This window comes from Hakea prostrata, chromosome 6, assembly GCF_041222555.1.
Source record: "Hakea prostrata isolate BN-2017 chromosome 6, UWA_Hpros_2, whole genome shotgun sequence".
Lineage (NCBI taxonomy): Eukaryota > Viridiplantae > Streptophyta > Magnoliopsida > Proteales > Proteaceae > Hakea > Hakea prostrata.
This window is the reverse complement of record NC_142605.1, coordinates 31,040,688-31,095,294: the sequence shown is the minus strand read 5'-3', so window position 1 is coordinate 31,095,294 and position 54,607 is coordinate 31,040,688. Positions and strand designations below refer to the sequence as shown.

The 54,607-nt window shown below is 38.4% G+C and overlaps 4 protein-coding genes across 7 annotated transcripts in view; 2 read left to right on the top strand and 2 right to left on the bottom strand.

The window, feature by feature from the left end:
- The first annotated feature begins 515 nt into the window (after positions 1–515).
- Positions 516–12,085, top strand: LOC149013339 (E3 ubiquitin-protein ligase At3g02290-like). 4 transcript variants are annotated; one of them, XM_089159053.1, is made up of 6 exons: positions 737–921; positions 1,476–1,598; positions 1,688–1,833; positions 3,211–3,640; positions 3,840–3,949; positions 11,208–12,085. In XM_089159053.1, exons 3-6 carry the CDS (start codon positions 1,714–1,716, stop codon positions 11,232–11,234), a joined length of 687 nt encoding a protein of 228 aa, XP_089015179.1. In that variant the 5' UTR covers positions 737–921; positions 1,476–1,598; positions 1,688–1,713; the 3' UTR covers positions 11,235–12,085. The 4 variants fall into 4 exon arrangements, with proteins under 4 accessions (XP_089015177.1, XP_089015179.1, XP_089015176.1 ...); XM_089159051.1 differs by lacking the exon at positions 737–921 and adding an exon at positions 516–723 and having other exon boundaries at positions 1,476–1,833; XM_089159050.1 differs by having other exon boundaries at positions 738–921; positions 1,476–1,833.
- An 868-nt stretch (positions 12,086–12,953) lies between these two features.
- Positions 12,954–24,111, top strand: LOC149013338 (hexosyltransferase GAUT11-like). The gene is made up of 2 exons (XM_089158520.1): positions 12,954–13,554; positions 22,050–24,111. The coding sequence occupies exons 1-2, from the start codon at positions 13,402–13,404 to the stop codon at positions 23,502–23,504; spliced, it is 1,608 nt and encodes a 535-aa protein (XP_089014646.1). The 5' UTR covers positions 12,954–13,401; the 3' UTR covers positions 23,505–24,111.
- Positions 24,112–24,358: 247 nt separating this feature from the next.
- On the bottom strand, positions 24,359–48,515 carry LOC149013337 (proline-, glutamic acid/leucine-rich protein). The gene is made up of 14 exons (XM_089157869.1): positions 48,368–48,515; positions 46,247–46,575; positions 45,970–46,086; positions 44,879–44,943; positions 36,673–36,778; positions 35,461–35,532; positions 31,420–31,479; positions 31,138–31,267; positions 30,858–31,051; positions 30,513–30,697; positions 29,635–29,762; positions 28,368–28,654; positions 27,062–27,302; positions 24,359–26,209 (listed from the first exon to the last, which is right to left on the bottom strand). The coding sequence occupies exons 2-14, from the start codon at positions 46,553–46,555 to the stop codon at positions 25,509–25,511; spliced, it is 2,595 nt and encodes an 864-aa protein (XP_089013995.1). The 5' UTR covers positions 46,556–46,575; positions 48,368–48,515; the 3' UTR covers positions 24,359–25,508.
- A 6,034-nt stretch (positions 48,516–54,549) lies between these two features.
- LOC149013336 (ACT domain-containing protein ACR4-like) overlaps positions 54,550–54,607 on the bottom strand; it is a 4,382-nt gene continuing 4,324 nt past the window's right edge. Inside the window, exon 8 of the mRNA XM_089159186.1 lies at positions 54,550–54,607. This exon is cut by the window's right edge and continues 1,330 nt beyond it. The gene's annotated coding sequence lies outside the window, so the exon portion shown is untranslated.

The window sequence follows — 54,607 nt, the reverse complement described above, 5'->3', positions numbered from 1 at the left end:
GGGGGGGGGGAGGAGGGGGAGGGGGGGGGGGGGGGGGGGGGGGGGGGGGGGGGGGGGGGGGGGGCGGGGGGGGGGGGGGTGGGGGGGGGTTGGGGGGGTGTGGGTTATATTTTTTTTTTTTTTTTTTTAAACCCCCCACCCACAAATTTTGTGGTTGGTCAAAAAAAAAAAAGGGGATATATTTTTTATCCCCCCAATGGTTTGGTTGTGTATTGGGGGGGGGGGTGGAAAAGAATCCCATGGGGGGGGGGGGATGAGTTTTTTTTGTTTTTTCCTTTTTGATAGAACAGCAAAATAATATCTCATACATAAAAAGATAACTTGATCAATTTTATTTGAGGGGAAAGAGAAACATAGTTATTACTGATTGAGACTTAAAATTTCCATTTCACTCAAGATAAAAGGAGAATTGCTAATTTTGATAGAATCCTAATATCAGAAAATAATGGAAATGCCAAAATGGTAATATATGATGATCATATGGGGATGGGTGAACCCTACGCCACAGGTAGAAAGAACGCTTTGCTGAAAAGCATATTCTTTCATTAAAGGTTTTCAGTCTTGATTAAGTTATAGTGTGTTTGCATTGACGTATTTGGTAGGATCTGGACAAGATAGCAAATTATTAATATATATATTTTTTTGGTAAGGATAGCAAATTATTAATTCGAAGCTGGTTAATGAGTATTATTATCTTCGAAGGGTTCGAACTTCGAATTGCTCGTAAGAACACTAGCTCTCTATTATTTATTATTTATTATTTTTTTCTGCTCAACTTGGTCAATTTTTAATTCGGCGCTCTCTTGGGTTTTTCTCTGCAAAAAAGTCCTACGTCGAACCTAGAACGAGGGTACTATTTGCATCACTAGGTGGTTTCTGGTGGGGGTGATAGGTCGTCTTTGACTCTCCTGGTAGTTGAAGGTTCGGAGAATCATTAAACCTGGAAATCTTTAAAAGATCTTCATTATCTTGTTGGATAAGGGGTTTTGGGTGTTGGGTAATGAATCTTGTTTTGATCGAGTTGTTCTTCCTGGTTTTTGTTTTGCCTGCATGTTTTATTTAATAAAGGGACTAAATTTCTGTTTGGTAGATCATTCCTACTGAATTGTTTCTTTTAGCTCCTGACTTTGGATTTCTGAGAAACCGAGGTAAAATTTTGCAGGATTATTTTGTTTGGTTAATTTGTGTTTGATATTTACATGGCTAAGTTGCAACTGGCATTGCAGAAAGTTCTTTTCTCAAAATTTATATACTGTAAATGTTTGTAGCAGGACTTTGCAAATTATAGTCGTTGATAGCTATTCCTTTTTGGCATAGATTTTTTTTCCCCAAGTTAACTGGAATTAGAAATTCTTAAATTGGTTATGTGGTTAGATTAGCTTGTTTCTTGCTAAATAATCGTTCCATTTGGTTTAGGGAGGATAAAATTTTCAGTTTCTGATTTTCAATCGTACTGGGTCTGTCTTACTTGCCAGGTAAAGAAAATATTGAATTCTTCTTCGTGTTCGGTGCAAAGAGTTACTGATCTCCTAGTGATCCTAGGCTGCTGTGAAGAGAGAGGGTTAGAAATTGAAGCTGCCATATATCTGAACCTAGAGGTCTCTCTTATTTTACTTTAACCTTAATCTTTTTTTGGCCAATGTCTTGAATTGTCGATGAGATTGGAAAACCACATTAAGAGCTTCAGGGTTGAGAAGAAATTGAAGCTGCATTATGGGTTCTGTTTGTTGCTGTTTGCAAGTTGAGGATTTTGAAGAATTTGTGAATCCTAGCAGATCAGTTTATAGAAACTGTATATGTTTCAGATGCTTTGTTCAGAATTTCGTAAATGCGGTATGTCTGGGACTTTTAGTTATCTATTTATTTATTGTTCTTTTTTTCCTCCTTTAAATTTCTGAACTCATTTTGGCCAATTATCCAACTTTAGCAAATGTGCTATTCTTCCACTATGCATGTGTATGTATTATGCTAATACTTTATGCATTTATGTGTTTCTGTGGCTGTGTAACGTTCTCAGCATTCTGGTCCTCATACAATGAACCCAGAGTAGTCAGTTTAATTGTCTGAGTATATTGTTGATTCTCTACATTTCCTTTCATGTTCATCCTTTCTAGGTCTTTAGGAATGGCTAATGATGCCTGAGAAATTTGGAGCTTCTTCATGGGGATGGGAGGCTCTAAATAGTGTTAAAAATGTTGAAGATGGGATACCCTATTGTCTTTTTTCTGGTTATACTGATGCATGATAGAAAGCCCATGTGATCAGTTGGAACCTGTTGTGAGATGGAGGGGGATGGAATGCTGGAAGAAGTGGTACTAGGTTTGATCATTGGATAAGAATTTTTGAAAAGGGAAAGAAGAGTATTGAGCAATTGGGTGGTAGTGTTAAAATTTTTCTTCATGCCCTCTCTTCCAACCCTGTTCCAAAAAAGTTCTGGTTTTGCAGAATGCGGAAACTTGGGTACTTGATGAGGGGTGACTCTCAAGCTGATGCGGAGCTAGTAAACTTCATATTTCTACAGTTGTAATAAAACTAACTGTGGAACAGGCAGATATGATGTACCTCCTCCCTTCTCCCCACCACCACCCCAAAAAAAAAATCGTCTTTTACTTGTTTTGGTGTATGGTCTTTCTTTTATTATTTTTGTTGTTGTTTGTGGGATTGAGGTGCAAGTGCATGGGGCTGGGGGAGGCAAGTCATCTTATTTAATGAATAAGTGAAAACTGGACATCCTATATCTGAAGCTTCAATTGAAATTATGATGGAAGCTGGGCCATGTGTGCAAGGGTGCCTGGTGTTATGTTTTCATTCTGCTACCAACGATTGTTGCATGTAAAACACAAATGATATCTCTGTGTTTTTCATGTGGGGTTTAAAGGCAATTCAGTGAGTTGGGGGGGAGGGGTGGTAGGAATGCTACAGAAAAGCAATTTATGTTCTTGCTTGAAGAAACTGGTATCTTGGTATGGAGTCTGGTGAACCTCCCAGAATTTACCACCTTCATTTTGTGCAATTTAGGTTTATCTGGCAGCTCTGATTAAAGCATTGCAGCATTTGTTGTGGGTGGTTGACCATCAAGTAATTTTAGTTTGTAATTGAAAATTATGACAAAGTTTGCTATTTGTTCCAAGTTAATTTGTTACTGGGTAGCTATGGTAGTCGAATTTCAGAGAGTTAAGTTTGACTTCTTGTTTTCCAACTTATTCACAGTATGCAGCGTTATTCAGCAGAGGGGAAGTGCATGCCATTCAATCATCGGTTCAGGGGGCAACTTCTTTGTCTTCAACACCTTCGATTGACAATTCTCTTCTTGATACGTACCGTTCTCCTCCAAGGCCTCTGCCTTGTGATGCCGATCCCAGACGCTTCCGATCACAGCGTGATGGGCTGGTCTCAAGACGTGAAAAGGGCTCAGGTCATTCACATGAGGAATCTGAGCCACTTAGAGCAAGTGACTCAGATGCAGATCAAGAAACTTTAACTGTGGGAGGAAAATGGAACGGAGCAGGCTGTGACGGAGGACCAAAAGAACGTCGTTCTGAGTCCTCACTGAAGCACTCATTGGCTAAAGTGATGGGTGGAGTTGGGTATGTTTATTCCTCAGCAGAAGAGGAAGATTTCTGCCCTACATGTCTAGAGGGTATGGTTTTTGAATTTAACTCTTATTATTATTATCATTATATTGTGGTGTACACTTTAAAGTTTGGTGCTCTTTTGGGTAAACAATTTAGAAAGATTAGAATGTCTTTGCATCTTTTGTACTCTTGATTTCGTATGGATGATAATGTAATATTATTACAGTCTGTTGATTCTTTGTTTCAATATATTTTTCTTCTCAGAATATACTCCAGAAAACCCCAAGATAATGACAAAATGCTCTCACCATTTCCACCTTGGTTGTATATATGAATGGATGGAGAGGAGTGACAGCTGTCCAGTCTGTGGAAAGGTAATGTGTTTCTTCATTATGTCTGCTGATAGGTTTTTATTCTGCAAAGCAATCCTTTAGTGATTGGTAGGCTAGCTTATCTTTTAGTGTGAGGCACATTCTTCTACCAAATCGTGATAAATTCATTTGTCCAAATAAGCCTAGGCTTTGCCATTATTGAAACATTAGTTATTTCATTGTGTGTGTGTTTCATCTGAGTATGGTGGAGAACAAGCTATAATGTATATTGTTCTAAAATACCTCTAATAGCAAATTGACAATGATATTCTTGATGCAACCGAGTTGAACATGGAGTTCCCCCCACCCCCACCCCTCCTTTTCAAGTAATGTTGGCACCCAAGATGTGATAGAATTACATTACTTCAAATTGGAGATGTATTGTTGGCTGCCAAGAGCTGTAGGTGCACAGTTCTGTTTCTTCCCCTTTCATCTCTCTCATTTCAGGTACAATCAATCCATAAAATGCCTCATACCCTCTGTTTCTTCTTGTTTTGTTTCTCTTTCCAGCACTTCTGTTCTTTCATTGTTGAAATCTCTTGCTTACTTTTCTGGTTTATTCTGTGGGCAATACTTCTTTGCTTTTAAAAAAAGGCTTACCAGGCTATCAAACTAAATGTGTATGCCCGGAGACTTCAGGCATTTTTTCACCACCTTAGGGTGATTCAAACCTGAGTTGCGTGTTCCTTGAGTCCTTTGTTGTGAGAAACATACCAACCAAGGGCTCGACTTTACTGCCAGGAAAAATGTCCGAATTTTTTTATTTCATTCTTCTTATTGATCCCATCTTCAGTGGTTACTACTTGCATTTAGAAGAGCTATGGAGTATGGACTGCAGTTGCTTGCCTAAAATTTGGGGTTGCAGCTATAACTTTTGACTGAGATCTGGTTGCTGGTTGCCAGAAGGTTGAAAGCAGCCTTGGCTTAACTACTAACCTGTATTCTCACTAATTAACATGGAACTCTTCTGTATATAAGCTGTAGTTCTGTTTATTCTCATACTTCCTGTAACTGTGTAACTTCCAGAACAGTCCATCATAGAATATTAACTTTTGAATGTATCCCATTTACGGTTTCCTAGAAAAAAAGGGTCATGCATTGTTTCTGAATGTGAGAAACTGCACCTCCTTTTTCAATAGGGACTGCGACATTTAAGGTAGAAGTTCTACAGTTTGATAGCAAAAAGGGTCTCAAGGATTTTCTCGACTGTTGACTAAAGACGACAAGTCCTTTACAGATGAAAAGGTGCTAGCTTATCTTCAGCAAGTTCATTGTTATGATTGTTTGTGGTGGGCCTGGGGGGATGATGTGCTACGCTCAAGGCTTATGAGATGACTTGGACATATCACAAATTGGGCCAGTAAAGCAAATATTGAATAAATTATCTGTTTGTTGTCATTTTGAGAAAATTCTTGTCCATAAGATGGTCAGCTTACTCCGATAAGGTAATAAAAGTGAAAATACCTACACTGGGGAATCCCATATATCGTCTCCATATGTAGCTTCAGAAGACAGATCAACAATTGGCACTAAGAAACATTAGTGGGCTGGACATTACTTGCCATCAAGGATTTCAGTCTAGTGGATGTGGCAGTTGCATATCTCAGATTGTTGAAGAGAAGTAAAGTTATTTGAAGGACATAGACAAGGATTTTCAACCTAATGTGTCCCCACCTGCTGTTGAGGAAGGATATTGAGCCCCATATAACTGACAAAAAGAACCAGTTCCAAGTTCCAAGGGTAACAAGTAGCTTACGAATATTGTTTGCCATGATTATGGTGAGGAAGATCACCTTGGAAACATGTCCTCTGAACATGGTTGAGAATTTGCTGAAGTGTATGGATAATAAGGGTGACATGGAGCTTTAGATAAATTACCTTTATGGTGGCCATGATAACGAGGTTGAAGCCAATTCAGCTTGCCTAACTTCTTTCTCCATGAACTAATTGAGAATCCTTTCCTTTTTTTATGGAAGGTATGTTACTGCATTATCAGCCATTAGCAACTGTTCAAATAGTTATTGACACAAGATTGGAAGTCAGACCCCTCCTTACTGCTGGATATTTAATTTGAACATGACCCCCTGTAAAATCTTATCAACCCCCTCCCCCTGATGTAACCAGCCCTAGCCAGCGCCCAACAGTGAGCAAGGGCCCAACCAAGAGGGCCGAATCCATCCCAAGGGTAGATTGGTCAATTTGTACCCTTGGATCGAGCATTGAAGGTGACCCAGTCTAGTTTAATTTAGTAATTATATTACCTATTTTGGGAGTCTTAGGAGTCAAGTAGTTTAATTTCTCTTTTGATTTCCAGTTTGATCTGAGTCCTAGAGTTGTTCTAAAATAGAAAAGAGTTATTTGCTTTCTGGAGTATTAGTATGAATTGTTTAGGTGAGTCCTAATTTGGCAAGTATTGTTTACTTAGGGGCCAAGTTACCCATTTGAGTTTAGTAGGGTTTGCAAGGCTATAAATAGCCCAAGTCTTTATGTAGTAGTCAGTTTTTTTATTGAATGAAAAAGAGTTTGAAAAAATTGACTTGTGGAAGTCGTGGGGTCCTTGAGGATACCTTACGGCTGGCTTGGTGCATTGTTTCTTCAATGTTCAAGACCCTCACTCACATGGTGGGAGATCTCGTGTTTTTTACATAGGTGAGATGAGATGGCGGTCGAGAGCAGAGAGTTGGGATATCTCGCTCAAGATCTCGCCATATCTCGCTATATCTCGCCATATCTCACCCTGAATCTTGCTGAAACTCTCAATTTTTGCCTTTTTTGTGGATTTTGGCTGGATTTTCACTTGCAACTACTCTTAGCATATCTACAACATCGAAGGAAGATCAGTCATTCACTTCTTTTCTTATGAACTAATGATTTAATGACTTATATAGAACATCTAATGGTTGTAAAATTTTATTATTCTATTCTTGAAAATTGAGATTGTGATACTCATATGGATGGAATTTAGATAATATTTAGGCTATTTGATGCATTTGATACACTTGCTCTTCATTTATATGCCTTAAAGGTTCTATATTACATGTTGTATAACCTTGCATTCCCTAATCCTACAACATTTCGGTTTCACACTATGGGTAGACTTAGAAATCACACATAGGGTTGTTTTCTGTCAAATCCAAGGCCACCAATGTGTTCAAAAGGCCTTAAATAGGCTAGATACCAAGTTTCAACCCAGTTGAGACCCTAAAACCCACTGAGATGGGTCACCGAGTTAACGCAAAAAAATTGTATATCTTGACCGAGATCTTCTACCATGCTCACTCACTGTTTCAGCATTCTACAAGAGGGTTCCTGCAATTCTTCAACTATTGTAAGTACTAAGCCCCTCCCCATAGATTCAGGTCTGAGAATTAACCCACCCCAACTGCAACCCACCCCTGCACCTTCCCCTTACTCTCCCCTACTTCCTTGGCCTCTCCATTAGAGCCCGCAAGCCTCCCCTCTCCTCCCAGCTTCTGCGCAAACAGCAGGGATAACCCAACTACAAACACCAGTCCCCCTTCCCCCCCAGACTTCAAAATAACACCAAGCCTTTAGCCCTTTCCAACCCCTTGACCCTTGACCCTAATCTGAAAATTTCCTGCAACTCTTCTTCTTCATAGAGAAGTTGCAGAAAATTGAAATTTCCAGAAATTTCCCAAACCTCCCAACTTCTGTCCATTCATTCCTAGATCAGACCTAGACGGTAGGAAACCCATAACAGCAACTTGAAACCACCAAACCAGCAACCCTAGATTTACTTCCAGCCCTACCCGAAACCCTAAAACCTTCTCCAAAGCCCTAAGCAGCTGCTGCAACCATTGTCAGGGATCCTGAAAGTGAACCCTAGACCTGGGTTTACATTACCCCCAAAGTAACACACACAAAGAAGTATTAACAATTAAAATTTGTGTTAGGTTTTGGGCATAGTATTGGATAAGAGCTGTTGCACTTGTATGTCTTAATCTACCTACTCATTGTGAGATGTCTTGCCTAGTCACCTCCTATTGAATTCTGATGTTCTATTAGGGCAACCTTGGCAATAAAATGTTGGTATACCTTATGATGGTGGATGGGACACCATCAAGCTGAAAGGAATTTTGAGTGCTTCTGATGTTATCTCATGCATTGTCGGTAATGGTTCAATGACAACAGTTTGTTCATCGAGGATGGATCACTATCTCCTCAGCATTCATAAAGTTGATGTTTGACCACATTCCCCGAAGTATATCTTTCCATCACCATAAGAACATCTTTGGTTTGTAACATTAATTGATTCAAGTCTTATTCTTGTAATGGCAGTGGCACTGATGTGTTACTGCTGGATTAACTGGGGTTATTTATGTAAATTCTTTAATTTATTCCTGCAATTCCATTATAGGTGACAGCATGGAGTCTGATTCAACTCTACTTTAGTGTTAGAGTTGACTTTAGAGTCAAATATACTATCAGTCTACGAGTTAGCTTCGTTTTTTTTTTCTTCTCTATTCTCACTTATTATTTTTCAATTTTATCTTACTATATTAGATAGTAACCCAAGATAAGATAGAATTAGGTCGATTAAAATTGGAGACTGTCATTTGCTGCCAAGACCTGTGGATGCACAGTTCTGTTTCGTTCCCATCTAGTTTCTCTCTCATTTCAAGTACAGATTATCCATACCTCATCTTCACTTATTCCCTCCTTTCCTGTCTTCTTGTTCTGTTTATCTTTCTAGCTTTATCGTCTTTTATTGCTGAAATCTCTTGCTCTTTTTTCTCTCCTGGTTAGTCTCTGCTGGAAAGTTGGGTGATATTCTTTGGCAGTGAAGAAGGTCTTACCGAACTATCAAACCAAGCTGGTTTACCTGGAAGCTCATTTATTATTTACTATTGTAGGGTGACTCAATACCCAGGTGCTAGTTCCTGAAGTCCTTTGTTAGATAACCCTAGCTTCAAGCCTTCAACCAAGGTTGGTCTTGGGTTTACCAAATAATTTCGTTGTCTTTTTATTTTTATTTTTATATTCTGCTGATTGATGTCATATTGGCTAATTATTAGTTGCATCCAAAAGTCCTATGGACCAATATTAGTTGTCTGAAATTTAAGATTAAACCTTAGTCTTTTGGATAAGATGTCTTGAATAATACAATCTTGATGTACTGTTAGTTGCTGCTTGTCAAAAGGTTGAGGTCAACCTTCCCATAACTACTAACCCATATTCTCATTAATTACACAGAACCCCTCTCTTTATAAAACTTATGCATGAGGCTCCTGCCACTGCATGGTAGAGGGAGTTATCTTGAGATATGCAGACATGCCCTTGTTTCTTGGAGAGGCTGTTTGCCAACTTGAATGCACAACCTCTACGGTGGGGCAACCTTACTCTTGTGCTGAGGTCCGCCCTCCATCTGTATATAAACTTCAGTTGAATTTAGTTGCATCTTTGAACGTCAAGAATAGTCCATAATCTTAGTATTTTGATTTTGGATATTTCGCTGTTATTTGTTCCTTATGAAATGAAAAGCGTACAGCATTCTTTCAGAATCTATGCTACTGTTATCCTACCTTATAATTGGATATCCTTCACTCTTATGGGCCCATAGCAACCTCTAATTATGGTCTGTGTTTGCATTAGTATGTATATTCATCTATGATCTTTGTATCTATGTATATTTCAGTTAGTGATCTTTAGTTAAAGCCATACATGTAGTGCTATGCTTTGACGACTTAAGTGTCATGTTTGGTCAATTAATTTTGGGTTAACCTTGTCCCAATCTGTATGAACATGATTTGGGTTTGGATTAAGCTTGTGGTAGTGCCTTTTTTGGACGAAAAATGAAAATGTACTAAACCCCGAAGGAGAAAAAAGGGGGAAAAAAGGGGACAGGCAGTTGGGCTGAATGAAGATCAGACTAGGACAAAGTGAAGAGTCCTAGGTTAGAACAATGAGCCTATTCTTTGGGATGTCCACTAAGGGTTTCGGAGACAACAGAGAAACCTTAGAGCGGACATCCTTGCAGATAGCCTTTGAAATCTAGTCAGAAGTTCTGGATTTGGTAGTCTATCTATGGAGATTGTGGTCCAACTTAATATGGGATATGCAGGCACCAAAGACCAATCTACTATGTCTGCTGTCGAGGAACCACAAAAAGCAGAGGAGAGCCATCTACACTCAGGGCCTAAATGTTGTAATGGGAGGAATGCAAGCATTTCTTTGTTTCTTTCTCCATGTAAATCTGAAAGTTCGTATTTACTTTTCCAAAGGCAATAATCCAGTTGGTGGAATTCATGTGAGAGATGCTTGCTGTGTGTGTGTGGTTTGAAGTCTGTTGTGTAAAGTTTTCAACTTGTAAGCATCTGCCGCACTACAGAAGCACCCATATCTAGTATTCTTCCTCACCTTTGGCCCTGTAATGGTAGGCTTGGCTAAGATCATTTTTTACAATTATATCTATAATGATCTGGTTATTCTTTTGTGGAAGACATGGAAAGTATTGAAGTATTAGTCGTGGTCTAGTTGTATATCCACAATATAGATCTGTACTCTTAAGAGGATGTGCATCAGCCGTTCCACATGGGCAACTGCAAATGAGTAATGATATTAGCATCATCGTTTGGATATCTTTTCTTTCCTCAGAATTGATTGAATTTGCAGTGGTTGGACACCTGGATATAAGCAGTAGTGGTGAATAAGTAGAGCTCCATAGAGTTTCATCCTGATCATTGTAGTTTTTTTTCTTGTCTGCTTGCCATCTCATTTTGAATTTAAAGCTTAACTGAGAAGAGATTCTAAGGGCCGTTTGGACATGAGTCAAATTTTGAAACTAGAGATTTCAATCTATGTTTCAATCTAGATTCAACGGATCTAAAAAATTAAGTTTGGTGTGGGGTGGACCTAAACTTTTGTCACAGATTTGTGGGCATGTAGCTTTTGAACCGTTCCCCCCATCTGATTCCGTTTGGTGGGAACCGTTTCTGTCGTCACCGCGTCGGTGTCTGGTTCTGTCGCATGTATGATGTGAATGAATGGAATGGCTAGTAACCTTGCATATGAGGAAATGATCTTGAAGTTTGATGTGGTTCTATCTATGTCCAAAGTTAGCAAGAATTGCTTATCTCAGAAAAGGTTTAGGGGGAAAATGAACAACGCATCATCTGGATCTCATCAGACAGCCTTCCTACCTTGACTGAATAAAGGAAAGGAGAAGAACACATACTTTGATTTGTCTAATTACTTTATTTGCTTTTATTCTGAATTATGTTTCAATTGTTTGCTTGTTTAGGTGATGGTCTTTGATGAAACTACTTGATCTTCCTTGGAAGCTTCTGATTTTAGAGGTGAAGCCCTGCAACACAGAACCGAGATCGGAAAAAGCAAAAAAGAAAAAAGAAAAAAGAAAAAGGAAAAAAAGAAAACATTTTGTAAAGTCATTGTGAATATCCCAGGTGAAAGAAGTCTTCATCAACGATGCGGATATTGAAGGTCCAAATCCATGTTGAGAGAGGGGTCCTCTATATCCACCGATTGTACATTCTTAAGTTGCATTTCTTATCCTTCCTGCTTTCTCTTTCTCAATTAGATTGATAACCTCTCTGGGTTTGGTTACTTTAAATTAGTTTTATTTACAGATGAATTTCATTTTATGTTCTGAGGAGAGAACTTATATAACACGATTGGGTATGTGGTTATTTCCTACATTGGCTTGTAATCTGGGTTATCAGAAAATCCTTTACAATATATAGAAAGAGTTTTTAGGATATTCGTGTTTTGTGATGAATCTTTGTTGATCTCTACGCGAGAACTCCTCTGATTTTTCTGTTGAGTACAACACTCTTTTCTTGTGGGGTTGGTGAGTCAGGAAGATGAATTTTCTTAATTGATGATGTCTCTTGAATCTTTGTATCTCCTAGACCGGAAAGCAAAGGCATCATCATCAACTTGAGATGAGGTACTTTTATAAAGGTGATGCTGTTCTTTTGGGATTCATCGTATCCCCAAAGATCACCTAATCAGGTCGTCAAAAAAATAAAGTTGAATCGACTACTGATTTCTCACTCAATTCCAAAGCTATATCATTACAGCAAAGGTTGGACATACAACCTACTCTGATTCTCCTAGCATAAATAGCACCATTTTTACATGCCTCCATCAGATTTTTAAAAGGTATTCATATTTTAACATTGATAAAGTGAATATTTCTTCCGTGTGTGTATATATATATATATATATATGGTGAAAAGGCGTGAGGATGGTACTATTGTCTACCCTTGAAGGGAGAAAGTTTCGACAAATACCTAGTAGGTTTGTGGAAGGCATTAACCAATGATGTAAGATGGGAGTAATGAAACAATCCATATCTACTTCCCACTTAGAGATCATAGGAAAAAACCTAAACCCTACATTAGCTAGTAATGTAAGACCCCTTAGTGGGGTTTAGATCCGTCCCCACAACAATCAAGTTCCTACTTAGGATAATCATTCACATGGGTGTAGTGAATAAGCTAACACAAGCATGTCCCCACCACACCTCTCTCCCCAAATTTGGATCTACTACCCTACCCTTGTGAGAGTAGAGTCACATATTTTGTAACTCTCACTTCGGAATTGTGAGACCCATGCCTAAGGTATGACGCCAGAAACGTTCTTTTAGAGTGTTATTAAACGCACCCTTTACTCCTTACTCTCAAGGGTGGCGCAACCAGACTCTCTAGTCTAAATTATAAAATATATTTTATTATTTATTTATTTTTTGTAAAGATGCTTGTATATATACTACCATCAAGAAAAGTCGAACCTATAACTTTCTTTAGATAGATGTGTAAATCATTTCCAACTAATACTCTTGGATGGTTAGAGGATCATTTTGTGGAGCAATAGCCAATAGGACTCAACCAGCGACATCCCACTGCCTGTCACATTTACACTGCCATTCTTGCTTTCTATTTTTCTTGGTTTTTTGTTCTTTGGCTTTTTTTTTTGTGGTAAGGATTGCCATTCTTATAGCACCGACGGTCAACTTAGAGAAAGGAATCTCCATTGCTTTCTTCTTGGGCTCCAAGAATGAATATGAAAGAATCTTCAATCCAAGTGGTAACCCGTCAGTATTAACTCCACGTGTAATACAAGTGGAAGTGGTTGACAAAACTGCCGGATACTCAATCTGTGATGCTTCCCTTTTTTTTATTGCCTAAACAAAATGGAGAGCACAACGTTTCATACAAACTGCGTTCACTAACCCGTAAAATAATATTCGGATCTGCTCACACTCTATTGCCTTCACAAGAACGTCGTTTATTCTCTTCTGGCAAAGAATTAATGATCTCAATTTTTGGTTATTGAACCTTTCTTTCCATTCCCTTTTCATGATTCTTTAGCTTTCTTACTGGGTTCATATAGAAATTTAGCAGAGAGGCTTGGATGGTGAGGAAAGCCAGTTCAGTGGTTTAGGCTTGAATCGTGGAAGGAACTTGCAAAGGATGAGGCGACGGGCCGCCGAGCATCGGCGCCCTGTCCGAAGGAATTCTGCTAATTGGATCTGGGGATTCGTTGTGTTGTTCTCCGTTGCAGCTTTGATTCTTTTTGTTCTGCATCATAATCAAGATGAGTTACCCGTCAAAAAGCCGATACAGGTAAGCCCCGAATAGTTTCTTTTTGTGATTTTGCATTGCTAGATTCATTTTCATTTGTATCTTGAAATTGGAGAACTTTTAATTTCACTAATTGAGTACTTCATGATGATGGGTTTTCCTCGTTGTAAAGGGTTGGTTGAAGTGTCTTCAAGATAATCTGATTCGAGCTTGTTAGAGATTTAGAGTTGTTTTATTATACTGTAATCATATTGTAACAGATGCAGTGTGTAATTCCTAATCCTATAGATATATGTTAATCTCATAAGTGAGATAACAGTTCATTCATCTCATTCTCTCTTTACTAATATGGAATCATGGGCGAGGTCGGTCCTGCTTCCTGCTGTGGTGGCCTCTGAATCTTCCATATCTTACATTCAATCTGCTGATGCAGTTACCTCTCTTTCCTTTTCAAATGTTCATCATTATATTTCGATGAAGCTCTCTGCTTCTAATTACTTAGTCTCGCAGTCACAGTTCATTCCTCTATTGCGAGTTACAGGCCTAATGGGATATGTTAATGGTTCTAATCTCTGCCCCTCTCCGTTCTTAGATTCTTCTTCCTCTCCTCCGGCCGAGCCTGGCCTATTTTGCGTGGCAGGATCAGGACCAAATTTTACTTAGTTGGATTTTGTCCTTTCCTCCCTAACAGAAGCTGTACACTCTAAGGTAGTTGGCCTTCAGACTTCTTTTGAAGTCTGGAATGCTATTTCGTCAACCCATGCTTCGAATTCTCAAGCTAGGGTGATGCAGTTGCGGATGCAGCTTCATGAACTCATAAAGGCCCCGACTCCATGGCTGATTATCTGCTTCATATCAATAAGATCGCAGATGTCTTTGCCTTAGCATCTCAACCAGTTTCTAATTCCAATCTTGTTCTTTTATTCTTGGAGGTCTCGGATCTGATTATCAATCATTTGTTACATCAGTCACTACTTGAGTAACTCTTATTTGGTTACCAGATCCTCATGGTCTGCTGTTGTGCGAAGAAATAAGAACAGTTTCTGCACTTCAAGATTTAACCAACATCACTGCTCAGGTGGCTTAGACCTCTTTCTTGTCTGAATCCTCTAAACCGATCATTATAAAACCATAGTTTACAGATGTGATTTTTGATGGAGGGGTCCTTTGTTTTTCAAAGATGTTATCTTCTTCTTCTCTGGCATCCTTCTCTTTGTCTTGGTGGCCGGCATCTCTTGTGCAGCTTGTTGTTTCAAATGGTGTACATGGTCCTTCAACTACTAATGGGTCCTCTAATCACATGCCTAATAATGGGTCAATTACTAATGGATTGGCTTCTGTTGATGTTACTTAATACTAAAGGACCCACTCCTGTTAATGGACTTAATGATGTTATTGAACTTACTGATGTTAATGGGCTTAATGAAGTTAATGTTCTTCAACTAACTCGAGATTCTAATCTTATTGGGCCATTAAATGATGTTTTACAAACTACTGGGCCTTCAGATGGTTCTAGTCCAGCTTCTGCATTACATCATGATGATGCTAGCTGTGCACCAACGGTTGGACCTATTTGTGCATCTACGGTTGACCGTGACTTAAGTAAACCAGTGCTTAATGGGCCTTCTATGCATGGGCTTGACGTTTCAACCAGTGTTTTACCCTCTGACTCACGTCCTACTGTATCCACTTTGGCCCCTTTACGGACTTATTCTATGGTGACACATCCCCAAGATAGAACTTGTATCCCACATACACCTAAGAGTTATTTTACTACTGAATACCCTTTACCTGTTGCTCTTGTTGCTTCTGGGCCAAGTAATTTGGAGCCATCTGTTATACCAAACCTTTTAAGCATGGGGGGTTTGGCCACAAGCCATGGACAATGAATTCAATTACTTGCTACTAATACTTGGGTTCTAAGTCCTCCACCATTGGATCACCATGTCATGCGTGCAAATGGATATTGCGTATCAAGAGACGTTCTAATGGTACCATAGAACGTCATAAAGCTAGGTTGTAGCAAGGGAACACTCAAGAGTATGGTTTGGATTATCATAAGATGTTTTGTCCTGAAACCAACCACTATTTGCATTCTCCTTGCTATGATTGTCTGTCTCTTCTCATTGGCTGATTTGACAACTTGATGCCAACAATGCTTTTATTCATGGCAATTCAACTGAGGGTGTATATGCAACAACCTCCGGGGTACAGTGATACCGACTTTCCTTCACATGTTTGCAAACTTTAGAGGTCCTTATATTGACTTAAACAGGCCTCTAGGTTGTGGTTTCATTGCTTAAGCTCTTTCTAGCTTTGGCTTTATGGACTCCAAGACAGATTCTTCACTTTTTTGTCATCATAGTTCTAGTGGTCCTTCTATATATTTTGGTTTACGTGGATGATATCTTGATCATGTGGTTATATGTTTGTGGTTTGTTGGATTTTGCTGGTTTAGCAGATACCAAGCCCATCTCAACTCCCATGGACCTCTCTTTACACTTGTCTAGTGCATCAAGGACAGCTCTATTAGATCCATTTCTTTATGAGAGTTTGGTTGGGGCTTTACAATATCTTACCTTAATTTGCCCTGATTTCTCTTTTTCAGTGAACAAGCTTTGTTAGTTTCCTACTGAAGAGCACTGGGTAGCCTTGAAAAAGTTGTTATGGTATCTCAAGGGCACTATTCTTTATGGCCCACATCTCATTTCCTTACTTGCTCTCTTTTGGCCTATATAGATGCTAATTGTGCTGGATGTTTAGATGATAGGAAATCTCGTGCACAATCAACTGTTGCTAGATTGAGTGCTGAGAGTGAGTATAGATCACTTGCTTTATCATAACAGAGCTTGCATGGATAGTCTCTTCTCTCTGAATTAGGTATTACTCAGGCTTCCTCTCCTACTTACTCTGGTGTGATAATGTTGGAGCCATGTACTTATCTGCCAATCTGGTGTTACATGCTTGAACTAAGCAAATCGAGGTAGATTTAGAGAGATCTTTTGATTCGTTATATATCTACTACGGATCAACTGGCCAACATACTTACCAAGACTTTGTCCATGTCTTGGTTTCATCTTCTTCAATCCAAAATCAAGTTCCTTGAAGGGCCCTTGACTTTGGGGGAGGGTGTTAGGGATTAGAGTTATTTCATTATATTGTAACCATATTGGAACGGCTCTAATATGTAACTCCTAATCCTATAAATATATGTTAATCTCTTAAGTGAGTTAACAATTCATTCATCTCATTCTCTCTTTTCTAATGAAGCTAATGTTGGTTCCTCAAAAAGCTTTGATTTTTTTTTTATGTCATAAGTATGCCTATTATCCTTGCTTTAGTGTTTGATTGATGCTGTACTGTGTCTTGCTATCAATATTTTTAAGATCAATGTTGCAACACAAATTCTGCTAATTTTATTCGATGAGCTCATTTGGACTGATGTCGTAGATTTCAATTCTTCCAACTGGTTTCCTTTTAGGATACAGGATTTTTGCTTTAGTTGTGGGCTGCTCAAAGATGACACTTAAATTTTGGTAATTTCTTTTTGGTACAAATTTTTTGGTAATTTCTGATGTCAATCTACACCTAGATAATGTGCAATTTGCCTGTTGGCAAAATGAATTCAGAAAAGATGAAATTGAGAGAAAAGAGCTAAATGGAATCTTGCCCTCCAATAAGCTTAATCTGAGGTCGTACTTTGGTACAATACTTAGACTTTGCATGTCTGTTCTCACCATTTCTCCTATGGTCATTTTAAGCCCGCACCTTGTTCTTTTAGTTCTAGGAATCAGAATCATATCACTTCTCCTTACTTGGGCATCCTTAGGCATCCAGTGAATATGCACTTTCACTTAAAATGACTCTGAGCTTGTCAATGATTGGGAAAACCCCCAACTTAGCTCTAGTACAATAATTCCATACATTATCTTTCCTAGCATTTCCACACATCCATCTTAGAGTCCTGTTCTACTAATAGCTTTTCAATATGACATTTCTTTATTTCCCAGCATTTTGCCCATAAATCATGGCTAGTCATATGGCAGTTCTATAGAGATTTCTTTTAAGCTTTAAAGGAATATATCAGTTGCAGAGCACTCCAGATGCATCTCTCCACTTGATCCTTCTCATTTTAAATTTTCTGGAACCATCATCCTTGATTTGCCACTTCTTTTTTACCCCAGATATCCAAAATAATCACTTTGCAGTTTCTCTCTTTCATTCATTCACACCATGTTGGGATCTAATAGCCTTCTTCAAAAAATGAAACTGTCATTACAGTTAAACCCAAACCTTTCTCTCTCTATTTGTGTCATTTAGGCTAGTCTCAATGCCCCTGCACCCATTGAAAATGGCTTCACTGGTGGTATGTGATCTGGAGTTCTATTTGGAGAATGGAGCCTCACTCTAAACGTTAGATGGTTTTGTTGGATGGACTACATTAAAAATAGTTAGGTTGCGTTTGTTTGCAAAAGTGGGGTGGAAAAAAAAAACATGTGGGCCCTATGTGTAGTGGTTGAGGGAGAAGGAAAGTTAAAGAAGGGATTTTGTGGAAAAGTGTTGATTGTGGGTCCCATATTTTACTTTTCCACAAAGTCCCACACATTTTGTGGGGTATTGAAAAGGCTTGGGGTGGGAAAGTTGGGTTGCCACCTCACCATAACTTTCCCACCCCAAGCAACCAAACAATGTACACTTTCAGGATTTAAAGGAAAAGTAGGGAAAAATAAAACTTGTCTCTAACTTTCCCACCCCAAGCAACCAAACAATGTACACTTTTAGGATTTAAAGGAAAAGTAGGAAAAATTTGCTTCTTTCAAGAATTTTTCCACCCTTTTTCCCCACCCCACCTTTATTCCAGCAAACAAACACAGCCTTAGTGATGTTAACTAAAAGAATGTGAAGGTGTTTTGCTTTTGATTTCCAACAACAACAAAAATAAGCCTTGTTCCAACTAAATGGGGTCGGCTACATGGATTTTTGCCTTCCAATAAGTTTTGTTTGAGGTCATGCAAGATACAAGGCCTAAGCTATGCATATCATTTTTCACCACTTCTTTTAAGGTTATCTTAGGTCTACCCCTAGCTCTTCTAGTCCCTTCAATTTGGATTATATCATTTCTCCGTACAGGGGTATTTATAGGCCTCCGTTGAACGTGGCCGTGCCACCTCAAACAACTTTCTCGAAGCTTATCACTTATGGGAGCAATTCCCAAACCAATTCTAACATGATCATTCCTTATCTTATCCTTCCTAGTTTTGCCACTTATCCATCTTAGTATCCTCATTTCTGCTACATTGAGTTTATCTATATGATTCTTTTTAATAGCCCAACATTTTGCAACTTACATCATAGTTGATTGAACAACAGTCCAATAAAATTTTTCTTTAAGCATTAATGAAGTATGCTGATTACACAAGACCTCGGATGCACCTCTCCACTTCATCCACCCTATTTTAATTATTTGGGAAACATCATCCTTTATATCACCTCTTTTATTTATGATTGAACCTAGGTACCTAAAACAATCACTCTGAGGAATCTCCTTATCGTTAAGTATCGCCACCTCATCGTCTGCCCGATCATGACTAAAGTTACTAACTAGATTTTTTGTCTTCGTTCTACTTAGTTTAAAGCCTCTTGATTCCAAAGCTGCTCTCCATGATTCTAATTTGGTATTAATCCCCACTTGAGTCTCATCAATCAACACAATATCATCAGCAAAAAGCATACACCAAGAGACCTCATCTTGAATGTCTTTGGTTAATGATTTCCAAATTAAAGAAATATTCTCAGTTGGATAATGAATTCTCTATATTTTTCCCACTCACAAAGACCTTTTATTTTGTAGGCTGTAGTGCGTGGATGTGATTTTAGAATATCAATAGCTTCTCTACCTTCTACACCTGTAGGATGGTATGAATAGATAATGAGGGACACCCTAAATTGTTTTGAACACTGAAAATGATTATTAGCTTAGCAAATGGTAGAACAAGTAAAACCTTTTTTCCAAATCTGCTTTAACTCGGTGTGATTGAGGTGACTCAAGATTTGACCATCTACCTTTTATGCCCTTGTAGAAAGTTACATGGGTGATGTGTTTTGGCACAGAGACTATATGGGTGACAGGTATTTGCAAAAGGTAAGGCTGGCAACTGGGCATAATAACCGGTCTTCTTTGGATGGAAGGATTTGAACCTTCAGGTGGTGGGAGCGGGACCTGATACCAACCGCTTGGCCATGCCCGACTTCAATTCTGTGTCAAATAGAATAAATAAATAAATAAAATAAAATAAAGGTTCATTAATTAAGCTAGAAAACCAAGAAACCCCACTTCTGTTATTATTGTTCCCACAAGTCACGAAGGGGGACGAGGCAGGAACAATAGGGATCTGCTGAAGAAGAACCTTACTTTCCTTTGTTTCAAAGAAAAGGAGAATCTGGACATGCACCAAAGCTAAGAATAATAAGTAGAAAATATAACCTAGAAAAAGAAAACCACACCACAATTATCGTACAAGCTCCCTTTTTGGCTAGATAGTGTTTTTTATTATGTTTTTGGTGGGTTTGGGGAAGGTATTTTCTGAATAGCTGTATGGTATGAAGAAGAATGTTGGGTAACTGAAGCTGAAATGGAAGTCAGTGGACAAATTCATGGTGATTTAAGAGCAGCTCCAATAGTTGATAAGTTGAAGGAGACATGTTGTGGTAGTAGCATGGGAATTTGGCATGTGCAAGGATTTCATTGAGTGCTGTGCTTAGTAGGATTGATATCATGCTGATTAGTGGAATTAGAAGACCGAGGCTTTGAGAAATGACCTGAGACAAATGCTTTAAACAGAGTTTAATGGCAAAATAGAAGCCTGTAGCTGACTCTATTTAGTTAGGGAAAAGCTTAGTTGAGTTGATAAGTGATGAGTGGGTCTTAGAGGAGGTTTTCCTCAGTCTATTTATATTCATAGATATCTGAAAATTGTCGGGAGAGGTGGCTATTTTATTTTCCAGTTGTCAATAGAAATCAACTTAGAGAATCAAAAATTAAAAAAAGTATGGGAAAGATGATGGTAAGTGCCTTCATGATTATGCTAATACTGCTTTTGGCATGCCATACTCTTAGACCAACTTGTTTTATTATGCCATTTTTTTTCTTCTTTTTCTCTTTTAGTATTTCTGGGAGCTGTGCTATTGTTATTAGCTTGTTGCTGTAACAAAATCTGTTTCAGAGAACCAGTATTTCGTGATTTAAGAGAAAGAAAAGAAAGAGGAGAAGAGAGTGGTTCGATGGGAGAAGTTAATCTAAGTGGCCGATTACTTAGGCATAAGTATAACTCATGCCAGCTTGAAATGTTATGGAGAAGTATATTCCTAAACATATTTTTAGTAACATATCAGTAATTTGACTAGTGGACTAACAGGAGTAGAAATCAGCTCCCGTATCATAGCATCTCAAACAAAATGATAATCAACTTCTATATGCTTGGTTCTCTCATGAGAAATAGGATTACTAGAAACATGAACAGCAGCTTGTTGTCATGTATCATGTTAGTAGGTTGTTGGTTAAAATTAAGCTCCTTGACAAGGACTTCAGCTGTGTCAACTGTCAACTCAGCTGCAGTATGAACCATGTCTTTTTCTTTTGCGCTAGACCTAGCCATTGTAGGTTATTTCTTGTTCCTCCAAGGGACTAAAGTAAAATAATCATATAGCCCATTCAGCTCCAGCCTGGTCAGTATTAGAATCATTCACAGTATCCTTGCAACTGTGAGGCATAAAAATGTGACCTTTTCTAGTAGCACCCTTAAAAATAACTCTCCCGGTTAGCCTGTTTAGACTTTATATGAATTGAATAATTATAGCAAATATAAAGAATATGTTGGATCAAGTAATAGTGGACAAATAAGATTACCAACTAGGCTCTTGGGGATTGCTTAAGTCTATAACTGGCTTTTGTGGAGCTTACATACTGTCGCCGCACTGTTCTGGAAGTTTTATGGCTTAAGTATTTTACTTGAAAAGGGCAAACCTGGTGCGAAGGCTACTGCACATGCAGTGCCCAAGGGGCCGATTTCTTATGCAGCTTTATCCCCGCAATTTATGTTGCGAGACTGTCTCGATGCCTTGACCTCATGCTAGAATTGTGATCCTCCAACCATTGCGCCGAGGCTCGTGCTTCATAATTACATTACTTGTAACCTTTCTTTAAGAAGTTACTTATACCATACTCTTTATTGTGACATATCAAGCCTACAATCAAAACTGAATTTTGTCTCTTGCACCAAGAAGAATGTGTGGAAAAAGCTGTGGACCACATGTTTTAGATCCTGAACATTTTCGGGGTATTTTGATTTGTAATTTATTATTTTTTCATATGGAATAAATGGGTTGAGTATGATTCCTTTTTAGTAAAGAATACAAATCCATTTGAGTACCGCAGTGGCAGAAGCCTCATGCACTGGTGACATCCATTTTCTTTATTAATTTCTAGAAAACAATCTATTTTGTACTATCACTAACACTTGGCCTTGCCACTTCCTTAGGAGAAGAATGAAGAGTTAGAGCTTGATCGACATGAGAACTTAAATTTTACTGAAGAAATGTTAAGTGTTAAGTCATTTGCGAGGCAATTAGGTGAACAAATGATACTTGCCAAGGCTTATGTGGTTCTTGCAAAAGAACACAATAACTTGCATCTTGCCTGGCAGCTCAGCTCAGAAATAAGGCGTTCTCAGCTCCTGCTCTCACATGCTGCCATGAGAGGGAAACCCATCACAATGGAAGAAGCTGAACCAGTAGTTAAAGCCTTGTCTTCACTAATCCACAAGGCACAAGATGCACATTATGATGTTGCTACCACAATAATGACAATGAAGTCCCACATCCAAGCCCTTGAAGGTCGTGACAATGCTGCTACAGTGCAGAGCACAGTTTTTGGGCAAATTGCTGCAGAGTCTCTACCTAAGAGCATCCACTGTCTGCATGTCAAACTTATGACTGATTGGCTTGAAAATTCTGCTCTACGGAAACTTGCAGATGAGAAGAGTAACTCTCCTCGGCTCATGGATAACAACCTCTACCACTTTTGCATATTCTCTGATAATGTGCTGGCTACCTCCGTGGTGGTTAACTCCACTGTCTCTAATGCTGACCATCCTAAGCAGCTTGTATTCCACATTGTCACAGATACGATAACCTATGGAGCAATGCAGGCATGGTTCCTTGGTAACAACTTCAAAGGCTGTACCATTGAAGTACAGAACATTGAAGAGCTCTCTTGGCTCAATGCTTCTTACTCTCCAGTTCTGAGGCAACTCCAGGATACAGAGGCTAGGGCTTACTTCTTAAGTGATCCTCAAGATTCAAAAGTGGAAGTGAAGTTCTGGAATCCTAAATTTGTATCCTTGTTGAATCACCTTCGCTTTTACATCCCAGAAATATATCCCTCACTGGAGAAGGTGGTTTTTCTGGATGACGATGTTGTTGTCCAGAAGGATCTGACTGCACTTTTCTCCTTGGATTTGCATGGGAATGTGAATGGAGCAGTGGAGACTTGCCTTGAGGCATTTCATCGATTTTACAAGTACCTCAATTTCTCCAATCCTACCATTAGCTCAAAATTTGACCCTGAGGCCTGCGGATGGGCATTTGGGATGAATGTTTTTGACCTAATTGCATGGAAGAAAGCAAATGTGACTGCCAGGTATCATTACTGGCAAGAACAGAATGCTGACCGGACTCTCTGGAATCTGGGAACCCTTCCCCCAGGCCTTTTGACATTTTATGGCTTGACTGAACCACTTGATCGGAGATGGCATGTGTTAGGATTGGGTTATGACTTGAACATTGACAGTCGTCTAATTGACAGTGCAGCAGTTATTCACTTCAATGGGAACATGAAGCCATGGCTAAAGTTGGCCTATGGCAGGTACAGATCTCTATGGATACGGTATGTAAATCATACACAGCCATTTCTCCAAGATTGTTTCCCAGGTTGAAGTTGACTAGGCTTCTCTTTTGCATCACCTTGATCTAATCTTCAGTAAAAGCTGCTACCTTTACCATGCTCAGCCCGTCAGATTGTTGTAGAGTCTGAAACGAATTCTAGCGCTTTTAGAAGCATTTTCTTCTCATTTTTCACAGGGAAACAAAAGTCTTTTTCCTGGAATTGATGTTTGCCTGGGCCACCAGTTTACATGCATCTTAACTACCTCGGGGGTAGCTGTTACATATAATTTGAATGAAAGACGGAGCTTCATGCTTAGTCCCGAGAATTCGGACTCTTGACTTCATACTTGGAAACACAAAGAATTTTATTACATTAGAGGAGTTGAAGGCCTTAGATCTTGTATTGGGGAGGATCCCTTTTTTGTGATGGGTTTCAAGGTTTAATTTACTCTGTAGAAAATTTTGTAATAATCCCCTTGGTTGGATAGATAACAGTTTGTGTATCAAACGTTATGAAGGGAAAAGAAAAAGAAAAAGAAAAAGAAATTTTTTGGTCCGATCCTGAGTTTTATTTAAATGCAGATTCAGTACCACAATTTTCTTTTCTCACCCCAAGGTTCCAGAATCTTAGAAAAAAAGAATACTTACAACATTAGTTGCTTTGAGTGGACTATGATTGAATCCAAACACTGGAGCCGCGCCACTGAAGTTTCCTTATACTCTGAGAGCACAGCCCCAAAAGTATTTGAGTGGAGAAGGCTTCTAATGTTGGGAAAATTACATGATTGGCTACATTTAGGTTTTCTTTTACAAAATTAGGTACTCAATTTTTTTTTAGTAAAACATTAGGTGGTTATTTTTGTAAAGAAAAACTTAAATACAGCTAATCATGTAATTTTCTCTCTAATTTGCCACTTGTCACACAAGTCTCACGTCTCATTTTGATCTTAACTCGTCGGTACTGGGAGGGAACCGATCATATCGCCAATAAGCCCATGCTTCTATGCACAAACGATTGTTTCCTCTGAAAATAAGTTGGCATTGATGGTTTCAAATATTTTGTGACTGCGTGCCGAGTCCCATGGGACTGTGGAGTGATCATGGATGCTTGTACAAGCGATTCCATTCCCATCGTCTTCACACTGGTGCAACACCCTCATAACATGTCAATATGCTTCTTACCAATCTATAGATTCTATACAGACTTGAAGTTAACTGTCAAATATCGCTATTTAACTAATCAAAAAAATAAATTGGTCAATTAGAATTGCTGGATCAAATTGGTGAGAAAGCATTACATCTCGTCAATCCTGTTTGGTAGCAAGATTTAAATCATCACAAGCAAAGCAAAGTTTAACTGGTTGATAAGCCTGGACTATATCCAGAACAACCAATCTGAGCCTTGTGGAGAATCTGGAGATCATATATCTCAAGTAACCGAAAAGCTAAAATTTAGACCATCTCTATCTAAGGATTCGAGGACCATCAGTGTGTAAGATTTTCCATCAGCTAGAAGCCTAGAACAACCATTTCGTATCTGATTTAGTTTGGTCACAGGGAAAGTGCGGTTGTCACCATATTTCATTGTGGCACACAATAGAAAGCAGAAAGAGATTCAAGGTATTGACCGGTTTTTGGGATACTTGGCTCACCTCTCCTTGAGGTTAAACTCCTTACACCACAAACTGGTGCAGGTCTCACCTGAGACACACCCATGCTTGAACTTCTGGTTTAGGATTGTGAGGACTTATAACTACCCTCAAGGGGGAATGCTAGATTATGCCAGTACCCAGTGACAGAGCTTCCGTAAGGCTTCTTTCCAGAGAAAAGTAGAACTCGAACAGATCAGGCATGATGGTGAACCCGGGACTTCCTATTCATTTTAAGTATTCTCTCTCACCTCAATTTCCGTATTTGAACTACAATAAATATAGAGAAACACAACCACCCGGATATCTTCCCCCCAACCAAACAACAAAAGAACCCACCACCCAAAAAAGGAAAACCAAATCTTAGTCGTATACCCTAAAATTTACCAAATCACAGTAGCATTGCTAATCGGAATCTGGATCTCCAACAATGATATCAGGGAACCCATCCATGGATGAATCCGAATTGAAATCGAGTACTTGATCTTTTCCTTTCTGAGCCACTGATGGAGAGGATGGAAGATTGTTTTGGCCCAACAATGATGCACTTGCAGCAGGTGTTGAAGTCATTTCATTGGCAACGGAAATATTAGTTGAAACAGTGGCATCTGTTGATGCATCAACTACTGCTCCACTAGTAGGAAGCAAAGGACTCTTATCTGACGTTTCAACATGTAAATGAGAGACTGATTCTAGTGGTTGCTCTGTCTGAACCATGATCCCATCACCGCTTGTTCCCATCTCCACATCAGCATCACCCCTAATGTCTACCGCCACGGCTTGACCACCAGCTGAATGCTCACTGGAGATCTTTTCTGCTCGAGAATTTTCATTGGCCTGTCGTTTCTCATGAGCTTCTTCAGCATTTTCCAATTGCATATCACGGACACTCACTGGGGCCTCAGTTTCTTCTTGACGACCATGCCACCTATTATATAGGTCATCCTCTGGATCAGGTTCATCCAATCTCCAGTTATCATTAAATGCCTTGTGGCTTCCAGATGTATAATCTCCAAGAGGAAGAGCTCGTGGGTGTATGAGCACTTCTAAGGCTAAAAGGGCATGGGCACAGAATTCAGCCAGTTTTGTTCCTGTTTCCTGTTTGCCTGGAAAATCTTTTCATGAGTACAATTTTATGGCAAATTAATAAAAGCTAGAACAGCAGCAGAAAGTGAAAAGCAAACAAGTCTTTTGTTCTTCACTAATGTGCTGCTACGTTATTTTCTCTTTCTCTTCATATGGTTTCTTACTTCAGTCTGGAATGCACACAATGTTTTTCTTCACTTATTTACAAAAATCAAACCAACATCATTTATAAAAACGAACTTAGCCCAACTTAATGGTATTGGCTACATGCATCCAATCAAAGTAGGTAATAACTGAAAAGTGAGGGGACTGGAAAATTAGACAATAAGTGAAAAACGAAAATTGACAAATGAACAATGAAAACTAAAGGAAAAGTGAAAAAAGAGGCAAGTCAAGAGAATATTAGCTAGAGCTACACGGACCCTGGCCCTCCAAAAGGATCCACCTGGTGGTCCAGACACCATCATTACAAATGTTACTCCAAAGTTACTATGAACATATACCCAACTGAGCCCAGACTCCAAAGACCATCTTCTCAAGCATTGTATTGGACTATTGGGCTGTTGTCATTGAAAACATCGTAGTACAGATCAATAGTAGTCAGAGTAGGCTATGCAACTTAACTCAATAGGATTTCTATGATACCAGACTGATGCCCTTATTGCTGGAACAATGATGAGGACTTCCCCTTGTCAGGATTAGATTTTGATCTTTAGGAGATTGGTCAGTACCATACAGGCAAGTCTACACTATGTTATGACCGTGTAGGTTAGAACCCCAAACACAACGGTTGGGAACCAGCAAATCGTCATAATATTCTCTTAATGATGACAAGATTACTAAAAATGAATTGCAAGTGCAAGAGAACTTACCTCTACGAAAAAGTTCAAGACCCTCAGATAAATATGGTGGTCGGCCATGAGCTGGGGAAACAAGTGAGGCCAAAAGTGCACGTAATGCAGCAAGCTGAAAATCTGCCCAAGTTGAAACAGGTCCATGAGACAGGTCAAAGGTCCCCTGATTGGTCCATCCACGATCACAGGCATTTGTTGCCACAGTAATTAAAAGATTATCAACATTTGCTCGCCAAAACTCAGACCTCAAAGCACCACCCTGTAATAATTCTCCGATAAATTTTCCATATTATTTATCAAAAGATAAATAACATTCCAGGTAATGCTTAATCAATCAAAATGTAATGACAACTAGGGGAACCAGTGGGTATCTTGAAGATGGAACTCCAGGCCCCAAAAAAAAGGATTTCTAACCAAAACAATTATGAAACAAAAATCATCATATACTTAGGAAACTCTAGTTTATTGACCAGTTAGTGCTCTCCCACAAATAACATCTTTTAATGTTAACCTGTTTCTTCATTTTTGAAGCAGAAATGATCACTTGATAGTTAGCAACTATAACACATTCTCTGTAGTCCTTTTATTACATCATTCAGATTGACAAATTATAGCTCAGCAAGTGTAGATCTCAGCAAACCATACATTATTAAAATTATTGAGTCTTTTTTTCGTTTATTTTACTCACATGCTTTTGGAGATTGCTAATGAATTGAAATTTGGCGAAAAAAGAATGGATGCCCTGAAAGAAGCTTTTTTGAATTTAGAAACATGCAAAAAACTAGGAATCGTGGACACATCAGGTCGTACCTAGTGCACAAGGCTCCTCCAATTAGGCAGGATCTGGGAAAGGTCAGACTGTACAGGAATTTGCAGAAGCCAATGGAACCAGAGAACCCTAATAAAATCCCTAAAGGTCAAGAAAAACCCAGATTTGGTAGGGTTAGGTTCTGTTGCAGGAAGAAATGACTGTTTAGTCTACTAATGTTAATGATCTCTTCCCTTTAGCTACCAAAACACATTTCACAGTCCCACGGAATCGAGGATGGATCGACCAACAAAACATAAAAATTATATCTACAAAATTCTTGGATCATTTCCCTACACCATCTGTTCACTATTCAAACATTCTGAAAAATGAGCTTCGTCACTTCTAGGCTGTTCTTGGTTAGTTCAGTGTCGTCATATTCTAAAAAAAGGCCCATTACATAGATTAGCCAGCAACCTTTTAGCCCTCCAATCTAGAGGAAAGTTAAAGGTTCACTGAAAACGATCTTACAGGAAAACTACCAGTATATTTTTCCCGGACATGAATAATACGTACCACAGTGAGAAGAACTTCCAGAGTCTGCAATGAAGCTATCTGCACAGAGATTGGAACTTTTGGTTTGTTTTCATGTACTTCATTCTCTGGAACAACTCCATTCTGGTGCAGCTTTAAGGTGCCAGTTGTACTTATACGTTTCCGTTTCCTATGTCTAGCTTGCTGCACTGCTTCCATCGTGCCTTCCGAAGACAATCCAGAGGGCACACTCCCATGCTCATGATTAACAGAATCTAGATCAATAATTGCATTGTTAACAATTTCCTGGGCAAGGTATAAAGACATTCCTGCAGAGAGACCCACAGATCAGATTAATTTGATTTGAGCAGGATAGATGCCTAGAAATATATTAAAGAGCAGTAGGATGGGGGGAAAAGTAGAACAATCAATGCAGTGTCTGATAACAGCCGAGAAACAAAGATGGCAAAGGTACAACAGACAAAAGATGATCCATTCTAAAGTCAGTAACTTGTGTTCGTCTTAGGATAAGAGCTTTCCACTCTAATCATATTGCGTAAGCAGGCATATTGTGGGTTACCTGTCCACAAAATCTTAGTCCTGTTAATCCTGCCATCTCACAACAAATGAATATACCAAAAGGCCTAGTCCAGTGGAATGTGCAGGAAACAGCAGACAATATAACTACTAGAAGAAATTTCGTATCTAATGGTGCCGATGTAGTAACCTCTATATCCCTTATTAAAAGGGTAGCCTTGTGCATTTTCTCCCTCTCCTTTCAGTTTTGTTTACGTACTTGGGGTGCATTTTGCATTCCTTTGTGCTTCTTAAAAATATATTTTCCATTCCAAAAATAGAAAGAAGATAGATACCTATTTACATGTCCATCTTTTATATCTTTTAAAACTTAGATTGACAAGCTTCTCCAAAATCTTAAAAATCCATAAATGTACCATCGTTTTCTATACCTATGTCCACATGTTTTCATAGCTGGGTAGCCTAATAGATGAACAAGGAGCAAGGTTCCACATATGTAATGGTCACAAACAATTCAACTTTTGGCTTTGTAAAGCTCTCAGTGGGATGTGTAGGTACCCCTATCCATGTGGCCATTCTCACGTAAGGTAGAGTGTTAGCCAGTTGGCTGAGTTTTAAAATTCCAGATCCTCCTCTTTTTATGACATTTTGCAATTAAGACATTCTTGATTGGAAAAAATTCAGCATATGCAGCATATGCACAAGAAAGGTGATTGCAGGAACAGGATTGAACACAAGAGATATATGCATTCTGAGAAAAATTCCTGCATACCAACTCCCATGGATGTCAGCAGCAACTGTACTACTGAGTAGACCTTAATCCTCAATGACGGAAGCGAACATTGCCTGAGATACTCAGTTAGGAGTCTAACAACATCTGCAGCATGTGGTAATAACTGACTGCCATGAAGAACAATTAAAAGAAAAAGGTGAGTAGATCTGATGGAGACACATGTTTAACAGAAAGAGATACTACTGAACAATTTCCAATTACACAGCAACATGGGAAAATTCTTGCAGCAGCATTATTTTTTAACTTGAGAATAACTAGGAAAAGAAGCTATAACATGCACTTCCATTCTATCACATTCCAAGCTTCAAGTCAAGGACGCACAGCAGAGTGAATACATCCCTAAACAAGGATAAACCTGTTTAATAAGTTTCTTAGAAGTTTTGATTAATATTTCACAGCACTGTTCACGGGTACTGTTCGCATGAACAGCACCTCGTGAACAGTAAATTTCTTATTTATGTTATTTTCCCTTTTGGCCCTTAACTTGCGCCCCACATGTCCTACACTAGACCTAGATCCCGTGCTATATTTTATTCTCTTTTTACCTTTTCCTGTATTCAGTTTGGGTACTTTAGCTTCCTGAGTTATACTGGACTTCATTATAAATGTATGGTCTACAGTGCGGGGGAGATTTGTATTGCTTCCTGCACAAAATTCCCAGATCCATCTTCTCTTCATCTACCTCTCCTCTCTTCTTCTTCTTCTCCTTGAGAACTTGGTTTCTCTGGTTTACAACTTTGTGACAAAGTTCATTAAATTGCTTGAGGTTGATCATAGAACATGGATGCTCCACAAGATTTTCCTTACAGAAGAATCCATGGGTGATACCAAAACTTTCGGCATTTATGACAGTTTACCTGCGAACTCCCTTAATGATTGCAATCAGAAGATCCAGGCTGTATGAGTGCAGAGCTGGAAGCTCTGAGCAAATAAAATCTTGTTGTTTAACTGTCACGAAGGACAATAAGGCTTTTGACAATGAACCATCTACAGACAGCACTCTGTTAACAAGTGCTAGTAAAGGGCGAACAGGAACAGTCACCTGGTAGGAAAAAATATGATGATCCTGAATAACATGTCACTTCAAAGTATATAAAAAAAATGCTAAATGTTGATTCAATCATTGAATACATTTAACATAAACTGTAGTAACCTTTGACATTGCAATTTCCCAGTGACAGCCGAAGAAATAAAGGTGCTACCTGAACAGGATACAGGTTAGTTAGCATTGCGCAACAGCAGAGTAGCAGCGTAGACACTCTAGGAATTATTAATTTCTCTGACTTTATTATTGCTTCATCTGAGGCTTCTACCAACATTGTCTGGCCTCCCAAGGGAGGAGGGGGTTCTTTTCCTGGTGGAACCAAGTATTTCATAGCTTCACTACATTTAGTTTCTGCAACAATGCAAACAGAAATGTATCATTAAAACCAATACGGAAAAGTTCACACAGCATAAAGATGAAATATCTACAATACCTACCTTCCTCTAGGCCTTGGAATGCATGGTTCAAATGAATATTTATCAAGATTAGAGCTTTTTCCATCATTAGAGACCAGCAATCTGCATCTCCTCTTGACCTTGGTAGCAAAGCCAAGCAATGAGAAAGCTTCTAAACATAGAAAACCAAACAGAAATCAGAGATCCTAAAAAGTCAAATTCAAAATTGAACAGTCTTGCATAACCTTATGCTCTTAAAACTTGCAGGCATAAATCTAATAGGACAGAGATTGCCATATGAGATAACCATGTAATATTACTTACCTTTGATATATTTTCGCTGCATTTCCCTGACATAATTTTTGAAGCAATAACGGCTTCAACCTGTCAAAAAATTGTTGTGCTGGTTTCAGCATATATGCATAAGCCAAAAATTCAAGGGTTATTGAAAGAGCATCCTACAGTATATGCAAGCAGAGAAAAACAATTTGCATAGGAAAAGAACCCTAAGTCCACACCTTCGGGCTGAAAAACACCAAGCCCAAACACAGCCCATTTGCAAAATAACGGTTTCAGTTGGGTTTCGGTTTGGGTTGGCTAACAGTTCATGCTAACGGTTTGCATTCGGGTTGGGGCAGTTTTGAGACCATTACCAACTCGTGATCAAACCGTTATAGCCCATTTGCATTATTGTTAGTCACTCTCAAGTCTCAACAATAAACTTTGAGCAGAAAATAGAAAGCATTTGAGCAAAAGGAATTTGTATGGCATTGGGTGTAAGTTAAACTTGAAATATATTAGAGAAGTGAAGTTCAACATTGAACCTATGGATGTTCCATAAATGTGGATGCTACTGAACAGAAAACTGCATCTCCAAAACTATATCTTATTATAAAACTAAGAACTCTCCCAAAAGGGGGAAAAAAACACCAACGGCCTTAGTAGAACTAGTCCACTAAACCCTCTCCAAAACTATACCCTAGAGCTGGCCCGAACCAGCCCAAACTTCAGGCTTTGCTCCCTCAGCCCAAACACAGCCCATTAAGATTCGGTTTGGGCCAGTACAGGCTATAACGGGCGGGTTTGGTTCTGTTTTAACGGTTCAGGTTGCAAATTGACACCCCTAGCTGCCAGCAATACTAGTGGTTCAAGTCAGGCTTACTTCAAGTTGTCTTATTAATGTAATCCCGGTCCAATTTAAGCTGTGAGGACAGCATGGTCATCTTGTTAGGTTTAAATTAATTCCTAGGCAATTCAGCTGACCTTCATGGTTAGGGAGGACTAGAGTTCTACTTATATTAGGAAGTTCAAGTTCTATTTGGGTAGTTCTATTAGGGTTCTTTTTGAACTTTCCAATTTCATTTTTTTAAGGTGTAAGACTTCTATTTATTCCCCATCATGGAAGATAAAACAGTCAAGAGTTGATTTTATCAAAATTTTGCTGAATCAAATTGCAAAGCTGCAGGTCAGGGACCTGTTTATCCCAAGAAGACTGCTGGCTAGTGATCATCTTGGATTTACCAAGCAGGTCTAGGACCTAGGAAGGAAACTCTCATCAAATATGGACCTTCCACCATTCACAGAAGCTGCTGGGAAGTGTTCAATTGATTTACCAGGCACTCAAGCAGGTGTAGAACCTACGAAGGAAATCACCGTTAACCCCCCCCCCCAAAAAAAAAAAAAAAGAATCCAAAAAATAAAGAAAAGATAGAGGTGGTCTGCGACCAGGAAACCTCACCAGTGATGCTACCTTGTTGCCCATCTAGACTTTCCTTACCAGCCATCAGAATCCATCCAAACTTCATATACATCATCCCGCCGACTCCCAATGACTTTTGATCTAAGTCTCATCCTAACTGTAAAAAACCACCAGTTCTTGAATTTTTGGGTTTCCTAAAACCAGCCAAGAAAATTCCCTTCCTCCCCCTTCCAACTCCCCATGACTTTTGATCTAAGTCTCATCCTAACCGGAAAAAACAACCAGTTCTTGAATTTTCGGGTTTCCTAAAACCAGCCAAGAAAATTCCCTTCCTCCCCCTTCCAACATATTTGATTTTCTGTGTTTTCTAGAATCCAAGAAGCCACAGATCGATCCTACATTGCTGCACCTCTAGATCTCCCAAACCAGCTAGCTGAATCCGCTCAAACTTCATATAAGTTCCCCCCAACCCAAAAAAAATTAAAAAAATTGGATTTTTGGATACCCTAAAACCCTAAAAACAAGAATATAGATTTAGCCCAATCTACCAGTAAATCGTCACCAAACTTCCCCTACATCATTACCTACATTCCCTCGAAGTTTCACTCCATTCTAACACCTACAAACCCTAAATCTCCATCCCCAGGAATTCAACCCATATTACCCAATATCAAGAATCTTCCGTGGACCTTTTCTTGTTTAAATCATAAACTCATTCCACCCCATTTAGACCCTTCTTATATCACTACATCACTTAATTAAATGTTTCAACAAAAACTGTTACTATCCTTGTCTAAAACCTATACACTCCATGAGGGCCCCCACACACTCCAATCGAGCTGTCCTAAACCTAACTCATTCATCCCATTGAGCTGAAACTGTTATGGGATCTTGGTTTGGAGCACATCATGGCTTCTCAAGAGGAGATGGGGTTTCACATAAAATAGAGAATGGTGCACTATTTGCAAATCAGAATAAGAAAACCCAGTGCAGCTATTGCAGGAAAAAAAGCTCTTCAGGAACGGTACAAATGGACTCTAAGTGACATTTGGCAGGTTGATACATGGATACAGCTAAATGCCCCAAGGTTCCTCGTGTGGTCCAGAAGGCCAAGGCTACTGACATTTACGAAATGATGAAGAGATAATTAGACAAGAGGAGAAGAGAAGAGAAGTCATACAATACGACAATGGAGAGACAGGCAAATGCAAGACTGACAGAAAGAGAGAGGCTAGAACAGGATACATACAGAGACTTTTAAGGAAGCTAGGTTTTCCAAAGTAGCTGGTCCAAGGAGTAATGCTTCTAGACCTTCAGCAGCGGCATGAAAGGCTAGTCCTAGTGGTTCAAGCAAGGAAAAAAAGAAAAGAAATAGAAGCAGCTAAAGTTGCCATTCAAGTCACAAGGTGAGAGCAGCCCCACCACCCGTCCCTAGAGGATAGCAGCAATGATCTTATTAACATACTTGAGCAAGATCCTACAATTTATAGACTAAAAAGCTAACGAAAAAAGCTGAATGAAGTCTGGGTCCAATGTGAAGGTATGGTGGGGGGTGGTCCTTTTACCAAAACATCCAAGTGCATACCATTATGGGGTCCTTCTATCAGAACCCATTAGAAACTGTGGGGAAGGCTGGGGAGGAAGTGGAGGATCCCACTGCTTATGAATTGATGAAAGTGTATCTAAGCCAGCAACAGTTGGGACTTGTAGTGATGTTTGATTGTAGGAATGGACCTACTATATAGTCCATCAACTTCTGCAAGATCTCAACTACATTCTGGTTCAAAGAAAACCTTGCACCATCATTGTCTGGTTCTAGCCTGAAGTTCGTCGACTTGCCCATATCGCCTTCATTTATCAAGCTTCAAGTTGTTCTTCGGACATCACAAGGGGCAGTGTGCAATATGTCGTCATCCTTAAAATTCAGTTTAACCACTAAATTCAGACATGTGGTCAATTAAAAGCAAGCCAGCAAGAAGGAAACAATTTTAACACAATATTTGATAATGATGATGCTGTCGCTACAAAACAGCCTTTCTGTGAAGCAGGGCATAAGGCTGCATAAGTTTGCACCTCCAGATACCTCCAGTGACCTGGTGCACAGGGATGCTCCTTTTCTTTTCTAATGATGATGATGTTGATTCTGCTAGCTTATGCACAAGTAAAGGATCCGATTCCAATTAATGAGTACCAGCTAGGAGATCGACGACATCGTGAACGAATAGAATTAACCCAGTGTAAACATAAAAGTTGGCAGCTAATCCATTTAGGAACATCTCCAATGCCAAGTAGTTGATATCCTCAAATTTAGACATAATAAAATAACATTAACAAATGCTTAGTGTCTTTTGAAACTTAAGAGAGTACAAAAAATATCCTCAAAAAGAGGATATCTTTGACATAATAATCATAAGATATGGTTTTGGTAATTTACATAACAGAAAGTAAGCATCCAGAGGTAAAAAGAGACTTTAATTGTCATGCTTATATATGGTAGAGTATAATTTTTTTTTTAATACTTCTTACATATGGCAGATATTAGTAAGATCTGGATAATTTCATGACTATAGATTGGAATAAAAGTTAATGGGATAACATCACAACCATGAATATTTGGTTATATGGATTGTTAAGTTCATTCATCAAGGATGAGATACACAACTCACGCTGTCATAATGACGATGGACGGCATAAGGGAAGAAAGTTAAAATGTTGGATAGCAGAACAACTGCCCATTCCTGCAAAAGCAACCACGACAGAGAATTTGAATCCAAATAAATTAGAGTTTAAACATACGCAATGCTAGAGGGAATAACCACAAAGGGCAAGCACATAAGGAAAATAATGAGGTCAATTTTTAACAACTTAGTGAAAAATGGAGGAGAGCCAAGAGTTCAAGCCACACGGCCAGAACACATCGAAATAGAAAAGAACCAACCCAGACAGAACATCTCTGTGCCTGGGAGAGGGTGGATAATAAACACATGCACAAATGACAAACCAACATGATAACTACTCCCATTCAATCAAAATTATTTGAAAATAGCGACCAAATCATGAGTAACTAATTTAAGCATACAACTGCATTAAAACGTTTATCATTTCACAATCAACCCCATATAAATCATTTATTGATTTAAGGCTAGTAATGGAAAATAACTACCTGAACATGCACCACAAGCATCTTACATACTATCCTTGGCTTCTTCCCCTCAAACACATCAATGTTGACAAATTTAGGACTTATTCACAACTATGCCATGAGCCTGGAACATGCAAGTTAAATTCCTATGATAGCTGACACGTAGGACTGCTGCACTTATAGAAATACATATCTCCTCCCCCCCCCCGGTGGGAGGAAGAGAATCAAACTCCAACCATACAAAATGGTTTTGACTCCTTCAAAACTGGAAAACATTTTTCTAGTCATCCTCAAAGATTGTCCAACTAATATAGAGTTTGATATTCTTGGAAAGGGATTAAACAGCACAACTATATCTTGGGTTCTATGGAAACGAGGGTGAAGAACAAGAAAGCAAAGTGAAGAAAATGACCTCAATTTACAAAAAGAGTATTCGGTTAGATAAGGCAAGAATATGTTCTTTCATTCTATTTAAGATCTGATAATAAATTTCATCGGCATCAATCAACGTTTTTTTTTTCCAGTTTATCTCAGACTTCTTTGTTCGATAAGCATTGTTGACTGAGATTATCCAAGATTTAAACCTGAAATTGGAATAATTGCCATATGGGATCATGCTTTGTTTCAAAATTGGAGGAATATTGCCACCCTATGTATGTGGGCATCATAAGATGGCCAGTTTTAATCGCATTACCATCTAATAAAAACATCAGTTTAAAGGTACAAAGTTACTAACCCATACAGCCTCTGAGCTATCCTCTGTTAACAACTTCAGAGCCGGTTGAATAAGTTTCCCAGCATGAGAAGTCCCATCTTTTTTCACCGATGGTATTCCACCCAACCTAATTCCAGAAAGTAAACCACACAAAGAGTTAGCAGATCCTGCGATGGTAGCAACAGAAGAAAGCTCCAAAGCAATACAGGTCGAATGTAAGAATGAAAACTTGTAATAAGGTAGAATATGTACGTGTAAGTACTAAATGAGAGGTGAATTTTGAAAGGCCAGAAAAAGCAATCAAGTACTCCGTACAACCTACAAGCCAGGTAATAGATAAATTGATATATGGTAGCCATCTTTTATTTCTTGTCCCCTTTTCAGCAACCCCCCCCCCCCCCAAAAAAAAAAAATATGAGAGAGAGAGAAGAAAAACCAATAAGTTGGGGGGGGGGGGGGGGAGGAAGAACTTCAATGGGATGAAAATTTCGAAGGCCCTTTCTATGGCATGAAACGTCTTCAATGTTTTATAGATGAATAAGATGATCTACCTTATTACCTTATCATGTATCTCACATCAGAGGATAAAGACCTTTGTCAGTTATCTTCTTCTCTTCAATAACAACAACAAGCCTTATCCCAGCTAAATGGGGTCAGCTACAGGGATCCATGCTTTCCAATCAGCTAAATTTGAGGCCATACTATTATTAATATACAAAGCCTAAGCCATGTATATCCTTTCTCACCACTTCTCCTAGGGTTATTTTAGGTCTGCCTCTAGGTCTTTTACCTCTCCTTCTCTATATTCCTTTATTCTTGTGCATTGGCACCGATGGTTCTTTTCCTTCATCAATCATGCATTCTCTCAGTAATGATTGTGCTAAACAATCATGTACAAGTAAATTGTATTCCTTTCTTTCCCTACAATATTAAGGGATAGCCTCCCCATCCATCTACATTTCCTCTCCCTCTAGCAAGTTTATGTACCCCTTTGTCACCATCATACCCCCCCCCCCCCCCCATAATTTTGCATGTTCCTAGTTTTTTTCCAAACACTAGAACAAGACATCCAACTCTAAAGAAATGTGAGCATCAAAATACCACAAAACATCATTGAGTAATTGACCTTTCGACCTAGACTCTCCAAGGACATCTCTCTTGCCACTGAACTATCTAATGCCACACCATGTTAGCCCCTCCAACATTTTTCGTTTCCCTTCTTTGTCAATTATCTCTAGGTTGACCACACTTTTTTCCTTTTAAGGCCCCACCATTTAATTTTTGTGCAAACCTTCTCATCCTTTGCTTCAGCCAAACATCTAAAATTGCTGATACTTGCTTTTTACTGAGGTTTCCCTCTGAGATAGATCCTCAATATTAACATGGTAACCCATCCTCCCCTTATTCGTGGAGGAGAATGTTCCATCGATGCCTTTCCCCCTAAAAAAAAGTAGCTTAAATAGGGACAAAATTTTCATCAATTTTCAAAAGCGATGAGCAACCTTCAATTCAATTCGAGGGTTGGGAACTTGCTCAGTGTGTCAAGATTCAACGCAAAATCCATCAGCTACAACAGAAGGAACTCACTTTGGCCCAATAATACAATACTCTCCGTGGATATTGTCAGACCCTTGATTTCTATAGACGCTTCACTCCAACTTGTGTTGCTAATGTTGCTGCCTATTATAAGTGGGAAGATAACTTCATGTTTATGATTTCTTGGCTGGGGACTAAATATTGAATATGATCAGATACAAGCCCAAATCCTCTCACAAGAACATTTTCCATCTCTGAAGCAAGACTATGCCATGGTTGACATTAATGATAGCCGCCGAAAAGCGATGGTTCACACTCAAATGCAAGAGAGATCTGCATTGGTGGCTGGTACAGGATGCTCCTAGACATGTACAGATGATTCTTCCCATACCCAAGTTAAGCGTGATTATTGTGGTTGAGAATGCTACACTAAGGACAAGTGTTGGAAGTTGCATGGTTGACAAGCCATTTCCCGTGGAAGAGGATGGAATGCCACTCGAAGAGGAAATTCTCAAGCATTTGCCCATCAAGCCAATCTAGAAGATTAGGCTGCTCCAACACACATTTCATCTATATAGACATACCACAAAGACTCATAGAAAAGTTTGTAAGTTGAAGAGAGCCTCATATGGATTAAAGCAGTCTCCAAGGGCCTGGTTTGGGATATTCCATAAAGACATGGTGTCCATTGGCTACAAACACAGCAATGCTGACCACACTTTGTTTATCAAGAACAGGGACTCCCATACAACTATATGATAGTATACGGAGATGATATTGTTATCACTGGAAGCAGTGACTTCCAGTGATGAAGAGACTTCAGCCCTAAAGAATTTTTTGGATACAAAATCCAAGATCAAGGTTAAGGGGAGACTCAAGATACTTCCTAGGCCTTGAATTGGCATATTCAGCTGACAGTAATTCTCTCTCACAGAGAAAGTATACTCTGGATTTGTGATTGAGACTAGGATGTTAGGGTGAAAACCAGCTGAAACTCCCATCGAGTCTAATTTACATTTAAAGGCAAATGAAGGAGAAACCAGTAGACAAGGGCAGCAGAGTTGGTAGGGAAGTTGATTTACCTATCTCATACTTGACCAGATATTACATGTGCTGTCAGTCTGGTAAGTTAGTATATGCATGATCTCGATTCTTTACCCCTAGATGTTGTCTACCAAATATTAAGGTACTTAAAGGCTACTCCAAGAAAAGGAATTCTGATTTCCTCTCATGGACACTTGAAGATCAAGGCATACACGGATGCAGATTGGGCAGGTGTCTTGATGATAAAAGGCCTACCTCTGCATATGTACTTATATGACAGGTAACTTAATGACTTGGAGGAGTAAAAAACAAGCATGGTTACTAGGTCTAGTACTGAAGCTAAATTTAGAGCAATGGAACAAGGAATTTGTGAGGTGCTATGGCTGAAGGGACTACTTCAAGAGCTTGAACCAGATTCTGAGATACCTATACAGTTGTATTCGAACAGTAAATCAGTAACCAGTATAGCTTGTAATCCGGTACAGCATGACAAAACCACACATGTGATGTGGATACTGGATAGACACTTCATTAAGGAGAAGATTGAGTATGGGCTGATCTGTATCTCCTTTTTGACTTCTAACAGCCAAAGGGTTGATGTGCTTACAAAGAGTTTTGAGTACTAAAGCTTTCAGTAATATCACTAGCAAGCTAGGCATGATAAATATCTATGCACCAACATGAGGGGGAATGTTGTAATACATTAGTAATATTAAGAAGGGTAGAATTGTCTATTTAGGATATATTATTATAATAGTCCTACATCAGGAATATTTGTTTTCTTCTAGTCATATTACTAGTATAAAGAAAGGCATGCTATGGCACTCAGACATAAGTCAAGATTTCTCAGACCATTTAAAAAAAAAGCAATATAAATCGAATGCAAGACTAGGATTACCATAACAATGAACAATTCCAAGAACAATATAAACCAATTGTATGCTTTGATTGTTTGAAATTTCCATCACTTGCTTCTTTATTTCTACTGTTTTTTAGTTTTATGTTAAATTTGATGATTTTTTTTTAATGAATATTGATGACCTCATGTTGCTTAATATTGATTCTTGACGACTTGATGTGTGAGTCCAGATTAGCTCCCATCAGGGAGGAAAATGTGCTCCCCTAACGATTTTGAACTACATAGTAAGGGGCCCAATGGGATTTTTACTTTTTATTTTTAAATATTTGAAGGACAGCCCAACACCCCTACTGTGTGGTTCAAAACCATCAAGGGAGCACATTGTTCTTTCCTGACGAAGAAATGATCTAGACTCTTGATGTGTCTTGGGGTTGAAGGGTGTAATATACAAATTAAAAATGTCCGAAAAATAGGAGAATTTTTCTTTTTAGAATTTAAACAAAATAAAAAGTGTTATTTACTAATGGCCCACTTAAGTGGGGGTGAAACTCTAGGCTCCCCCCTTATGTTGAAAAAATTATTGGCGACCCACTTTTGACAAAACTCAATATTATCGTTACCCATATTAAATATACCCTTCATTCTATTTACCAAATGGGGTGTTATGACCATATTACCCTCCCATACCCAACCCTTAAGTGGGTGAAGGGATTCTCCCTCAATCTTCTTCCTACACCATGCCAGAAACCACTTCGACCCCTCCCCCTGCCGGCAACCATCGCCCCCACCCTCCCCCTTCCCCCTGCCAGAAATCACCCTCAACAGTTCCCTCATTCCCTTTCCTAAATCAGACTTAGTTCCTTGCTTCCATTGTTATCAGAGCTCAGGAATTAGGGTTTGAGGGTTGAGATTTGTAAATCACCTTTCACCAATTAGGCTATGAAGATAGCAAAGATCTCTTCTCCATAGCAAGGTGATCCTCTATGGCTTAATCCTCCCAAGAAAGACAACAAGAAGAACAATGGTAACATGCCATCACCAGAACGTAAATGGGGAATCACCATGTCACTAGAATGAAAAGGAGATATTGAACCAATTGGGCTAATCAAAAATAGCCTTTTGAGGTACAGCAGATCAACAAGCAAAGGGATGAGCAATGCTGGAAATGATGTTTTTCATAAGTTCATGAATCAGAAACCTTGAATAAATTCTAATTGAAATCTAAATCAGACATCAGATTCTGCTACACCAAGTGAAGCAGAGGATGGGTTCAGAATACATGGATTTTGAGATCCATTGGCACTGTTCTGGGTTGAGGGTTGAGGTTTGTGATTCACCTTTCTCCAATCAGATTATACAATAGAGTAATTAGTGTTTCTTCATCTTCCGAGAACTCCACCTTTGAGTCTTGAATGCTTTGTTCTGCACCAAATACCAAACCACTGGATGCTAAAATCCGCGGTACTTCGGTTGTACCACTGTCACCAATGATAACTAGCTTGATGTTTGGGTAATCGATGGTTTGCTGGTTTGGAAGCGCCAGAAGATGGAGCACAGAAAGAAAACGATCGTAGTGATCAATCTGAAAACCCTGATTTCAAAACCCTAACAAACATCGGCAATAGAAACGTTACCATTCACAAAACAGAAAATGATCGTAACGATCAATCTGAAAACCCTAATTTTAAAACCCTAACAAACATCGACAGTAGAAATGTTACCATTCAATCTTTATCTTTTTCTTCTTCTTGGGAATCAATAAATTGAAGCCTGGAGAAGGTGGTGGATGTCATTCATGTGTCCATTGCGTTTGAATTTTTCTTCAGTAGAGTCGGATTGAAGGAAGGGCTTCGGGTGGTCAGACATGGGAATCATTAAGGATTATTTTTGTGTTTCTTTCTCTATTCTGGCTTCAGTTTGGAGACGAAGCAAAGGCGGGGGGAGAGAGAGTTCCGGCAGGGAGATGGTGAGGGCGGTGGTGACACATTGAAGAATTTCAGACTAGTGGTGGTGGCAGTGCAAATCTCCGGCAGGGGGAGGGGGGAAGGTGGGGGCGGTGGTCACCAGCAGGGGGAGGGTCTGTGGTGGTTTCCAGCAGTTTTACGCAGTTTGCAGCCAGGTGTAAGAAGATTCTCCCTTCACCCACCTAAGGTTGGGTATGGGAGGGTAATATGGTCATAACACCCCCCTAATAATGGGTACCAAATAATATTGGATTTTGTCAAGAGTGGGTCACCAGTAATTTTTTCAACATAAGAGGGGAGCCGAGAGTTTCAACCCCACTTAAGTGGACCATAAGTAAAAAACTCAGAAAAAAAAAAAGGGGGGGGAGAGCATTTGGGTGCCTTGGTCAGCAGTTAAGGCCTTAGGCACCCTGCATCACCTTGGGTTGCATTGCCACCTTTCCCCTTCAGCTCCTGTAACCATATTTTTCTTTCTCACCCCTTGTGCACTTCTCTTACTTCATCCATATTTTTTCGCTTCTTCTAAGGGACGAGGATGTCCTCTATGCTCATGGGGATGGTAAAATGGAAGTTGACAAATTAAATTCTTCCATATCTGAACATTAGAATTCTCAAAGATTAGGACCACATACACCCTACACCTACCCCCTAACAATCCAAGTTACAGCCCCAATTTACCACTGCAACCTGTGTTCTTGCGTATATACCAAACAACTACCGCAAAATCCCATAACTATAATACCATGAGTTCTATACTACAATTCTACCCATCCAATTCATTTCAAACTTGAAAGTTGAAACAATTTCCTATTACGTTATTGATAACAACTGTCCAAATCCTGAACAACATAGATCACCAAAACCCCATTTAAGACTCACAATCTATATTTCAAAATGCTAACCATCATTTCATCGAAATTCATAATGATGCAATTGGATACATAAATTTATATCCAATGAGAATTTGCTCCTTAATAGCTCTAGCGTCATCTACTTCAGCGTAGTTTGTGATTTCATATTATCAAAAAGGATTTGAATGGAAGAAGAGGCTAGGATTACACTCTTCATCCAAAAGGAGAAGATGGTATGGTTTTCATCTTCTTCTTGTCATGTTTCATCAATTTGTTTTCTCTGTCCAATGATCATGAATCTGGGAAGTGCATCCAGCTTTTTATACCTAGGTTGTATTTGGGCGCATCGAATTTGAAGTCACCTCCAGGACTTACTGGGATTTTTAAATAAGGGTGTACCATTGGATGCAATTGCATCCAACACCACTTGGGTCCCAAGTAACCAAACAGTCTTAAAAAACTGGACTCAAGGTTCTAAAGAAACTGGATACCAGATTTATGTAACCACTCTCTCCCTCTCTCAGACACAACTTCTTTCTCTCCGATAGGTGGATCACTAAGGAATGCTCTTTTTATCTTTTATCAGAGTCTATCCGTATAGTGTTGTGGTGCATGAAATGCTGCTCTTCAATCCCTTGACAAAGCTTGTTTTGTTGTGCAAGAAGTGAGATACCATTCTTCAAGAATACTATATACCATGCTTTCAATAATATATAAACTTAGGTTCACTAGACATATCTACAATATGGTCGTACATGATAACACAATATTTATCCATCTCCAAATGAGTTGTGGGTCATCTGAAGACCAAAGAATAAGAAAGGTAACTTTAAGTGTAAAAAACCTACAGAACAATCAAATGACACTTCAAATATAAATTGGCCAACTGACAGATACATGGCAACCAAACAGTTAATCAAAAGTGATTTAGAATGAATCTAACTGACACTCAGGGTAACCAAATAATTTTCTAGATAGATTCAGTTCACATAATCAGGGTAACCAAAACAGTTATTCTACCATGAATACAATTCATAATTTCAAAGATACTGAATCAGTGGGTTTATGTTTAGATTCAATTCATGCACCCCCTCATTTGATGCAACCAACCACTTCCTAACATTAACTTCCAATTGACAAACATCCTAAGCATGCTATCCGACAAGCAAACTTTGAATCCTTCACCATCACTGTTCAAAATCAAAATCCTAACCCATTTGATTACACAGACCCCAACACCCAAATTTTATTTTGGGATCCTAACCATATTTCCAAAATACGAGCAAGTTCTACTTGAGATCCTGTCATTGGGCTTCAGTCCTTCTGCTACACAACAATTGCTTTTTAACTTTGCAGTCATCTAAACCACAATGGATCTCCATGTTTAGAGATTCCCTCTGTTGACCATTTCTTCAGTTGAAGCTTGAAAGTCATAACCATGATGTATGCAGTATAGTTGCTTAGTATAGAATTAGAAACCAATTGGTTAGTGAAAACACAATTGAATGGATATGAGAATCGACTAAAATTTGTAACCATCTTCTGCTCAGGGAGGCAGTAAAGACACACACTCACACATAGTATTGGGTATATTAACGAGTAGAAAGCTCTCTACACTTAAGTATAGGTCTAAAACCATGGGTTCCACAAGCAATACTTGTTCTCAGAAGATCTTCACAGATTGGCAACAAGCTCTGTGGCACTCGTAATACGTGACATGTTTCATCATGAGTCAGGTTCCAGAAGGCATCACTGCCAGGAAACCCATCTTAGAAGATCTACATTGCTGTCATTCAGCTACAAAACCAAATTGGCTACACCACATATAACTCAACACCAAAATGCACACATCCATGCCTACATATGCAATAGTATCTGCCTATAAACAACTGAGACAACACCAGAAACAACATGAATGATGCAATCATTACTAGAAACGTACATTTGAATGCAAGAAACAGAGAAATTCAAACCTTGTAAGCATATCCGACAAAGAAGCACAAGTAGCTACGTTCACAAAATGAGAATCCGATGGAGGCTGCTCAAAACACAAGAATGAAAAGCGACCATGTTACATAACATCAGCCACATGATTTAAAAGTAACAACAACAGCAGAATACATTGATAATGATTAAGAAACGATCATTTCCAAGAGGATATAGCAGAAGAATTCTCAAATGATGGAAATTATCATGAAAACCAAAATATGCTTGGAGAAACTGAATAAAAATAATATCACTTAAAGTTCTTCCAACTTTAAGGCATATTTACCAGAATATGGAAAATAAATTACTTTGAGTGGTATAAAAATAGAAAACGAAAAAACAGAGGGGGAGAGGGAATGCGAGAGAGAGAATTTACTAAGGGCAATTATAAGAAAATACAAAGGCTGCCTTTTCAACAAGAAATGCCAAAACTCAAAATCTAAATGCAAAGACACTTCAGTTTCTCAATTCTGCCATGTGAGATACCCTTTAACCTTATCCTTGTAAGACACAAACAACTGTTTTCACAGCAGATTCCATGTCGCAGACTAACACCATCGTCCATCTCCTAGCTATCTAGCTCTACACCAGAAAAGGTAAATAGAAAGAAAAGCTGTCACCAGAAATGCAGATCCATAAAGCTGTGACATGCATTAGGCAATCCCAAGGATCATCTTTTTCCAATGAAACTCAAAGACCTAAACAAGTTATACTACGCCTACTGCACAAGGTAGTGATGATAAGACAATCACTCTTTACGATCAATCTCTTGAATTCAAGCCTGTGATGAGGGTTATTGCTCGTCTGTTGAACAAGATTGGCACAATGTTCATGTATATACTATCTACTTCCTCTGAATGGGGCTCAGTACCACTGTTTTAACCCTAAGATTATCCTTTCAGTCTATGATACTAGGACTTGGTAAATACTAATCAAGGACCATTAAAGCAATCCTAATCTGCAACAACAAAGATATACAAGAGAAACTCAGAAGCCAATGAGAAAACTATTTCCTTTCTATATCATACTATCTTCAATATTTCAAAAAGAAACTGCAAACAAAGCCACAAAATAAAACCTGGATTTGTGAAATAAGCTTCTCGAACCAATTGTCATACAACGCTAGAAACCGTTCCGTGTTGCATCCTTCACAAGTCAATCCAAGCAAGCAGGTTCCTGCCCAACATTTTTCGGGCTAGAGCACAAAGAAACTATTAACCAGTATATACTTGACTAATTAAGCAAACAACAAAACTCTCATTAGAGCAAGAAGGAAAACAAGCAGTTCATGTAACTTCCAGACCAAGACCAAGAAGTATAAAATTGGTAATTGTTCCTTATGTCAGTGAAAGTACCATATTACTAGAAACAAGCTGCAGCAACCGCTCAACCCATGCATCTACAGCAGATTTCCATTCATCAATTTGCTGCTGATTTTGATCAACTGGCCCTTCAGAAGACTCGTGTAGGAGATCATTAGTTTTGATTTGGGATAGCACATACGAGAGATTCGAGAGGCTGGGAGAGGGAACTTTGTCATCAGGGATGGGGAGATGATTTTTAATTAGTGATTGAAGAAATCGAGCTTTCCACTTTGGGTCATTCATGTTCTCAGAGTAGCTGTAGCCCTCTTTTTTGTTCTTAGAGATGTTGTATCCCCCCATTGAAGATGAATGCTTGGACTCTGAAACAAGAACAGTGACGATCTCAGTAAGTTCAGGTATGGGAATGATACTTTTACAAAAATCCGAAATAATAAAATATGGACAGCAATGATAGTACGTGTATAACAGATGTTCACAACCTAATAAACAATATAATAGCTAGAGAGAGCCCAAACTTTTTTAATCCAACAGATTCCTACACAATATCGATCATGAAATCCACAAAATAAAGTTCAAGCAATAGACATAGAGATTAAGATCTAAATTTGGGAGTCATGATTCAAGAAAACCATTTAAAGGGGGAGCAGTGGTGCTGCAATATAATGTAAACCTTATCACCACCGTTTAGAAAAGGAACTGCCGATTTAATATGCCAATTGATCTCTAATACACATGTGGGATATGCCAATGGTGCTACAATATGCCAACATTTTTCTAAAACACAGACAGGTAAAAAAGCCACTTGCTTTCAAATCAACTGAACAATGAAAAGGTCGAAATAAGAATGAGAATGCAACAAATAAGAGCATTAGTAGTAGCTGAGGTCTCAGATTAAAGCAATACCCAGAGAAGTTGCCACTTGCAAAGTAGAAAACTGGGGAAGAACTGAAAGAGAAAACACCCATCTCTATTAAATTAAATTAGAAGAGGAAAAAAAATACACCAATTTTTGGTGAATACCCTTGGTATAATTATAATATTATATAACTGGAAGAACACTAAGTCTGAAATGAAGCATCTAATGGATGTCAGAAATTGAACCACCACCATTTCATCAAAACGGGGAAGATTACCAAACAAAAAAATTTATATCCTATAGAGAACTCAAGTCTACAAATTCAAGCTCTCAGACCAACTAACCAATGGTTACATAACGCAGAATCACAATCTCTCACCTCTCCTCTTTTTATATAGATAGAATAATACAAGCAGAGGCTTTTGTCCGTTCTCTGTGTTCATTGAACCCAAAGACGGATTGCTTATTTTCAATGATTAAAACAAAAATATACACGTAGAAGAATCCCTATAAAAAGAAAAACCCATCTGATAAACTTCAGGGATAGATGAAAATAAGAAGAACAATATGAACATAGAAGAAACCTAAGGGAAAAAGATCGATTATTTCACTGACATTGACAGCTCTGCTACTCGCAATCCCACCACCAACAGACGCCAAGACGAAGACGATGGAAAAGAGATGAACAGCTATAATAAGCCGATCCCAATGGACTGAGTTACCGGAGAATATGACCGACTACGAGGAGTTCTGTTAAACCCTAACCACAATAGCAGTTGGCATCAACAATCAAACCCTGAAACCTTTGAATTTACACAATGACATTGAAATTACTGAAAAGGACAAACTTAGTTCTCACACCGCAATTGATTGGGAAGGGTTAAACTGTAAGGTCAACTTTTCTGCTATAGTCGCTACCTGAAGCAGGTAAGGTGAGAAACTTATTTACGCCGCTATAAAATAACGGCTCTATAGAGTTGCAGAGCGCGAAAACAAGAAGGTCATCAATGGGTGTAAGTTTGAGCCACCCACTCACAACAAGACCTAGGCTTGTGATGAAAGAGCCAAAATACGTTCAAGTTACATTTTCGTTGGGCGGTATAGCTTGCAATCCAACCATTTGAATTGAATACAATTTGCAACAGTGCTTTTTTATCTACTGGTAACATATTTCTACTGCCTGATCAAGTTTTTGCAGTCAAAAAGAAACGAGAAACGAGCTTTATCAGAAATAAACGAAAAAGGAAAGAGAATAAGGTCAATCTCCTTTATTTCCTGATTGAAACAGGGCATACCTATAAGATAGTCGTTCAATTTCTGATTAGATTCAATAGTCGCAACGAGGAAGAAGAAGATGTTCTTCACGGGAGCAGGCTTCACAACAAGGAAGAAGAAGCTCCGCTCTTGCAGGCTTGGCAACGAGGAAGATGGGAGGGTAAATGCCAAAACTTTTTAGAGAGAATAATAAATAGATATTTATACGATAAACCACATTCTCTACATCAAAAACGGCTCCACTCTTCCATCATATCTAAGCTTTATCTCTGTTCACCTGCGACGATTGCAGAGTAACTAATAAGAGCCTGAAAAGAGAGACGAGAGACTGAGACGGGGAGAGGGAGAGAAGACCGCGAGATTCTTTGGTTCGAGTGTAAATTTTAGGTTACCGCTGGTCGGGTCGAGTTTTGGGTTTTTCTTTTTTTTCATTTTTTCCTTTTTTTTAGAAAATTGAGCTTTTTATTGAAGAAGAGAAAAAAATTACATTTCTACTTACGGTTGATATTGCTCTCTTAGCAAGTGAGTTTGGGACTTTGCTTCAATTACCGGCATGCAAAACAACTCAACCCGTCAGATCGTCAGATCGATATCAATGGTTGAAATTGAAATCTCAATCGACAGTCCAAAATTCCACATGACAATTATTGCATAGGACTGAAGCAATTTCGTCGAGTTTGGTCCATGGTTCTGTTGACAGCGAGTTAAAGACTTTGTTTTGAGGAAATTTTCAGTAACCCATAATATTAATGTCACCGACTTATTTAATCTAATTTATCAATTAAATCTTTTATTTTTTAACACAATAACACCATTGAGATTTAATTGAAATCCATGGAACAAAACAAAATCAAAACCTAAACAAAAAGCTTGATATTAATTAGGATAGCAAATATATAGAGTAGTAAGGTCTATTACATTTAATGACTTGTTATGGTCTATGGAGAATGGAAATACTAAATACGTGAGTCATTGGTGGAGTGTGGTGTCACAAAAACCATTAAGGCTTCCAATCGAAGTTTTGTTTGGGCTTCTTCGTCTTCGGCTTTCGCAACACCTAATACTGCTGATTCTGCCAGAAACTTCGTTTAAGCTCAAACTCAGCCTTCAATGTCGATTGGAATGAAAGATCGAAGGGCTTTGGAAAGTGGAATGGAAGAAAGAAAAAAGAGAAGACATGGGGATTTGTTCAATCCACACAAGAAATTGCTTTGAAGTTTTAACCCATTTGCCCTTCTGTTAGCACTCTCAAATATCATCCGGGATGGATAATGCTAACGGTAAGAAATACTATCGTTTATAATATTTTATCTATTTATAATAAATTTTACGTTTCCTTCCAAAAAAAAAACTAAAAGAATGAGTTATTGGCTCATAATCCATGATGGACTAGAAATCTATTATGAATTATGAAGTTTTTTCTGTTCTTTCAAACAAAAATAAGTTTTAGAATATATATATTAAAAAAAAAACTCAAAAGAATGAAAAAATAAGAATAAGAATGGATACAAAAAAGGCACTCACCTAGTTTTCATTTATACATTTTTAATTTATCTCCACGTCCAAAAGGAAAAAGATGGAGCAGAAGAGGAAGACAACAAAAATGTTCCTGGAAAAACAAAAATCAAATAGAAGATAAAGAATGGAAAATCATATAGACAAAATTCATAGAAATTGTCATTCATGGATATTCTTATCTTTTTGAAAAATTTAACATCTGCATTTAGTTGTGATTTCTTAAATGGATGAGGTGTCATTGATATATTTTTATCCTATAAAGAATTTGATTTATAAATTCAATAATTCAAGAAGTGATATTAATTTTAAGAAATAACTCAAGAGTGGCTTCCCTCTTTTTTATTTGGTGCAGCTGGTAAAAGACTTAAGTAATGATTTTTGTCATGCCTGTTGTCTTACTATACGAATTTAACACGTAAATTACATGATTAGATAATACTAGGTCACTTTTACAAAAGTATCTACTCCATTTAAGTTAACAAAACTCTACTCTTATTAGGCTCTTTTTGGTATCAATTCTCATTCTCTATTATGAGATTTTTTTCATTGTTTTAAATGATTTGGTACCTATTATCATTTTGATTTTTATTTAAAATAATAAAAAAATCTCAAAAATCCATAATGAACTAAGGCTCTTTTTGGTATCAATTCTCATTATCTATTATGACTATTTAAAAGAAATAAGTATAAGAATTCATTATTGGTCAAGAATGACAAATGGTTTGGTGACATTTGTCAACAATAAATTATGGAATGAAAAATAAGTTTGGTATGTCAATTGAAAAATTTTTAGAAAATGAAAAATAAGTCTGACAATAAAATGATTTCCCTTTGATTTCCCCTTCTCCAGTTCGATCTAGTCCTCTATTTCCCATTCACTACATTATTGGATCTTCGTTCTCATGGCGGTTTTTGTTCACTTAACTATTGTTGCTAGATTTTAAATTGGGAGAAATAGAACTAGGTTCATAAGTTAAGCATCTGCAGATTCGATCTCCCTTGTTCGTGGAGTCAAGAAATTGAAGAACACCCAACTTTGCTCGTTGAGGCAATCCATTTTTTTTCGAGTGAAAATAGAAAACAGAGCTTCCAATACATTTTTTGTAAGTAGCACATAAGTATATCCACACCAAACTAGTATAACATCAAACACAAAACTAAAACCAAATTCAAAACCCAAATCAAACTAACAAGGCTTCTAAGCAACAGGGTCACTGGAAGCATAACGGTTGATCAAGGCCAAGGAACTGCTGATGAGGTTTTGGGTTGTGAAGCTTCAATAGCTGAATCGGTTCATTATCCAAACAGTTACAAAATAAGATCAACATCGATCAAGGAAACAGGGAGCTTAACCCAAAAATTCGAAAACCAAAAGAAGAGATTATCCAAAACGTGAATGACATAAATCGAACCTATATCACCATGACCAGCAAAAATCAAAAGAAAAGAAGGTAAGCCCAGATAATATCATGCCACCAAAAATCTAAAACTCGCTCAACGATTTCTTAACAAGGAGGAAGCATCGTTCGAGAGCTTTGTGAAACAGATCAGTCCAAAAAGAAATGAAATAAAATTAAAAATAAATCCTTTCAAAACTCCAAAACAATAAAATAGAGAGAACCAGTTGGTAATCTCCGTAATAAACCAAAGCTTAACCAATCTATGGGGTGAGAAGAGCCAAAGTTGCAATCGGATGACACAAGTAAATTATCAATGTTGAGGTGTGGAGGAGCCAATAGCATTCCATTCCTCGATTGCTTCAAGTTCCACAACAAGAGGCGAAGAGCTATAGCAGGAATGGCCTGCGCTACAAGAAGATGTCTTTGTTGTCCCAAATGATATTGCCACGCTCTTCTTTTCTGCTGTGTCTTTCCCAAGCTCCATTTGTGTGCAACCGTTACATGTTCCATGATTAAAAACATGTGATAAAGCTCCTGTTGGATTTGCCAAAGGAACCGAATCAGTTTTTTCATGTTTAAATTTCTGCTCTTTGAAAAGAACTCCTGTGCAGAATTTGAGAGATATAAATGGTATTTCTTTTAAAAGAGCGTTGTTTGTGGCATGCCAGATGCTCCAACATAAGGTTCTCCCTTGTACATCTACCATGTTGATATCCACAGAGCCCTTAACTTGTTGTGAATGAAGGATATCCGATCAAAAATTGAAGAGCCATCTAAAAAACTGAACTGCTTCCTTAAATAGACCCAGTTATGCGTATAACCTACAATCATAGACGTCCAACAGACCACATTTCTATATGTCATTTTATCGAACACCTTCTGAGCATCCTGTATACAATCACATTTGGCATACATATCAATCAGCGATGAACCCACAAAAACATCCTGAACAAACCCATGAATTTTCCGACCTAAATCTAGGTCTCCAATCCTTGAACAAGCCGTCATGGCACTAACTGCACTTAACTCGTTCGGCCTCTCCGAAATACCCCCAATCATTTCACTAAAGAATTCCTGTGCTTTCCCACAAAATTTCCCCTGTAAATACCCTGAAATCATATTGTTCCAGGACACCAAGTCTCGGACCCAATACGATTCTCGCTTCCACTTGCAAAAAGGAAAAAAAGCAGAAGATCATTCCGAAATTTAGGGTCACTCGGTCATTCAGTTGTGTCTAGCAAGGAGTTTTGGTTGCAATGGCGACTAGCGATGTGCTTCCGGAGGTTTCTGTACCAGAGATGAATGAGTTCTTCGATTCAGCATCACCGGATTCTCAAGAACTACATGTCCCGTTGATCCTGGGAGAGATTGATGGGTGCTTTGCAACTTTTCTAATAGAGATAAAGAAAAAGGAGGGTTTGAGAAGCCGCCCATTAAAATTGAGAAGAATTTTTGCAGGAATTGAAAGCTCCCGTTAGGGTTTGGGAGGGGCTTTTGTAAAATAATGCGTTTTTACCGTTATACCCCCATCTTGATTTTAAAATTTTAAGTTTGCCCCCGCATAAATGAAGAGAATGAATTGTCCCCATAATCGACAATGGACTTTTAGTTCATTATGGATTTTTGAAAATTTTCTATTATTTTAAATAAAAATCAAAATGATAATAGGTACCAAATCATTTAAAACAATGAAAAAAATCTCATAATAGAGAATGAGAATTGATACCAAAAAGAGCCTAAATTTTACTATAAAATGTCTTTTTAATTTTAATTATTTTCATAAATTATTTTATATAGATTCTCCTTCCTAACCACATTGTTTTTTGAGGCTTGAATCATTGGGACGGGATTAGTAAGATGGTTCATCGGCCTTAAAGATTCCGCTGTAGAATCGCAAGAAAAATCGCTTAAAAATTGGCAGAATTCGCCAAAATATTGAGATATCGGCAATATATTGGTTGATTCGGCGATTTCTCGCGAATAATCATTGAAATTTCAGCCAATTTTTGTTTATCTCGGTTTCAACCTCAAAAAAGTTTCTGGAATCACCAAACTGCCCGAAATTCGGCAATATGTTTCTATGCCCCTCAGTTGAGTCTGGATGGTCTCCCTCGACAGCTATTGACCACGAATTACAGGGGGCCTACAGGGTTAGGGTGATGTGATTTATTTTTTTAATGTTTTATTAATTTTTACTTGTGGACCTCACATAATTTGTGGTTGTAAGGCCATTAGGGAGATGATTCACACTCTCTCAATTGAGGACATTTTTATACGATTCAACCCCTACATCCACTTCTCCAATCACAGCAACCATGCCTTGCTGTACCCAAGACCCTCGACCCATCAATGCCGCGCCAACCCTTGCAAACCTGTTGTTCTTACTTTCTTCTTGCTCTTGTAGGGTTACAAACTTGCTGAAAGAAACGAACATGGATGGCAGAGAAAGTAGAGCAACACCCTATCTCTTTTTGGCACTTGCATTTTGCTTCAATGTATTGTTTTCCCAATCAATAGCTGCATTTCATTTATTCAGTAACTGGTGCTAGAATCCTTTACTTGGTGGATTTCATTTGGATGCTTAACATGAGTTCACTCTCGTATAAAAAGATTCATCGAACTTTTTTGACTACTAGTTGTTTAGTTGATTTCTCCCTTTCTATAGGAGGAAGGTCTCAAAAGCATTAAATCCCACAAAGATGGTATTGTTGACATTTAAACTTTAGGTCTTCAATTTACACAAAATTTTACCAACCAAGAAAAATCAGGTCTTCAACCTTCCATATCTCAAATTCTCACTATTCATTTTTTGACTCTTCTTGAGTTTGGAGGCAATGCTATTAGCGTGTTGGAAGCGAACGATCCGAATTTCTAAAACTAAGGCTTGCAAAATTGGGTTTAGGATCAGGTTGAGCCAAGGGGCAAAAATGAAAGACATTTTGATAGAAGAAGAAGATGACTTTTGATAGACAATTCTAAAACTAGGACTTGCAAAAGATGACTTTTGATAGAAGAAGCAGATGGCGTGGAGGTGAAGTTTCGAAACAATGGGGTTTAGATTCGGGTACATACCAGGGGCTCGAGTTTGTAAATTTACAAACTCTAAATCCAAAAAAGAAAGAAGTTATATTTGCATATAATAATCCTTGAGTTTTAATACAGACCGTCCAATTACTTTTTGATGATGTGGTCAAATTTTGACAGTCGGCTACTAGGCGGCGGCTGCCGCAAATAAAAATTCAACAAGTAGAGGATATTAATCCCATGTTTAAATCCTCAAGCAACATAAAAAGAAAAATTTTCAACCCACATAATTAAATTCATGACCAAATATATGGCTAA

Coding starts and splice junctions, on each gene's coding strand:
- LOC149013339 (XM_089159051.1), top strand. CDS start 1,714: ATGGGTTCTGTTTGTTGCTGTTTGCAAGTTGAGGATTTTGAAGAATTT. Junction 1,834..3,210: donor TTCAGAATTTCGTAAATGCG/GTATGTCTGGGA, acceptor ACTTATTCACAG/TATGCAGCGTTATTCAGCAG. Junction 3,950..11,207: donor GCTGTCCAGTCTGTGGAAAG/GTAATGTGTTTC, acceptor TTGCTTGTTTAG/GTGATGGTCTTTGATGAAAC.
- LOC149013338 (XM_089158520.1), top strand. CDS start 13,402: ATGAGGCGACGGGCCGCCGAGCATCGGCGCCCTGTCCGAAGGAATTCT. Junction 13,555..22,049: donor CCGTCAAAAAGCCGATACAG/GTAAGCCCCGAA, acceptor CCACTTCCTTAG/GAGAAGAATGAAGAGTTAGA.
- LOC149013337 (XM_089157869.1), bottom strand. CDS start 46,555: ATGGGGGGATACAACATCTCTAAGAACAAAAAAGAGGGCTACAGCTAC. Junction 31,480..35,460: donor TCCATCGTCATTATGACAGC/GTGAGTTGTGTA, acceptor ATTTTTTGACAG/GTTGAAGCCGTTATTGCTTC. Junction 31,268..31,419: donor GCAGCGAAAATATATCAAAG/GTAAGTAATATT, acceptor TTCTATGTTTAG/AAGCTTTCTCATTGCTTGGC.